This window comes from Chlorocebus sabaeus, chromosome 20, assembly GCF_047675955.1.
Source record: "Chlorocebus sabaeus isolate Y175 chromosome 20, mChlSab1.0.hap1, whole genome shotgun sequence".
Taxonomy (NCBI): domain Eukaryota; kingdom Metazoa; phylum Chordata; class Mammalia; order Primates; family Cercopithecidae; genus Chlorocebus; species Chlorocebus sabaeus.
The window spans coordinates 40,150,990-40,223,078 of record NC_132923.1 but is presented as its reverse complement, the minus strand read 5'-3'; the positions used below and the strand labels follow the sequence as shown (position 1 = coordinate 40,223,078).

Below are 72,089 nucleotides of genomic sequence, written 5' to 3'. Positions count from 1 at the left end.
GTATCATCTGCTTTATTATATAAAATTTGTGAAATAAGAATTACTGTCTCTATTTTATTGATAGTGAAGGAAAGATTTAAAGAGTCCTAATAACTTGTCTATGATCATTCCACTGAAAAGTGGCTGACTGGGACTTCCACTTGCCACAGTGTGCTCCGGAGCCTCTGCTCTCAACCACTATTCTATTATTACACAAAACTGACTTGTATGGAAATTGGTCATCTTCTCCAGGCATCATGGAACATTCTATACAACATACCAGGTAATTTCATTGGATAATATTTGCTGCTACTGTGCTTTAAGTAAATAGTAACCCATTGAATCGTTGTAAACATTATCCCACTTGATCTTTACATTTGATCCCTGCCAAGTAGCCAAAATGTTACTACCACCACCATTCATCACCATTTTACAGATGATGAAACAAAAGTTTTAAAAAATGAGGAAAGGAAAAATGGAAGGAAGGAAGGAGAAAGAAAACAAAAGGAAAGGCTACCTAACTTGAACAACCGGGAAAAGAACCAAAATCTTTTGACTCCTAGTTCTGTACTCAACCCCTCTCTGCTTTAAACACCACACATTTTAAAAAGCAAAAACCAAAACATTGGTTTCTCCTTCCTACAGCACAGACAGTGATTCAGTGTTTGTGCAATGAGATTGAAAAGGCAAAGAGCTCTGTATATCTCAGTGCAAGAATGCCAACAGACTGCTAATGGAAGTTAGAGAATGGGTAAATGTCAGACAAGGACCAGTGACTCTTTGAGGATCAGTTACCCTTTCAATACAGATCAAAATCCTCAGTACAAACTACTAATATGCCACGTGTCAGATTACCCCTCCATTCCATCAACAATATCAGTGGGGTGGCCTATCTTCCTGTCCTAGTAGCACTACAACCCCAATCTTAAATACTGTATCTATGACATAAGACTTTTCTTCTGGGCTGTGTTATCGAAGCATGGCAAACATCTTTCTCTCTTCTTCTCTATTCTTTCTTGTCTTGGATTAATTATCTTAATTGATGCCATATTAAGTCTCACAGTTTTCCAAGAGAAAAATTTGGTTAATCACCCTTGAAACTTATTTTCCATAATTCCTCAGAGCCAATCAGCCAAAATCAGGTCTATGCTATCTCTGAAATACACCTTAAATCAGACCCTTCTTCTTCTTTCCCCACCACCATTATTGCTATCCCCTTAGTCCATGTTTCTATTTTTCTTCTGCCTGACCCTGGTAATAGACCCCTCTCCGATCTCTCTACCAGTAATCTCTCCCACCTTAATTTATTGTATGTACTCCTACCAGAGTTATATTTATAAAAGAAAGTTTTGATGACATCTGTCTCTTGCTTAAAAATGTATTCAGTGACATTACCCTATTCGTTAAAACTCAGTTCTTTGCCAGGGCCCACAAGGCCTAAATGACCTGATTCCAACTTCCCTTACCAGCCCCGTCTCTTCTCATTCTCCCTCCTCTTCTACTCTAACACTACTAAATTCCTCTTAAGAACCTGATTGTATAATTCTTTGTCTTAGCATATATACGACATTTTTTTTTCTTTCACTTCCCTCTCTGCCTTAAATTCTTCAGCATACCCTTTGAAATGAGCTTAAATATTCTCTCCTCCATGAATCCTTTCCTAACCACTTAGGCACGGTTAATCAGTCCTGTGTCAGGATTATAATAGCACTTTGGCATTGGACTGGGGATAGCAGCTGGAGCTTAAGCTGTGTTCATGGTGGGATCCAGTTATATCCAGGCAAGGCGGGCAGCCTGGAGAGGAAAGATCTGTAGAAGCTATTTGCACCAGGAACCAGGGGCCTTGAAAGTATCAGGCCCAGACCCTGACCAGAACCAGTTTCGTGAGAAGCAATGTTTTATGAACAAATGGAGTCTGTTTCTCAAATATTTCCCCTGGTCCACAATAGCCCTAAACTCCTATCTGAATCCTTGGGAAAGAGGACTGCAAAATATATATATACTCAAAAAACTATCTCATTGAGAGCTCAGTGGGCCACTAAAACCAGGAGCACAGATTGGGCACAGCCATGAAAAGCAAAAGGCACTTTCCTTAGGTTCATATAAAAGTAGTTCCATTACTGTTTGGATTCACTGAACTAGCTCAAGAAAGCTTGATGCGGCTTTAGAAATGGTCATGCTAAAAATGTTCATTGTCTGCCCGTCTGTGGGGGAAGTGAGGAGAGAAGAAGGGTTAGGCTGCAGAAACTCGTCCCTGTGGCTATGGGACAAGAGGAGGTTTTAGCAGCAGGTATTCCAAAAGGGAAATAAAGCAAGATTTAAAAAAATGTGGGGATTGCCACATTTTAGGTCAAAAAACCATGTTAATGAACCCAAATGGAATATACCTTAGAGACCTTCATCCATTCATTTACCACTTGTTCATGAGGGTCTACTCTGTGAATACATCCTATCAGGTGCCATGGACATGGCAGAGAATAAGACAGACACAGGAAGGTGAAGGTAGATCATAAACCAGCCCACAAATAAAAGCCAAAGGGCATTTTAGGTATCCATGAGTTTAATAAAAAATTAAAGACGTTGATGCAATTGAGAGCTGGAGTCAGTGTAAGTCTCACCGAGAAGACGCCACTAGAGCTGAGACTTGAAAAGCAAAAAAGAATCAGCCTTGTGAAGATCCTGAGGGAAGAACATTCCAGGTAGCATTAGCAGCAAGGGCACAGGCCTGAAGATCATAATAAGCTTGGCATTTCAAAGACCCAAGAGAAGGTCACAGGGGAAACTGCAGTATGTGAGCAAGTGAAAGAGTGGCAGAAGGTGATTCATGAACATGAGTAGGCATTGAGTCATGGAGAAACTGGTAAACCACGTCAGGCATTTGGACTTTATTCTGTGTGCAATAGGAAACTTCTAGATGGTTTTAGCTAGGAATTGCCATGATCTGAATTTTGTTTTTGTGGCTTCACCATATTGCTCTGTAGAGCCTGGAATGTGGAAGGAAGTGGCAGCAGAAGGGGAAGTGGAGAGATCGGTCTAGAGACCATGGCAGTATTTCAGGAAAATGATGGTGGGTGCTGAGACGAAGATAGCAGCACTGGAAACAGAAAATACTTAGCTGACTTGGGACATAGTTTGCAGATATAGTAGACAGGATTTGCTGACATGTTGGATGTTGGGGTGGAGAAAAAAACAGTAGTAAAAACATTTCATGGGACCAGGGACGGTGGCTCACACCTGCAATCCCAACACTTTGGTAGACCAAGGTGGGCAGATCACTTGAGATCAGGAGTTTGAGACCAGTCTGGCCAACATAGTGAAGCCCTGTCTCTACTAAAAATACAAAACTTATCCAGGCGTGGTGGCTAGCACCTGTAATTCCAGCTACTCGGGAGGTTGAGGCAGGATAATCACGTGAACTGGGAGGCAGAGGTTGCAGTGAGCCGAGATCGTGCCATTGCACTCCAGCCGGGCTGACAGACTCCATCTCAAAAGAGAGGGAAAAAAAGAAACAAAAACAAATGAACAAACAAAACACTGCATAATTTCTAGCTGAAGCAACTCTTAGAGAACTGGCTAATTATTGAAAAGGGGAGAGAACTGGGAATAGATTCGGGGAGAGGGCTATTTATTTTGCAACCTTTTAGAAATTCAGAGAAGATGTCAGGTAGGCAATTGGATTAAAAAACAGCCTGGAGGTCGGGAGAGAGGTCGTGGCTGCAGAGTTACATTCAGAAGCTATCAGAATATCAGTAATGGAAACAGTCCCAGAAAGAAGTGAGGGAGATCTGGGGAAGCAAACTGAGGTTTCACAACCTCACAGAGTGTTATTTGCAAGATAATGTTAATGATTTTAGAGAGAGTTAAGGCATGAACTGTATGAGGCACCGAGCTTAAATAACAGAGATCTAAAGCCAAAACAAAAAACAAAAAACAAATACACACTTATCTTTTGTCTTCCTATAACTTCTCTAACCTGTGATTTGATAACTTCTAAATATCCTCCATGCCTTTCCTTGAAGATGCTGCTATCATCTGCATTTCCGTTCACCTTCAGACTTCTGTGGCATCTCCTTTTGTGATTACAGTAATATCATCGGGACAGAGTTGAAAAAACTAGAATTTATTTATCTAATGAGTAATATTTCTGTGATTCCAGAAAGATATATGTAAAATGACCAAGTGTCATATTAGTTAGCTATTAGGTTGCTGCAGAACTAATTGCAGTTTTTGCCATTACTTTTAATGTGGAACTGGACAATAAGCAATTAAAAGTAATGCCAAAAACTTCAATTACTTTTGTGCCAACCTAGTTTCCAGAATAAAAAAAAAAGGAAGACAAAATTTTAGTAATCAAAAATTATCCTTGAAAATCTTCCAAATTGTCCATCTAAAGCAGAATACTTTGTATATCAACCCTGTACAGATACAAATTTCTCAATAAGTCCAAAGAAGACTGGTTTTGCTCCAGCACTAATACAAACTACTCCTGGAGTCGAGTACCAGCTAAAAGCTGTGGTTGTACCAAAGAATACTAGCAGGTAGATTTGAATTCATGAATGTTCCGAGTTCATGTGAAATGAGTTCACATTATAACTAATACTAGTCTAAGCTGCTTTCTAGTCAGATATGTAGATTCTAAAGGGGAGTTTTCCGGTGGTAATGGAAGGGAGCTTTGTGCAGTAGGTATCAAGGGTCCTAAGAACGCAGAAATGAGACTGCTGAGAACATATGTCCCTGATTCAGGAGCGAAGAATGCATTTGCTTATTATGGAATATGAGTGGGGTAATGTGTAAGAATTTGTAAGCCACAACACAGGATTAATGTCAACGTTACTTATAATTTCTAAAACAAATTCTATGTGTTTTGAGTTCCTATTTCAAAAAGCTGGCAAGAAATTCAATCTTTGTTATCACTGAGTTTGCTACAGACTCTAGGATCTGCTACACAGACTCTAAGATCCGCAGAGCCAAGCCCACTGCCTGAGAAGGGCCTTCTGGTTTCCTGTTCATGAAGTTCATTGCCTGTATGCTCATTGTCCAAGCCAGCAGGGGCTCTTTGAGAGTGGGGACTCCAATATGTCTTTGTCAGGATCAAAGTATCCAAAATTTCCACATGCACCGCAGGTCTCATCAGAGATTCCACAGCCACCCCAAGTAGATAAAATATGCAATTCTTTTAGAAACTGTAAAGTCCAGGGCTGGCCTCCCCTTTGCCCCCACCCCTCTCCATAATGGTGTTTCAACCTCCAAGCTTCGGCCTTAACTTTGCCTGCATAATGGCTGCTTCCAGCAAAGATCCAGTATAATATTGAGGTTGGGCTTTAAAAAACAAAATTAGTTTGTTTTTATGGCCTACGGTACAAAAGACCCCCCAGACAGGGAATCACAAAGCCTTGGAATATAGGAAGGAAAATATATGCAAAAGAAAGGATGTTACAGTACAAATTAATATTTTCATAGATTATCCTGCTACCATTTCTATGGTAGAGGGAAATGGCTTTACTGGATGGGGGTTGCAAAGTATTCTGCAAATATGGAAAATAGATATAATCCATTGAAACCACAAACATGTACAGATCCAATGACTTGCTGCAAATTTAGTTCTTTGAGTCAGTCTTGAGTTGTCACATTGCTTATTGTCATCTCTAAAGGACACCGAATTCAAAAAGTCTTCCTAAACAAGTTAGAGGACATTGTTATCACCACATTATCCCAGAATACAAGAGGCTACAGCTACCAGAAAACCGTACTGGGACTGGCAAGAAGTTAACCACATTTTCATGCTGAATTTGATGGAAAACTGGATGCATTCCAGTCTGTTTACAGTCTGGGTGGGAGGGACAGATTTGCCAATAGCACATTTAGCGTGTTGCAGCATAGTTTATCTGTCTGCAAATCTGTCCATCCCACCAGACTATCTCTGCCTTGAGAAGTGGAATCCTGACACGCTCATTTCCACAGTTCCAGCAAGTCTTATGGTCTGGCATACAAAGGGCACTCAGTAAGTAAAGCCCACTACCATGGTTGGGAAAAGGCTTTTTCTGCTTAGTTTTCTGTTTGTCATGACACCACTTCTGCAATTAAAACCGTCATTTATTGCTTATACTCTACAATCCATTGACTTACTAGTTTGGGGCCAATTTTTGGGAAGCTCTTCGTGACAAAGTCAGCCATGCTTCAACCCCTTGGCTGTTCTCCCTGCAGAACTATTCCAGAAGCTACAGAGGATGCTTTTTTAATCTCAGACCTTCTGCTGCTCTCTGGTTGACTCTGGTTAAAGAATTCTCCTATAATCCCATTAGGATCAGCTTTTCTCCGTCTGTTCCTTATCACAAATCATTATTAGATGAAAGACAAAAATCCTATCACTTTAGTTAACTGGGTCACTAAGAACCATACGAGTCCTGTGTTCCTGTTCTGAAAGCATAATTAAAGCCCTGACTAATTAGTATTAAAGTAACCTTAATTAACTAACCTAACTTACCACTAATCAAGGGAATGGGCCTTCCGAGATCTCATGGATCATTTTCTAGTCAGTACACAATATAAGCTAATATACATACATACCCCTATGGATGCACTCATTAAAAAAAAAATTAAAACTCTTCATTGTTGGGAGTGTGAGTTGGAGGTTACTTGCTTACTTGCTTATTTATTTATACTCTGCCTCTTCCCACAAAGGATTGGACTCAGAGGACATTATCTTGCATTTGTACTGCAGAGCTCTTGCCATGATTATGAAACAAGAAGGTATTTAGCATGCTCTTTACTTGCTTTGGGTTATTAGTAAGCCCATGATAATTATGTTACCAAAATAATGTAGAGGCTGCTGTATCTGATTTCCACATTACAGATAGTCCCTAGTCATCTATGTGACTTAGAATGCATCACTATACCTCCCTGGAACCCAGCTTCCTCATCTATGTAATGAGGCCAGTTCAGTCATGCACCCATAATGACATTTTGGTCAACAACAGACCACTTTTATAATAGTAATCCTGTAAGATTATAATGGAGCTGAATCATTTCTATCGTCATGGTGATGCTGGTGTAAACAAATGTGCTGTGCTGCCAGCCAAAAATATAAGTTAGTACATAATACTGGATAACGATGATAAGCAACTGTGTTACTGGTTTATGTGTTTACTATGCCACACTTTTCATCGTTATTTTAGCATGTACTCCTACTACTTATTTTTTAAAAAGATAACTGTAAAAGAGCCTCAGGCAGGTCCTTCAGAGGTGTTCCAGAAGAAGGCATTTTTTACAAGGGATGACAGCTCCATGCACGTTATTGTCCCTGAAGATCTTCCAGTGGAATAAGGCATGGAAGTGAAAGATAGTGATATTCAGGATCCAGACCCTGTGTACTCCTAGGTTGAGGTGTGTATTTGTGTCTTAGTTTTTAACAACAACAAAAAAAAGTTTAAAAAGTAAACAAACCTTTGAAAATAGAAAAAAGACTTAAAAAATAAGGATATAAAGAAATTCTTCTTTTTTGGTGAGACAGAGTCTGGTTCTGTTGCCCAGGCTAGAGTGCAGTGGTGAAATCTCAGTTCACTGCAACCTCCACCTCCTGAGTTGGAACGATTCTCATGCCTCAGTCTCCAGAGTGACTGGGATTACAGGTGCGTGCCACCATGCCCAGCTAATTTTTTGTGTTTTTAGTACAGAGAGGGTTTCACTATGTTTGCCAGGTTGGTATGGAACTCCTAGTCTCCAGTGATCCACCCACCTCAGCCTCCCAAAGTGCTGGGATTACAGGCGTGAGGCACTGCACCCAGCTAGAAAATATTTGTGTATAGCTGTATAATGTGTTTGTGTTTTAAACTAAGTGTTATTACCAGAGTGAAAATGTTTTTAAAAAATTAAAAGTTGATAAAGTTTGAAAGTCACAGTAAGCAAAGGTTCATGTATTATTAAAAAAGAATTTTGTAAATTTAGTGTCACCTGAGTGTACAGTGTTTATAAAGTCCACAGTGGTGTTTAGTAATGCCCTAGGCTTTCACATTTACTCACCAGTCACTGATTCACCCAGAGCAACTTCCAGTTCCACCAACTCCATTCATGGTAAATGCCCCATACAGATGTATCATATTTTGTTTCTCATATTGCCTTTTAGTTGTTTGTTTGTTTTGTTTTGTTTAGACAGAGTCTAGCTCTGTTGCCCAGGCTGGCATGCAGTGACACAATTATAACTCACTGCAGCCTCGCATTCCTGAGCTCAAGTAATCCTCCCGTCTCAGCCTTCCAAGTAGCTAAGACTACAGGTACATGCCACCATGCCCAGCTAAAATTTTTCTCTTTTTTTTTTGAATTATGTTTTGTAGAGACACAGTCCCACTATGTTGTCCAGGCTGGTCTCAAACTCCTGACCTCAAGCTATCTTCCCACCTTGGCCTCCCAAAGTGCTGGGATGCAGGTGTGGGCCATCACGCCTGGCCAATATACCGTCTTTTAACTGGTCCTTTTCTATGTTTATATGTGTTTAGGCACACAAATACTTACCATCATGTTACAGTTGCCTACAGTATTTAGTACAGGAACATGCTATACAGGCTTGTAGCTTAGGAGCAATAGGCTGTATGTTGTATAGCCTCAGTATGAAGCAGTCTGTACAATCTAGGTTTGTGTCAGTACACTCTACAATGTTCATGATGAAATTGGCTAAAAATGCATTTCTCATATAATTTCTTTGCATGATTGGATATTGAGGCCCCTCCCAACTTTTAACATGCTTAGTTATTATCTGAGTGTAAAGTTTCTCTTGATCTCTAAGTCCTCTATCTTGCAAACCTAACAGATGTGATGTCTATTCTCTAATACAGAGTCATTTTTTGTGACTGATCTTAATTATCGATCCTTTTGAGAGCTTATATCGTACAGTCTGCAAGACTGTCTAATGAGCAAGCAGAATAACAAAATGCCTTTTGCAACTGATTTCAGAAACACGGGAGAGGATCCACCAAAGTATCTATCTTACGCGGCTCCGATATTGTCACAGTAGTTTGCTAATCAAACATGGGCAGAGCAGGAGAGGACCACCCTGCCCTGCACCAGGAATGTCAGTCAACCAACAGGTGATGGTCAGGCAGTTGCTAAGCTGTCTCTCTAAAATAAGAATTAGTCTCAGCCAGTGCCAGGGAAAAGCAGTCCCCCAATAGATAGAAAAACCTGAGGCCAGGCATGGTGGCTTACACCTGTAATCCCAGCACTTTGGGAGACTGAGGCAGGTGGATCACCTGAGGTCATGAGTTCTAGACCAGCCTAGCCAACATGGAGAAACACTGTCTCTACTAAAAATACAAAATTAGGCGGGCATGGTGGTGCATGCCTGTAATTCCAGCTACTTGGGAGGCTAAGGCAGGAGAATCACTTGAACCCAGGAGGTGGAGGTTCCAGTGAGCCAAGATTGCACCATTGCACTCCAGCCTGTGCAACAAGAGCGAAACTTCATCTAATAATTTAAAAAAATAATAAGAAGAAGAAAGAAAAAAAAAAAGAAAAACCTGAAACTGTTGATCAGCTTTCCAATAAGACCTCAAGAGTTGGGTGAGTGGGCTCAAGCATGTGCACTAAGGCAAAATGGTAGAGTTTAACTGATATATGACCTTACAGGAGCACTTGACTGGGAAGATGGGAAGAAAAGCCTCAAGAGAACATGCATACAACTCCCGTAAACTTCTGTGCATATGCCGCCCACTGCCTAGCACTAGCAGGCCACTGTGCATGAGGACAGCCCATCCCAAGGGAAGAATCGGGAGAAGTAACACAAGACCCAGAAGCATGCCAAACCCTAAGGTAAAGTCACCCTGGGCACTTGATCTTTCAAGTTGCCTGGTTGGCCCTCTTCCAAATGCAGTTTACTTCCTTTCATTTGTGAACCCCCGAGTACCTGAGACAGGTCTCAGTTAATTTAGAAAGTTTATTTTGCCAAGGTTGAGGATGTGCACCCGTTACACAGCCTCAGGAGGTCCTGATGACAAGTGCCCAACGGGGTCAGAGTACAGTTTTGTTTTTATACATTTTAGGGAGAGACATGAGACATCAATCAACATATGTAAGATGAATATTGGTTCTATCCAGAAAAGGCGGGACAACTCAATGCAAAGTTGGGACTACTTGAAGCGGGAGGGGGCTTCCAGGTCACAGGTAGGTAAGAGAAAATTGTTGCATTCTTTTGAGTTTCTGACTAGCCTTTCCAAAGGAGGCAATCAGATGTACATTTATCTCAGTGAGTAGAGGGGTGACTTTGTATAGAATGGGAGGCGGGTTGGCCCCAAGCAGTTCCCAGCTTGACTTTTCCCTTTAGCTTAGTGATTCGGGAGCCCTAAGATTTATTTTCCTTTCACACATTCTTGTCCTAAAACCTTTTAATAAACTTGCTCTTCTGCTCTAAAACTTGCCTCCATCCCTCACTCTGTCTTATGGCCCTCGGTCAAATTCTTTCTTCTGAGGAGGCAAGAACTGAGGTGATTGCAGACCTGTGCAGATTCACTGCCACTGACAGTATCTGAAGTACCACACTTCAGTTCTACAATGTGAGATATTGTGCATTTATCTATCATTTGCCATTGATGTGAATGAGTTTTCAAGACCATTTCCTTAGCAGAGATTGGGAGTTACAGGGAACCAAAGAAAACATTATGATGTGGACATACCACTAAAAGAGACCAAAAGTGAAAACAAGGTGACCCAGCTTGATCAGCCTCTTAATAGTTCTCATATTTCTCAGGGCAGGATGGGCTCTACAGCACTCCCCACCCCCCACCTCCTTGAATTTTCCATGATAAAGAAACTGTATCTGTTTAAACTCAGGAACTTGAATTAAAGGAAGTGGTATTATTCAGCACTAGAACTAATGTTTGAAGGAGGCCACAAAATTTCCCATCCTAAACAGGTTTAAGGATAACTTAGCTTTGTTTTGGTCTGGGATTGTTTAAAAGAAATCTGCAAAAAGTCTGGGGGTGGGGATGCTTGTGGGCAGTTCCTCCAGCACAATGTTCTCTGTTTCCTGATTGCAGGGAGCATTGAGTCATCATCTGACAGCCATAGATAATACTTGAGAAACATATCCTGTCTTTGAAAATAGATTCCACGAATTCTTCAAGTTGTGTTTTTGCATTTTTACATTTTACATTTTCTACTTTATCCTTTGTCATCTATGAATAGTAAATAAACGTTTGAATAAAAAAGTGAGTGAGTAAATAAATGAACAGATAAATTAAAGCTTTCTTTATTTCCACCTAAGTACATCCATTTTACTGCTTTACTCATCTGTGTGACAAATGTGAAAAATGCACAAGAAAGGGTTTTGTTTTTTTCCAGCACTGTTGCATAAGCAATTCTTCAACTTTTATGTCCATAAGAATCACTCAGAAAACTTACTAAATGTGAAGATTCATGAGCCCCATATCTAAAGATTCTGATTTAATAGATCAGGCATAAACATACAGGAATGTAAATGGTAATATCATACACACAGACTTCAAAGTTGTGTCTGATGTGAATGGTCCTCAGGCCACACTTTGAGGAATATTGCTATCTAAGGGCTGTTGATCCTCTGGTCTATCATTTTGATATCAGAATCTTAAAAAATTGTAAGTTGCAATCATCCCACCTTTGGGACCACAGTCAGCCAAATGGAAGCAAGCATTATCAAGTAAGAGAATTTCAGAGATTTGCCAAAGTGAGAAGTGACATTGCAATATCAAGACTTATTATAAAAAATATAGTAATCAAGACAGTATGATACCAACACGAAGACAGGTTACTCGAACAATGGAAAAGAACGGAGGGTCAAGAAATAGATCGATACACACATGAGCAATTGATTTTTAACCAAGGTGTAAAACAATTTTCAGTGGAGAATAGTCTTTTCAAAAAATGGTGCTAGAACAATTGGATATCCATATACCAAGTAAGTACTCCTATCCACAATATTGAAAAAGTAACTCAAAATGAATAATATACCTAAATGTTAAACTGAAAGCTATGGAACTTCAAGAAGAAAAGATAAAAGAAAATTTTTGTGATGGTATTTTAGAAAAAGAATTCCTAAATACAATACCAAAGCCAAAATCCAAAAAACAAAAAGTGGTACATTGGATTTTATGAAAATTAAAAACTTACCCTCTTCAAAAAACACTATTAAGAAAGTAAAAAGACAAGCCACAGACCAAAAGATAATGTTTGTAAATCACAAACAAAATGACTTGCAAATTACTTATCTGATAAAGGATGTGTATCTACAAAATGTAAATAACTCTCAAAATGTAATTTGAAAAAATCATTTAAAAAAAGGACAAAAGATTTAAGTGGACACTTCATCAGCAAACATATATAGATAGCAAATAAGCACATAAAAAGATATTCAGCATCATTTGTCACTAACAAAATAAAAATTAATCACATTGAGATGCTACTATGTACCTATTAAAATGGTTACAATTTAAAAGACTGACCAAATCAAATATTCACAAGGACAGAAAAACTAGAATACTACTACACAATAAAAGTAATAAACTATTAATACATGCAACACGGATGAGTCATAAAATAACTATGGTGAATGAAAACAGATAGAGAAAAAAGAGTACAGATTGTAAAGTTCTATTATACAGATTCTGGCAAATAAAATCCAACCTGTAGTGACAGAAAGTAGATTAGATCTAAGGTTTCAAGATCACCTTTAAGATAAACTGGTTGTTGACAGTATTGAATTCCTTGCAGCTGTATGACTGAGTTCTTATTTTCTTGTTGGTTGTTGAACAAGAACCACTCTCGGCTTCTAGAGACCGCTCTCAGGCCTTTGCCACACAGCTCCCTCCATAAGCAGTTAATGAGGTAATTTGCTTCCCAAAGGCCAGCATGGAAAATCTCCCTCATGCTTCTGATCTCTTTTCTTAAGAAGGGTCCAGTTCCTTGTAAGAACTTGCCTGATTAAGTCAGGTTCACTCAGAATAATGTCTCTTGATTAAGTCAAACTCAACTAATTTTGGTTAATTACATCTGAAACGCATTTCATCTTTGTCTTATAATATATTCTAACCATGGGAGTGAAATCCTTTATAGTCACAGTCTCAGCCACCCTGAAGGGTGGAGGTTGATGCAGGCTGTGTACACTAGAGCACAAGGAATTGTAGGAGCCACCTTAGAGTTCTGGGTGCCACATTCTACAACTCAGCATACCTATAGACACAGGTCCCAAGAGGCAAGTACAAGGATGCTCATCACAACATTGTTGGTAACATAAAAATTCATTACCTCCTAATATGTTCTGAATGTTTGTATTCCCACAAAATTTATATATTGAAACTGAATGCCAGTACGATGGCATTAAGAGATAGACATTTGGGAGGTGAATAAGTCATGAGGCCAAAGCTCTCATGAATGGGGATTATGCCCTTGTAGAAGCGATTTGAGGGAGTTTGTTCTCCCCTTCCACCATGTGAGGATAGAGCAAGTAGGTGTCTGCCATCTTTGAAGCAGAGACTAGGCCCTCACCAGTACCCCCAATCTGTTGGAGCCTTTATCCTGGATTTCCCAGCCTCCAGAACTATGAGCAATAAATTTCCATTGTTATAAATTACCCAGTCTAAGGTATTTATTATAGCAGCCTTAAAGGACTAAGAAAGCTCTCATCCAAATGTCCAAAATAAGAAACATAAGTAAAATGAGAAATATTCTTATGTTAGAACATGACGTAAAAGTTCAGCAGGAAAAATAAATTAGTAGGTAAATTATATGCACTTTAACATGTATATTCTTCTTTCACTGAATATGGTAGTGGATGAAATAAGAAAGTTAGGGGAATTTGGAGGGATTATGGTGGATGGGAGGCAGGATTAGATTGCAGCTCCTGCAAACAGAGCAGTGTGTGGGAACTCACATGAACTTTTGCTCCAGAACTACTGCAGGAATAAACCAGAAAAGCTGAGAGAACTCACAGACCCTCTGAAGGAAGTGGATCGCTCCTGCAGGACCCAGGAGACATCCCAAATATTGTGGGTGCCCAAGCTGTGGAAATAAGAAAGAGGAATTGTCCACCCCTGAACACACACCCTCACTGGGGAACCTGAAAGTCTAGATCACGGGAGAAGATTCTGGTCTTACCTGGACCTGAGTCAATTTAGAGAGCTGAGCAAAAAACAGGGGTAGAGGAAGCAGAGGGAAATGTCCTGTGGACTCTCTGGGTCCCCTGGGAAACAATTTCTGCCTTGTCTCACTGGGTCCTTGGGGAGGGCTGCCAAAGGAACTGGGAAAGGTTGACAGGGAAAAGAAAATCTCCACCTGGACTTTGTAACAATTCCACCCAAACACGAGGTCTCTTGGCCTGGACTTGGGGGAGGGTGTGACTCCGGTGTGCAGACTCCACAGGTGGGGAAGCATGAAAGCCCTGCTTGCTTTTGCAGCTGGGAGACTAGTAGCCTGGGACAAGTTCTCAGCCCTGCTCACCACTGCCTGGAAACAGACTTGGTGCTATTGATGGGGGCACGATGGGAGTGAGACTGGTCTTTTGGATAGTGTGGGAGCTGGGTGAGGCCTGTGACTGCTGGCTTTTTTCCACTTTTCTGACAACCTGCATGACAAAGCAAAGGCAGCCATAGTCGTCCTGAAAGCATAACTCCATTGACCTGGGAACCACACCCCCATCCCCCACAGCAGCTGTGGCAAGACCCACCCAAGCGGAGAATCTGACCTCAGACAAGCCTAGCTCTGCCTCCACCTGATGGTCCTTCCCTACCCACCCTGGTAGCTGAAGACAAAGGGCATATACTCTTGGGAGTTCTAGGGCCCTACTCACTGCCTGACCCTCCCTATACTACCACAGCTGATGCTCTCTTCAAAGCACCACCTTCTGTCAGGAGGTCAACCAGCAGAAAAATCATGCATTAAACAACCAAAACTAAGGACTCTCATAGAGTCCATTTTGTCCCTGCCACCTCCACCAGAACAGGTGCTGGTATCCATGGCTGAGAGACCTGCAGATGATGTACATCACAGGACTCTGTGCAAACAACCCCCAGTACCAGCCCGGAGTCTGGTAGACCTGCTAGATAACTAGATCCAGAAAAGAGATAACAATCATTACAGCTCAGCTCTCAGAAAGCCACATTCCTAGGAAAGCCAGGAGAGTACTACATCAAGGGAACACCCATGGGACAAAAGAATCAGAACAGCAGCCTTGAACCCTAGACCTTCCCTCTGACACAGCCTACCCAAATGAGAAGGAACCACAAAAACAATTCTGGTAACATGACAAAACAAGGTTCTTTAACAGCCCCCTAAAAAAAAAAAAAAAAATCACACTAGCTCACCAGCACTGGATCCAAATTAAGAAGAAATCCTTGATTTACCTGAAAAAGAATCTAGAAGGTCAGTTATTAAGCTAATCAAGGAGGCACCAGAGAATGGTAAAGTCTAATTTAAGGAAATCAAAAAATGATACAAGAAATGAGGGAAGAAATCTTCAGTGAAATACGTAACATAAATAAAAAACAATTAAAACTTCAGGAAATATTGACACTCTTAGAAAAATGCAAAATGTTCTGAAAGGTCTCAACAATAGAATTGAACAAGCAGAAGAAAGCTTCAAAGCTCGAAGACAAGGTTTTTGAATTAACTTAATCCAGCAAAGTCAAAGAAAAAGAAATAAGACAAATGAACAAAGCCTTCAAGAAGTTTAGGACTATGTTAAATGGCCAAACCTAAGAATAACTGGCATTCCTGAGGAAGAAGAGGAATCTAAAAGGTTGAAAAACATCTTTGGCGGATTAATCAAGGAAAATTTCCCCAGCCTAGCTAGAGATTTAGACATCCAAAAACAAGAGGCTCAAAGAACACCTAGGAAATTCACCACAAAAAAAAATCATCACCTAGGTAGATTGTCATCAGGTATCTAAAGTTAAGACAAAGGAAATAATATTAAAAGCTGTGAGGCAACAGCATCAGGTAACCAAGGAAAGCCTATCAGATTAACAGCAGATTTCTCAGCAGAAACCCTACAAGCTAGATTGAGGCCCTATCTTTAGCCTCCTTAAACAAAACAATTATGAGCCAACAATTTTGTATTCAGTGAAACTAAGCTTCGTAAATGAAAGAAAGATAACAGTCTTTTTCAGACAAACAAATGCTGAGAGAATTTGCTACTACCAAGCCATCACTATAAGAACTGCTAAAAGGAGCTCTAAATCTTGAAACAAATCTTGGAAACACATCAAAACAGAACCTCTTTGAAGCATAAATCTCACAGAAACTACAAAACAAAAATACAATTAAAAAAAAAAAAAAACTAAGGTATACAGGCCACAAATAGCATGATGAATGGAATAGTACCTCACATCTCAATACTAATGTTGAATGTAAATAGCCTAAATGTTCCACTTAAAACATACAGAATGGCAAAATGTGTAAGAATTCACCAACCAAACTCTCTGCTGCATTCAAGAGACTCATCTACATAAGGACTCAAATAAACTTAAGGTAAAAGAGTGGAAAAAGACATTCCATGCAAATGGACACCAAAAGCAAGCAGGAGTAGCTATTCTTATATCAGACAAAACAAACCTTAAAGCAACAGCAGTTAAAAAGAACAAAGAGGGACATTATATAATAAAAGACCTTGTCCAACAGGAAAATATCACAATCCTAAATATATATGCACCTAACACTGGAGATCCCAAATTTATAAAACAATTACTACTAGACCTAAAAAATGAGACAGACACCAACACAATAATAGTGGGGGAATTTAATACTGCACTGACAGCACTAGATAGGTCATCAAGACAGAAAGTCAGTAAAGAAACAATGGATTTAAAGTATACCCTGGAACAAATGGACTTAACAGATATTTACAGAATATTTTACACAACAACCACAGAATATACATTCTGTCATCAACACAAGGAACTTTCTCCAAGATAGACTATATGATAGGCCACAAAACAAGCCTCAATAAATTTTTCAGAAATTGAAACTACATCAAGTACTCTCAGACCACAGTAGAATAAAACTGGAAATCAACTTCAAAGGAACCTTCAAAACCATGTAAATACATGGAAATTAAATAACCTGCTCTTGAATGGTCATTGCATCAACAATGAAATCAAGATGGAAATTTAAAAATTCTTCAAACTGAACATCAATAGTGACACAACCTATGTAAACCTCTGGGATACAGCAAAGGTGGTGCTAAGAGGAAAGTTTCTAGCCCTAAATTCCTGCATTAAAAAGTCTGAAAGGGCACAAATAGACAATCTAAGGTCACATCTCAAGGAACTAGAGAAAAAAGAACCAACCAAACCCAAACCCACCAGAAAAAAAGAAATAACGAATATCAGAGCAGAACTAAGTGAAACTGAAACAAACAAACAAACAAAATACAAAAGATAAATGAAACAAAAAGCTGATTCTTTGAAAAGATAAAAAACTGATAGATCATTAGCAAGATTAATCAAGAAGAGAGAAAATCCAAATAAGCTCAATTAGAAACAAAAGGGAAGATAGTAAAACTGAAGCCACAGATATGCAAAAGATCATTCAAGGTTACCATGAACACCTATACATGCATATACTAGAAAACCTGGAAGAGATGAATAAATTCCTGAAAAGTTACACCCCTTCTAGCTTAAATCAGGAAGAATTAGATACCCTGAACAGACCAATAACAAGCAGTGGGTTTGAAATGGTAATAAAAAAATTACCAACAAAAAAAACGTCCAGGACCAGACGAATTCACAGATGAATTCTATCAGACATTCAAAGAAGAATTGGTACCAATCCTATTGACACTATTCTGCAAGATAGAGAAACGGAATCCTCCCCAGATCATTCTATGAAGGCAGTATTACCCTAATACCAAAACCAGGAAAGGACAAAACCAAAAAAGAAAACTACAGAAACAATATCCCTGATGAACATACATGCAAAAATTCTTTAAAAAATACTAGCTAACTGAATCCAGCAACATATCAAAAAGATAAACCACCGTGATCAAATGGGTTTTGTAACAGGGATGCAGGGATGGTTTAACATATGCAAGTCACTAAATGTGATACACCACATAAACAAAATTAAAAACAAAACTCACATGATCATCTCAATAAATACAGAAAAAGCATTTGACAAAATCCAGCATCTCTTTATGATTAAAAATTTCAGCAAAATCGGCATACAAGAGACATATATCAATATAATAAAAGCCATCTATGACAAACCCACAGCCAACATAATACTGAATGGGGAAACACTGATAGCATATTCCCCCTGAGAACTGAAACAAGACAAGGATGCCCACTCTCACCACTTCTATTCAACATAGTACTGGAAGACCTAGCCAGAGCAATTAGACAAGAGGAAGGAATAAAGGGCATCCAAATCAGTAAAGAGGAAGTCAAACTGTCACTGTTTGCTGTTGATTTGATTGTATACCTAGAAAACCCTAAAGATTCATTCAAAAACCTGCTAGAATAAAAGAATTCAGCAAAGTTTCAGGATACCAAATTAATGTACACAAATCAGTAGCTCTCCTATACATCAATAGCAGCAAAGCTGAGAATCAAATCAAGAACTCAACTCCTTTTACAATAGCTGCAAGAATAAAATAAATACTTAGGAATATACCTAACCAAGGACGTGAAAGACCTATACAACGAAAACTACAAAAAACTACTGAAAGAATCATAGAGGACACAACGAAATGGAAACTCATCCCATGCTCATGAATCAATATTGTGAAAATGGCCATACTGCCAAAAGTCATCTACAAATTCAGGCAATTCTCATGAAAATACCACCATCATTCATCACAGAACTAGAAAAAACAATCCTAAAATGTATATGGAATCAAAAAAGATCCCTCATAGCCAAAGCAAGACTAAGCAAAAAGAACAAATCTGGAGGCATCACAGTACCTGATTTCAGACTATACTATAAGGCCATAGCCACTATAACAGCATGGTACTGGTATAAAAAGAGGCCCATAGACCAATGGAACAGAATAGAGAACCCAGAAATAAAGCCAAATACTTACAGCCAACTGATCTTTGACAAAGCAAACAAAAACATAAAGTGGGGAAAGAACACCCTATTCAACCAATGGTGCTGGTATAATTGGCAAGCCACATGTAGGAGAATGAAACTGAATCCTCATCTCTCACCTCATATAAAAATCAACTTAAGATGGATTAAGGACTTAAATCTAAGACCTGAAACTATAAAAATTCTAGAAGATGACATTGGAAAAACCCTTATAGAGATTGGCTTAGGCAAGGATTTTATGACCAAGAGCCCAAAAGCAAATGAAATGAAAACAAGGATAAATAGATGGCACTAGCTGGGACTTAATTAAACTGAAGAGCTTTTGCATGGCAAAAGGAACAGTCAGCAGAATAAACAGACAACCCACAGAGTGGACGAAATCTTCACAATCTAGACATCCAACAAAAGATTAATATCCAGAATCTATAAGGAACTCTAACAAATCATCAAGAAAAAAAAAATCCCTCAAAAAGTGGGTTAAGGACATGAATAGACAATTCTCAGAAGAAGATATACAAATGACCAACAAGCATATAAAAAATGCTCAACATCACTAATGATCAGGAAAATGCAAATTAAAACCACAATGCAATACCAACTTCTCCTACAAGAATAGCCATAATTCAAAAATAAAAAAATAATGGATGTTGGCATGGATGCATTGAAAAGGGAACATTTCTACACTGCTGGTGGGAATGTAAACCAGTACAACTGCTATGAAAAACAGTGTGAAGATTCCTTAAAGAACTATAAGTAGAACTACCATTTGATCCAGCAATCCCACTACTGGGTATCTCCCAGAGGAAAAAGAGTCATTATGTGAAAGACACTTGTGCATGTATGTTTATAACAGCACAATTTGCAATTGCAAAACTGTGGAACTAACCAAAATGCCCATCAATCAACAAGTAGATAAAGAAACTGTGATAAATATATATGATGGAATTCTACTGAACCATAAAAATGAATGAATTAATGGCATTCACAGCAACCTTGCTGGGATTGGAGACTATTATTCTAAGTGAAGTAACTCCAGGAATGGAAACCCAAACATTGTATGTTCCAAATACCCCCTGTTTCCCTAAAAACCTATGGAAATTAAAAATTTATTTAAAAAGCATACTGCTTTTACCTTTGAATTAAACAAAAGGAAAAAGAAAGGTATATAAGGTTTTAAAATGCACACAATGTGAGAACAAAGTGGGAGGACTGACACTACCCAACCTCAAAGCTTACTATGAAGCTAATGTAATCAAGACAGTTTAGTACTGACTAAAGACTAGACAAATAAATCAATGGGAAAGAATAGAGAGTCCAGAAATAGGCACATATAAATATAGTCAACTAATCTTTGACAAAGGAGTAAAGGCAATACAATGGAGCAAAGAGTAATTTTCAACAAATGGTGCTGAAACAATTGGACATCCACATGCAAAAAGTAAAAAAATGAATCTAGACACAGACCTTACACCCTTTACAAAAATTAACTCTAAATGTTTCATAGACCTAAATGTAAAGTACAAAATTATAAAACTCTTAGAAGACAATATAGGAGATGATGACATTGAGTATGGCAATAACTTTTTATATATTGTACTGAAGGCATAATTCATGAAATAAATGATTAATAAGCCAGACCTCATTAAAATTAAAAATGTCTGCTCCACAAAAGACAACGTTAAGAGAAGAAGAAGACAAGCAACAGACTGGGAGAAATATTTGCAAAAGACACATCTGATAAGACTGTTAACCAAAAAAACACAAAGGACTCAAAAAATTCAACAATAAGAAAGAAAAGAAACTACTCAATTAAAAATGGACCAAAGACCTTAACAGACACCTCACTAAAGAAAATATACAGATGCTAAATAGCATCTGAAAAGATGCTTCACATCCCATGTCACCAGGGAAATGCAAATTATAACAACAATAAAATACCACTACACACCTATTCAAATGTCAAAAATATAGAACACTGACAACAACAAAGGCTGGAGAGGATATAGATCAACAGGAGCTCTGCTTCACTGTTAGTGGGAATATAAAATGATACAGCTACTTTGGAAAGCAGTCTGGTGGTTTCTAACAAAATTAAGTATATGGTTGCTAGACAATCAATAATAACACTCCTTAGTGCTTGTCCAAAGAAGTTGAAAACTTGCCGCCAGGAAAAAACTTGCACACAAATGTTTATTGAAGCTTTATACATCATTGCCAAAACTTGGAAGCAATCAAGAGGTTTTTAAAAAGGTGAATGGGGCCGGCGCGGTGGCTCAAGCCTGTAATCCCAGCACTTTGGGAGGCCGAGATGGGCGGATCACGAGGTCAGGAGATCAAGACCATCCTGGCTAACACGGTGAAACCCCGTCTCTACTAAAAAATACAAAAAAAACTAGCCGGGCGAGGTGGCGGGCGCCTGTAGTCCCAGCTACTAGGGAGGCTGAGGCAGGAGAATGGCGTAAACCTGGGAGGTGGAGCTTGCAGTGAGCCGAGATCCGGCCACGGCACTCCAGCCTGGGCGACAGAGCGAGACTCCGTCTCAAAAATAAATAAATAAATAAAATTTTTTTTTTAAAAAAAGGTGAATGGATAAAAAGATGGTATATCTAGACAACAAAATATTATTCTGCACTAAAAGAAAACAAGTTATCAAGCCAAGACAGAGGAATCTTAGGCCGGGCGCAGTGGCTCACGCCTGTAATCCCAGCACTTTGGGAGGCAGAGGCAGGTGGATCACGAGGTCAGGAGATCGATACCATCCTGGCTAACATGGTGAAACCTCATCTCTACTAAAGCTACGCAAAAGTAGCCGGGCATAGTGGCAGGCACCTGTAGTCCCAGCTACTCGGGAGGCTGAGGCAGGAGAATGGCATGAACCCAGGAGGTGGAGCTTGCAGTGAGCCGAGATTGCGCCACTGCACTCCAGCCTGGACGACAGAGTGAGACTCTGTCTCAAAATAAGTAAATAAATAAATGACAGAGGAATCTTAAAAGCAAATTACTAAGTGAAAAAAGTCAACGCGAAAACGGTATATGTATTGTATGATTCCTACTACATGACGTTCTGGAAAAGAGAAAATTCCAGAGACAATAAAGAGATCAGTGGTTGTTAGGGGATTGAGGAGGAGAAGGAGAGATGAATAGTCAGAGCACAGAGGATTTTTAGGAAAGTGCAACTATTCTGTATGATACTACAATGGTGGAAACATCATGATATATTTGCTCAAACCCATGGAATGTACAATACCAAGAGGGAACTCTAATGTCAACTACACACTTTGGAAGATAATGATGTGTCAATGTAGGTTCACCAGTTGTAACAAACATACCACTGTGATAGGGGATGTTGATGATGTGGGAGGTGATGCACATCTAGAGGACAGGGGGTATATGGGAAGTCTCTGTACCTACCACTCAATTTTCTGTGAGTCTAAAACTTCTCTAAAAACAATATATAAAAATGCATGGAATGTAATACCTTATTTATAGATATGCAATGTTGTAGTAATCCTGTTTTTTATTTTCTATGTTTCTAATGCTTTGACATGGTGGGGGCTTTGCTGACCCTGAAGAAACTGGCCCTCCCAGGGCTAGCTAGTTGCTAGAGACAGTAAAAGACTTTCCTGTGAGTGTACTTTTCATATGCAAACCAACCAATCCAGAGCCCAGACCACCCCACCACCGCCTCCTTTATATGACCCCCATAGGGCTCTTTCACTTAGGGCCACCATTCCGCTGCCCTAATCACCCCAGGGCCTACCAGACAACTAGAGACAACCTCTATACCCTTGAGCCAGCTGAAATTATTCAAATTAGCCAATGTTAAGCCCATTTATCTTGCCTCACCTGTTTCTGCAGAACCCACAATAAAGACTTTGCCGGTGATTTCCCCTAGCTCTCTCTGACTCCCAACTGACCTTGGTGCTTCCCCTTGTGGCCCCTGCATGGTGAGGTATAGCCTTCCCCTTGGGGACTGTAATAAACTCTCTTTTCAATGGCAATTGGGTCCTGATCTGTTGGCCTCACCATACCCAAATAATAATAAAACCTACATTTTAAAATAACTATTTATAAACATAGTATGTTAATGTATTTTTATAAAGCATTGGCAGGATTTACACTAAATGTGTCAAATGGCTGACCCCAGGAATGAGAAGGGTTATGAGATCGGGGAGTTGGGAGATCAGAGGGTCACAACTTTACATGTAGGAGTATGCTGTCATAAAACAGGAGACTTGAAGCAAATGTAACAAAATGCTAAGAACTACTCATTCTGTGTGGTGGGACAGAAGTACTTACTACATGATTTTAAAATATTCATTTTTTAAAATAAAAGTTATTTTTAAAAGAGTAATGTTGCCTACAACATTCAAAAGATGTGGTAAAGATAATACTAAAGAGCAAAGAATATTCAGGAGATCCATATACAAGTTAGGATGCAATTTTCAAAACAAGTTGAGGCAAGAAATGCAGAGAAGAGACACAATAGCAGGGGCTTTTAGGTAAGTAATAGTGTTCCAGACACTCCAATTTATTCACGACTTGTTCAACATCCCTTCTCTGCCGGGTTAGTGTATCAGTTATCTGTTACCACAGTAATGCCGTGTAATAACCATGACAGAAAACACAAAATCTCCCTGGCATATAGCAATAAACTTTTGTTACTCACAAGTGTTTAGGTTGACTAAGCATTTTGTTGATGGAAGCTGAGCTCATCAAGACTTACTTATGTGTCTATTGCTAGCTGTAGGGCAATTAAATAGTCAATCCTGGATGAACTTGCTCACAAGCCTGTGCCATCTTGCTGTATTCCACATGGCTGCTCACCAGCAGGTTCATCCATCCTTATTCTCATGGCAAAGGGAGAGGAGCAAGAGGCAAGAAGACACACACAGGGCCTCTAAAGACCTGAGCTCAGAACTGGCACACTGTTGGTTCCACACACGATCTATGCCAAGGCTAGTATAGACTCAGTGTCTTTAATGGAAGGAGTAAACAAATCAAGACCATTGCTACCATCAATCCACCTCAGTTAAACAAAAACTATCTTGGTGGATAATTTTTCCAGTATACTTCATTCACTGTGAGAATTAAGAAGTCAGACAGAGCAGAGATTAGCTCTACTTAGGGTTTGTTTGTTTGCTTTAAATAGATCCTTATGTGTTCCTGCTTGAGATCTTTCCCTGATACAGCAGCATCCTTATCAGTTGACCTAGACCTGCCTAGAGTATTGTAACCTAAGAAATGTAAGGCCCATTTTCTTCAGAAATGCAGTCTGAAAAAAGCTAATGTCTTTGATTATTTACCTAAGAGAGGACAAAATTATATGCTGGGAAGATTAAAATCAGTGACAGGCCACCTTCCGGTCATGATGTTAATTATGTTCTTGCCAGAATACCTGTAAAGCCTTCTCAAAGCAAATCTTGAAAAACAGAGTGAAGAAATAACACATATGACTATATTCCCCCTTTTGGGAAGTCACAATACACCTTAGTTTTATGCACTGTTGGTTGCCAGACCAATACCCATTCCCTCTTCCTCTCTTAACTAACAGATCCTTGATTTTGCTTTAAGGCAGCAATGCATCAATTAAAAATACTCCTTATTCCAGACTCACTCACAGCTAGGGATAGCTGCATGACCTATTATTTCCTGGCAGTGAGACATAAGCACAAGGTAACTAAGTGGACAACTGAGAAAAATATATTTCTTTCCAGAAATAAAGGGACATATTTCCTGTTTTCCACCTTCTGTCCCTGAGTCTTTCCTGTGTTTCCTGCCTAGAAGTGCAGCAGCCACTGTGTGAGCATGAGAAAGAAAACCCCACACTCTTCCAGGGAGGCTGCAGGAGAATTCAGAAAGGAGACTGCACACTGGAGGCATCCTGGAACTGACGTTCCACTCTGGATGCCTGTGTCTGCATTTATTTTTCTACATAAGAAAAATAAACTCCTACTTGTTTATATCTGTGCAATCAGATTTCTGTCACATGCAGCCAAATGCAAATCTAGATAATTTGTGAGTTCTAAGAATTTCTGCACTGAGAGAAAAACCTTCCTAGCTAGATTTAGTCATTCCACAACATATGTATATTGTACACCATAAATATACACCATTTTATCTATCAATTTAAAAATAATATTAATAAAATAATAAAGATGTGAAAGACCTAAATAAATAAGAAGCAAAAAAGCTCAGTCCTTCCCAAACTTATTTACACACAAGTACTTTTTTTAAAAGTAATTTATTTTTACCTCCTATAATATATGAACAATGCTTCACAGAATATCTGGTTGGAAAATTCCATTTTCTTTTGTATTATGTAACCTTTACCTTGAATGGCCTGTTTCCTGGTTAAAGTACTGCATTAATGAAATGAATGTGTAAAACAGATCTTCATATGGACAAATCATCTTGTAACACCAGCTATCTCAGAATAGACATCATTTGCTTATCCATGATTCTGTTCATCAAAAAATATTTATTGGTCACCTAATAGGTTCCAAACTCTGCTAGGTCCTGGGGATAGAAAGATAACTTAATCCAGTTCTCAAATCTTTGTTAGCTTAAGGTTAGTGTGACAAAATAATTATTTATAATGTAATGTATCTAAAATTCTCTGTTACCACAATTTAAGGACATTCCAAGAATCTGGGGCACACCATCATGATTTTCCTGATTCATGAATATTAACCTAACACTGTCAGGTTCATGGGGAAAATACTCAGGAAGGATTTGAGCCAACTATCCAACATTTACGTATTTTTAAAAATTATTTTTATTGAGACATAATTGATGTACATATTTTCAGGGTACATGTGATAATCTGATACATACATATAATCAAATCAGGGTAATTAGGATATCCATCACATTAAATGTTTAACTTTTCTTTATGCTAGAAACATTCAAATTATTCTCTTCTAGCTATTTTGAAATGTTTAACAGACTAATGTTAACTATAGTCACCCTACTGATCTATCAAACACCAGGTCTTATTTCTTTTATCTATTAGTAACTGTATAATTGTACCCATTAATAATCTCTCTTTATTCTCTCCTTTCCCACCCTTCCTGGCCTCTGGAAATCTATCTATCTTCATGAGCTCCACCTTTTTAGCTCACCCATGTGAGTGGGAACATCCTGTATTCGTCTTTCTGTGCTTGGTGTATTTCATTTAACATAATGTCCTTCACTTCCATTCATGTTGCTGCAAATAACAGGATTTTATTCTTTTTACGGCTGGATAATATTGTGTATATACCACATTTTACTTATTCATTTATCCATTGATGGGCACTTAGGTTTATTCTATATTTTGGGTATTGTAAATAGTGCTGTAGTAAACATGTGGGTGCAGACATCTCTTGGATATATTGATTTCCTTTCTTTTGAACCAGATCTCAACAATCCCTTCAGACCTCCACTAGGCAGTGTGAGGATGCCTAACGTACCCAGTATACAACCAGCAATAATGAAACCAACAGAGAAACATCCAGTTTATACACTGATTGCAAAAACAAAACAAAACAAAACAAAACAAAACATGTGTTGGCCCAAACTGAACTTCTTAAACACCAAGAAGAAGTAGAAAGAAAAGATGCATAATTCGATCATCGGGAATGAGAAATGCAAAACCTCACTCAACATGGTAGAAAAAATAATTGGCCACTTCTTCTTAGCAATTTTCCTATAGAACCTTGTTTCTATCAGGATTTTTCTGTGACAGTCCTATAGAATTCCAAAAGACACTAAAGCTTATATACTACTTCTGGATGTTCCATGCTGTAACACTGTTTCTAAATATCTTCAGATGCTTGTCTTGGTTTTGTGTTGATTTCACAAGAGTGGTTGATTTTGGATTGACTATCCCGTGGTTCTTGCTTTTTACTCCTTGTTCATTTGTCTGTTGGTACAGACCACTTTATGGAGCTTTCAGGAGTGACAGTTCATTCAGATTCTTTGTATTCTTCTTCGTCTATATTCGTTAGTTTGCTATACATGCACTCCAGGCTGTAGGATTTCATAACTGGGGCAATTGTGGTTGAATTTCAACCCTTACTGGTCTCAACCAAACTATTCCTGTTGGAATCAGGATGATAATCATAGTGGCACTTTTCGCAGCATCAGCAGCCATCTCACTAGTTATGTTTTTAAAAGATGATGGCCTCCAGCTGCATCTATGTTGCTACAAAGGACATAATTTCATTTTGGTGGCTGTGTAATATTCCATGGTGTATACATACCACATTTTCTTTACCCAGTCTACCACTGATGGACATTTAGGTTGATTCCATGACTTTGCTATTGTGAATAGTGCTGCAAGAAACATACAAGTGCAGGTGTCTTTTTGAAAAAAGAAGGTACTAATTAACATTCCCACTAATGGTGTACAAGGGTTCCCCTTTCTCTACATTCTCACCAACATCTGTTATTCTCTGTCTTTTTTGTAAAAGCCATTCTAACTGGAGTGAGATGATATCTCATTGTGGTTTTGATTTGCAGTTCTCTGATAATTAGTGGTGGTGACCATTTCTTCATATATCTGTTAGCTATTTGTATGTCTTCTTTTGAGAAATGTCTGTTCAGATCTTTTGCCCATTTTTTAATCAATTGTTTGGTTTTTTACTACTGAGTTGTTTGAGTTCCTTATATATTCTGGTTATTAATTCCTTGTCAGATGGATAGTTTGCAAATATTTTCTCTCATTCTGTAGGTTGTCTATGCAATTTTTGATTGTTTTCTTTGTTGTACAGAAGCTTTTGAGCTTTATGTAATCCCATTTATCTAGTTTTGATTTTATTTCCTGTGCTTTTGAGGCTTACTCAAAATATCTTTGCCCAGATCAATGTACTGGAGCATTTCTCCAGTATTTTGTTCTAGTAGCTTTATAGCTTTTTTGTCTAGTAGTATCTTTATTTTTAAATAAAAATATATTCTATGCCCATGGATTGGAAGAAATTGATATTGTCAGATTCAATGTAATCCCTGTGAAAATACCAATGACATTCCTCACAGAAATAGAAAAAAGGTACTAAAATTAATATGAAACCCCAAAAGACCCCAAATAGCCAAAGAAATTTTGAACAAAAAGAACAAAACTGGAGGCATTGCACTACCTGACAACAAATCAGCTGGTACTGCATAAAAACAATGGAACAGAAGAGAGAGCCCAGATTCCAATCCACACACTTAAGCCAACCCATTTTTGATGAAAATACCAAGAAAATACAATAAGGAGAGAGCAGTCTCTTCTATAAATGGTGCTGAGAAAACTGGATAACCATATGTAGAAGAATAAAACTAGACTCTATGTCTCACCATATATAAAAATCAAATCAAAATGAATCAATATTTACATCTTAACTCAGTCTTGATTTTCTTTAATTGTCCTCTACACGCAATGATTCATGTCAAAGGACAACAGTGGCAATTCTTTATGAAAACCCTAAGCAGTTAATGCCCTTGATAGAAGTGAGGAGACCTAATATATAAAGAATAAGAGAAAGATGTAAATATGACTAAACCGGGGTTCAAGTTCAAGGAAGGGATAACTTTGTATCTTGAATAGGAGAGGAATAAGAAAGGGACATGAAAGCGACGTGTTGTCGGAACACAGGGGAGTTTTTAATGGAAAGGCAGAAGATGAAAATGCCAAAAAGAGTGGTTGGTTGATAGAGCAAAGTCTCAGAACACATAGAAGCTGTTGGAATAAAGAACAAAAGCATGAAATTAACCTGAACAGAAAGAAGCCATCCTCCTTCGATATAAGAGGAGAGTGAAATGAGAGCGAATGTGGGTGGTGTGCGGTTGGAGGAGAGATTTCTATGGGTTGAATTGTATTCCCCCAAAATATATGTTCAAGTCCTAACCCCACTCCCTCAGAATGTGACCTTATTCAGAAACAAGGCTATTTCAGATGTAATTAGTGAAGATGATATCATACTGGACTATGGTGGGCCCCTAATCCAATACAACTGCAATCTTTATAAAAGAGGGAAATTTGAACACACACACACACACACACACACACACACACACACACGGAAGACAATGTGAAGACACATGAGGGATGATGGCCATGACGACTGAGGCAGAGATTGGAGTGCTGCATTTGCAAGCTAAAGAATGACCATGTATTGCCAAGAGCTTCCAGAAGCTAGGAAGAGGCAAGACAGAATTCTCCTCTACAAAGTTTAGAAGGAGCATGGCCCTGCTCATACCTTGATTTCAAGCTTCTAACCCCTAGAACTGTGACAGCGTAAATTTCCATTGTCATAGCCCCCAAGGTTGTGGTACTTGGTTATGGTAGCCTTAGGAAATGAATACAAAGGTGTTGCAGAGATCACACTTGTGGCCTTTATCTTACTGATGACAAAGAGACTAGCACCAAGATTAAAAGGAAGCATTGACTATAGTGAAGTTCCAAACTAATACCTGAGGAGAATAAAAGTGGAAGCCAAGCATGAAGATATACAAATAAGTAATAAGGACTTGGCTGAAATCAGTGACTATGAATTTATTGCAACACTAATCTGATAAAAATTCCAGACACAAATATGAATTTAGTACATGATAAAGATATTTCAAATCAGTGCATATATGATGGATTGGTTATTCAACACAATACAATTAACAATTTGAGGGTAGAAAAAAAATATCTACAGGTGGAACTAACTGTCCTCTCGATTTAAAAAGAATGTTAAAGAGTTGTTTATAATAATAGTTTTAAAAAGCAAACAACCTAAATATCGAATAAGAGAAAATATCATATGAATAACATCAGGTTGTTAACACATTTTACACCATAATAATATATTCTTATTTTAAAACTGGAAAATGTCAATACACGCTATTGTCAACTATTATAGTTTTATAAAATATATGTATATACATACACACATGTACATAATGTGTCTATACCTCTCTAAAGAAAATAAATGGTTATTGACTATTATCTCTATATGATAGAATTACAGGTATTCTTTCTATATGATTTTCTTTCAAATTATATACGTAATATTTGGCTTTACTTATTTACGGCTTTATTTAGAAAAGTACTGTAACAATGGGGGTTCTAGAATTTGAGGATCCTATGTAAGTTGTCAAAATAGCCCAGTGTTTCAACTCTCTTTTTTCAAGAATCAAAAACAATTCCTGAGATGGAGATCAGAAGAGCCATGTTGAAAAGAATAGATGAAAACCAGAGGAAACTACAGCAGGGAGATACATACCTGGGACCATGTGTATATACTAGACATCTGGTGCATTGGTTAGGAACATTGCAAAGATAAATGAAATTTGGGGAGTAAATTGCCCATGAAAATGTTTAAGCCATATGATGAATTTAAGGTTTTGTGGTACAATTTGGTTTTGGTTTTAAATTTAGAGACTGGCAGTGACCTGTTTTATGCCATGTGAGTTTGGTGTTTACCTGCTGTGGTCTGAGTGAATGACCTTAAACTGTAGGTCATTTGGGATTTTGACCTTGTTCATTTCACGTCTGCTTATGCTAGTATTATGCAGAGGTAAGTAGCTGTTACACAGACAAGGACTGCAGGCACCAGCCTATGTGCCGGGGAGAGGAAGGTGGGGAGAGGGGGCGAATACAGAAGTTGACTACAATAGCCTCGTTTTATACAGGCCTTCTAGATGTTAGGGATTTAAACTTATTTTTTAGTTTTTCTGTGTTTTGCAGTCAGGCTTGCAGTCCAGGATTATCAACTGATGCCAAGTTCTGTGGGAGCTTTAGTGTATGCAAGCTCCTAGCTTTAAATGTGTGTACCAGACATAGGAGACAATGTAGATACGCTGCCTAACATTCTATTTATCTTGTTCATCATTCAAGGCCAAGGTGGTGCTGTGGAGGGAATAGGCTCGTGGATCCGTGAAGCATATATCCATAATCTCATAAGAATTTACTCCCAACACATGGCTTCAGGTTAATTCTGGGTTTGTTATTTTGCATAGACTCTGGTCATGGCTATAGCTTTAGATTTCAGAGACCCAATCTGAATGCAGGGTTCAAATAGTTTGTTCACATTCTCCTCTCTGAGTAGAACAATCCCACTCAAGTGATTGTTCCGCATCAAACTGGACTCATTCTCTTTTATTCCTGCCTGGTTCCCCCATAATATGCCTCATTATTGCTGCGTCTTCCCTTAGAAGTCTATTCCATTTACTTATCCAGCATGGAGTTCACCCAAAACCGTCATATTGATACTTCCCTTGTAATTCTTCCAGTATTTTCTACTGATCTTCCTACTCTTCTCTATAATCTGTCCAGAATCTTTGTAACTACTCAAAATAGCAGTCTCAGTCCTTAAGATAGTGGGTTCCCAATTGTCTATATTATGAATTTTTCACATTCAGCTTTAAGAGCTACCTCTCAGCAGTTTTTTTTGGATCCTGCTTCTCAGCAGGGTCTATAGACAATTCAGTCTGCTCTCTCATATCTTCCCCTCTCTTTCTACCTAAGATTTCTTTGGACCTCTGCCACAGTTTCTGATCTAATAACGACAAAGCATCTTCCCCTTTTCTAATTCCTTTTTTAAGTATAGTTAGATTTGAGTATATATTATTTTCCCAGTTGTCTTTCCTGGTCGTAATATCTGCTTTTCCCCTTTAACTCTGTCCAGTCTTCTGATTTCTGCAATCTCAACTTTTGTTACTAGGGAATTCGTTTCTTCCTCTAGATAAGCGTTTTTCAAGGAGGGTATAATTGATAACAGTGCAGGATAACTCCTTTTTGGTGAAGCTGTCCTATATATTGCAAACGGTTTAGCATCCCTGGCCCCTGCTCACTAAATACCAGGAGCACTTTCTCAAATTCCACTATGGAAATCAAGAGTCCACAGCTATGTCTACATTATGATTTTTTGTTGTTGTTGTGGGGGTTGTGGGCCGTTGAGACAAAGTCTCATTCTGTTGCCCAGGCTGGAGTGCCGTGGCGCGATCTCAGCTCACTGCAACCTCCGCCTCCAGAATTCAAGCGATTCTCCTGCCTCCGCCTCTTGAGTAGCTGGGATTACAGGTGCCCGCCACCACACCCGGCTAATTTTTGTATTTTTAGTAGAGACAGGGTTTCACCATGTTGGCCAGGCTGGTGATGAATTTTTAGTCAGTGGGTTCAAATGTGCCTGACCAGTGTGACCTGGCCTGCTAATTCTGCCTGCTCCCAGCCCTAGAGAGTCCCAGGAGAGGTTGGGAACACTGGAAAAGTGTTACTAGCTCCACGCTTGCTCTGGAAAGGAAGAAGTAGGAGATCTAGAAAACCTGCTTCTACAGCAATGCCAAAACCAAAGCCCACTTGGAATAGTTTGGGAAGAAAACAGGAAGTAAGGGTGATCAATGGAGATCAGTTTTCTTTTAGAAGGAGCGGAGTTGAACAGAAACTGAAGTGGGATGCAGGGTAAACAAGGGTTTTTTATACAATGCGAATCACAGAATACGTTTGTATGTATGACACCAGGAGCTGCCTCAAAAAATTGTGGCTTCTACTTTCTCTTCGTAACAGGATTTTTGAGAAAAGTTAACAAGAAAAATAATTTGCCCAAAAGAAATATATGTATGTTTGTGTGTATACATACACCTACTCACATATATATGCAAGTGCAACGGTGTGAAAGACTCTACATCTGTAATATGTCACTTTCATATTCCTAGATTCAATGAAAACAGAAGTTCTGCTGAAAACAAAATATTCTGAAAAAAAAAGCAGGTCAGTTTAAGTACAATTAAGCTCAAAAAAGTTTGAGTATTGTCTCAGTTGTGGAACAGAATCCAGAGAAAGCACAAATTTGTAGAATATTCTCAGAAATTATGAGTATTTGAGATGTTTTATTTTGGTGCTTTCATTTTCTATAATGAAATGAGGTAACAAATCCCTATTTGTGTCCTAGTATTCCAAAATAGCTAGCAAGAATAGAAAAATCTGACAGTTGCTGAGAAAAAAGAAAAAACAAACAAACATGAAAATAGCCAAACCTGTCCAATCTTGTATTTATCCATTCAGGCCATAAATGGTGTTATTGTTGAAAAGAAGTTAAATTTTCTTCAGAGGAAAACTTTTTTGTGTAGAAAATGGCATTCATTGCTCACTAAATAAATATATGCAACATTAATTTGATTCCCTTCTATTAATAATCAGTAAAAATATAATAGTGGATTATCATTCATTCTTTCATTCTACAAATACTTTTAGGTCCTAGCATGGGCTAGATCCAGGGTGTAACACTGATGAAAACAGGCTCCAGCAAAAATGAGATGTATTTCTGCCCTCAAAGTACCAATAATCTTCATCAATTAAAATTGTTATGAAGAACACAAATAGGCAATTCACACAAGAATAACAAATTGTCTAGAAATGCATATAAAATACTCATCCTCTCTAGTAATCAATAAATGCAACTTTAAAATTACAATAAGATACGTTTTTCATCAACCAACTTAGAACGGACTTTCTAATAATAATATTTAGGGTTGGTGCATAAAAATAGGCCCTCTTATTAATTGTTAATTGGAACATTAATTAGCAACATTTTTCTAAGATATAATCTGGCAACAGGGATTAAAAGAATTAAAAGGTGTCATACTGTATAGCACAAACCCGCTTCCAGGAAATTCAGCTGAAAACCTAGATTACTGAAGTCTTTATAAATAGAGGAATGAGAATGTTCACCACACCACTAGATATGTACCATGAAATGGAAGATTTATCAAAAAATATGGCACATTCTTGTAGTACCATCTTACTAGTAAAAATTAGGTGGTAAAATAATACTGAATAAATTAAGAACTCTATGGTATAGTTAAAAAAAAGGGAAACAATTAAAATTGGGTATAGCATAATGTCATTATAAGTAATAAATGTGTATATATTGTAAAAATGTATATGTACGCATGTAGAAGAAAATACAGTTGTCCCCCCTTATCCACTAGGAATGTGTTCCAAGACCCCCAGTGAATGTCCAAAATCTTAAATAGTAGCAAATCCTGCAGGCACTATTTTTTTCTATACATACCTACTCATTATAAAGTTTAATTTATAAATTAGGCACAATAAAATATACTGTAGTAAAATTTATGTGAAGGTTCTCTCTCTCCTTCTCTCTCTCTCAATATCTTATTGCACTGTACTCACCTATTTTCAAGCCACAGTTGACCAGAGGTAACTGAAACCTTAGAAAGCAAAACTGTAGGTAATGGAGGACTACTGTAAACTGTAAACAAAGAGATGAAATGAGTTACAAGAGAGAAGAAGTGTACAGGTCATTTAAATGTTCTTCTTTTTGTTTCCTTATATATTCTATATTTTTCATACTGAACATGTAACACATCTTCAGTTAAAAAATAAACTTTTAATTAAGCAACTTCAATCTCGCTATGGTTTGGACACAAACTTTGTGTGGTTTTTCAGATTTTATTGACTGCCTTCTATCTCTGTCTTAGTTGACTACTTGCCTTCATTGAATTGCTCTCTGCTCTTAAAGTTGGATGAAATACTATACATTACACTATGGGACTGGGCTTCCTGAGAAGCTACTGAGGAGCCAGATGAAAAATAAGTATGATTCATGTCACAACATTAAAAAAAAAAAACTTGAAAAGACTATGTTAAGTGAAAGAAGTCAGTCACAAAAAGTCATCTATTGTATGATTCTTTTTACACAAAATGGCCAGAATGAAAAAATGTATAGGAACAGAAAAGTTAATGGTTGTCACAGCTCGGGGGAAAAAGAGAATGGGAGTGACAAGTAATGGACTTGGTGTTTCTTTTAAGGGTGATGAAAGCATTCTAAATTAGGAGATTTATACTTCCAAAATGGCAGTGTAGACACAGCTGGATTCACTCTCTAACACAGAAAACCAGAATATATATATATACACACAACACTGAGATTATCACCAGACAGCAACCTGTTCAGAGATAGGCAATCTAAAATTATGTAAATTGAGACAAACACAAGTCAAAATGTGGGGGAGATGGAGTTAAAGTGTATGGTGGTTTCATTTTGTTTGTTTTTTAACTTTTTTTGTTTGCTTTTACTCTTTTTTGTAATCTAAGTTTTTATATCTTTAAATAATTTATTATATCTATAAGATGTTTTATGTAACCCTATGGTAACTACAATGCAAAAACCTGTAATGGATACACTAAAAAATAAAAAGCAATAAATTAAGACATACTACAACTAAGAAAATTACATAGCCACAAGGGATGACAGTAAGAAAGGAAGAAAAGAAGAAAGGAGTTATAAAGCAACCAGAAAACCAGAAAAACAAATGGCAGTACTAAAAATGGCAGTACTAAGTCCTTACTTATCAATAATGACACTGAATGTAAATGAACTAAATTCTCCAATTAAAAGACATAGATTAACTTTTTTTTCACATTTTTGTTGGCTGCTTATATGTCTTCTTTTGGAAGTCTCTATTTATGCCTTTGCCCACTTCTTAGTGGGGTTATTTCTTTTTTGCTTGTTAGTTTAAGTTCCTTATATATTTTGGATATTAGGTTCCTCTCAGATGGATAGTTTGTGAATATTTTCTCCCATTCTGTAGGTTGTGTATTTACTCTGTTGATGGTTTCTTTTGCTGTGCATAAGCTCTTTAGTTTAATTAGGTCCCACTTGTTAATTTTTGGCTTTGTTGCAATTTCTTTTTGGTACTTGGTCATAAATTCTTTGCCAAGGCCAATTTTGGGAAAGGTATTTCCTGGGTTTTCCTTTAAAATTTTTATAGTTTGAGATCTTACATTTAAATCTTTAATTCATCTTGCATTAATTTTTGTATGTGGTGAAAGGTAAGGGTCTAGTTTCACTCTTCTGCACGTGGCTTTCCAGTTATCCCAGCACCATTTATTGAATAGGGAGTCCTTTCTCTGTGGCTTATGTTTTCCAGCCTTGTTGAACATGAGATGATTGTAGGTGTGTAGCTTTATTTCTGAGCTTTCTTATGGGTTCCATTGGTCTATGTGTTTGTTTGTGGACAAGTACCATGCTGTTAATCATCAGAGAAATGCAAATCAAAACCACAATGAGATACCATCTAACACCAGTCTGAACGGCTACTATTAAAAAGTGAAAAAGCAACAGATGTTGGCAAGGCTATAGAGAAAAGGGAAGGCTTATACACTGTTGGTAGGAATGTAAATTAGTTCAGCCTCTGCTGAAAGCAGTTTGGAGATTTCTCAGATAACTTACAACAAAACTTGAGGCCATTATATAAGTGAAATAAGCCAAGCACAGAAAAAATAATTATTGCATGTTTAATCAAATATTGCATGTAATCACTCATGCGGGAACTGAAAAGGTGGATCTCATGAAGATGGAGAGTAGATTCTCATGAAGATAGAGAGTAAATTGGTGGCTACCAGAAGCCAGGAAGGGTGGGAGAGGAGAGAATAAAGAGAGATTGATTAATTGGTTACAAATACACAGTTAGATTGAAGAAAAAAGACTTGGTGTTCAATAGATCAGTAAAGTGACTGTAGTCAACACTAACCTATCATACATTTCAAAATAGCTAGAAGAGAATAATTTAAATGTTTCTAGCACAAAGAAAAGCTAAATATTTAATGTGATGGATATCCCAATTACCCTAATTTGATTATATGAATGTATCAAATTATCGCATGTACCACAAAAATATGTACAGCTATTAAATGGCAATAGAAAATTAATTAATTTTAAAAAGGAAAAGCTATAACTTGCATATTGTAATTTAAATAGTAAAACAAGATAATCATTAAACTAAAAAATAAAATTACATGGTGATGATGGTTGCAGAACTCTGTAAATAAAAACCATTGAATTCTACATTTTAAAATGATGAATCTTGTGATATGTAATTATCCTCATTAAAGCTCTTATTTAAAAAAAAGGTTTGTTGTGAAGATCAAAGATGATAATCTATGTAAAATGTTGGACACAGTGCCTAGTACATAGTCAGCACTCAATAAATATTAGCTATTACTATTCTAGAGTAACTGAATTTAGGAAGCTTTGTGTGACTCTAAAGTCACTGGGAAAAAAATTGATGAGCCAACTGGCATTTGTAGAGAAGAAAATGATCACAAATCATGGTGTGTGGGGTCCTGTGTTCTACTGTGGCCATGGCAGCTTTGAAATCCCATCCCCCTAAGGCCAGCTGAATGGGGTATGTCTTGGTGACTGAGGGCAGGACAAGGGTCATTGTTCAGACCTGGAACATTTCTGGCCTGTTTTGCCCAGGTATGGTTAGGAACTTTCCAATGCCCTAAGACTGAAGGAGACACATGCAGGCCTCACCAGAGACAATCTTGATGACAAGAAACTGTAAATGAGGGAGAATTTCCCACTGAATATCAGATGTTTTAACCAGAGTTATGAACACAATTTCTGCTACCAAGAGAGGAAAATGGGATTTAAGGAGAGAAGAACTACTTTAAAGCTGAGCTTTCTACACAATCTGGATCTATGTAATGCAATAAAAAGGCTTAATGTTTTGGCAGTATGTTCTGAAGGAGCCGCTTTACCATGGCAAGATGTTCTATTACATGCACAAGGCCTGAAGGTGCACACACTGGATTATTTAGCTGTTGGATATGTTCTCTTACTGAATTTTCTCTTTTAAAAGAAGGAACGAATGCATGAAGAAAGATCTGTAAATGACTAAGAAAATAATTTTAAAAAAATTTTTTGTCATAATTTGTAGGGTTTCTTTCCCTGACTTCTGAAGCTCCAAATTCACTCTTAACAAGTGCGCTGTTGAATTCTGACAGTAACAAAACCAAATCAGTTTAAACCACTTGCCAGCAAAATAAAAACTAAATATTTGCTTAGCATTCCTAGCATTTCTTTCATTGTGTAAACAAAGAAAATATGGACAAATTAATTATTAATGGTACTCTATACAATAATTTAGTGCTAGTATTTATATTAGAAATGGGGTTTTCCCAAATTAAGTCTGTGTTTGACTGAATCAAAGATAAGCAAGATAACACAGTATGTTATAAAAAGTACCCTATAAATGTCAAAAGACCATAATAGTAAAAATATATTAGAATGATACTAACAATAATAAATAGTGCTAGCTTTCCAAAAATTCCTAACTGTCAATCCCCAAAACTCTGATTTTTGGAATTGATTTTAGGATAGGGTGGGGCAAAGCTGAGGGGAATTAGTGTTAAGGAGAAACTAGCAAGGATTTTTTCCTAAGAAAATCAAATAAGAATTAGATTTTGAGATTAAGTAGCCGTTGTCCAGATGAAGAGGAAGATGGGGGGAAATTTTTTGTTTACAAGTGCATATGTGGTGGGGTGCAGTGGTTCACACCTTTAATACAAGTGTTTTGTGAGGCCGAGGTGGGAGAATCACTTGAGGCCAGGAGTTTAAGACCAGCCTGATCAACATAGCAAGATCCTGTCTCTACAAAAAAAATAATAGCCAGGCATGGTGGGGTGCACCTGTAATCTCAGCTGGGGTGGGAGGACTGCTTGAGACTGGGAGGTCAACGCTGCAGTGAGCCATGATCATGTCACTGTACTCCAGTCTGGATGACATAGCAAGTCCCCAAGTCAAAAAAAAAAAAAAAAAAAAAAAGTGCACATTGTTTATATGTACAGAGTAGTAAGAGAATATGCACAAAAAGGAATGCAAGTAGCCTCATTAGGAAAGTGTAGAAGAGAATAAATAGTTATGTTTAATTGTTCACTTTTTATTTTTGTGGATACATAGGTATATATATTTATGGGGTACATGAGGTATTTGGATACAGGCCTGCAATGCTTAATAATCACTTGCAATTGTCTCTTGGCCTCTTTTGCCACATTCTCTTAGACCTCTGTAAAAGTTATTATTAAAATGAAAACAATGGCATAATTTGATTGACGTCCTGGAAATATCACTTTGGTAGCAATATGAAGGAAGAACAGAAAGAACTAGAGTCAAGAAAAATTGAAGGCAAGGCAATCACTCATGGAGCTCTCATGGTAATACAGTTAGAAACAAGGGATAGAATTAAATCAGTGACTTTAGAGATAGGAGAGGGCAGCTACGTCAAATGACACAATACAGTATGTGTCAGAAGTCAGACATGGAACTCTTTAGAACCATAAGTGGGAGCTTCGCATGCGGAACAATACAGATAAAGAAGAGATGTGGCCACATCACCACATCCAACAACATGCTCCCACCTACAAAGCACAAAAGAGTGAAATATTTAAGACCAAACTAACAAACACTGTCTTTCCCTTCTTGCCCACACTTCCTTCTAAGTGAATCTACCTTTACCCTCATCGCCTTCTGAAATGAAGATTCTGCGTGGTCTTGCTTGTATCACAGCTGGGATGAGAGCTGTATACATTATTCAAGGTGGACCTATAGGCTACTTTTCTTTAGACTTTGTTCTAAGAAGTACAGAGGTTGGGGAGGTAGAGACTGTCATCCTTGGTCATATAGATTTAGAGCTGGAAGTCCTTTTTATCCATGAATATTTTGAGAGAAGCAGAAATAATAGGTTTAGGGAAAGAAGCATGAGAACCAGTAACTTGATGTTACAAGAAGAGACAAAGGTCCATGGAGACTAAGAGAAGCCAAAGTTGTTTCTGATTTTCCAGTTCCTAGTTTAGGCTCAGCTCTGTTCCTGGTAATTGAGTCCCTTGAATTTAGGCTCATCGTTACTTGAGGTGGTGTGAATTGATATCTGTTTCTTTTTGTTTGTTTGTTTGATTGTTTTACTTTGCTTAATTTTTTACTTTTTATTTCTGTGGGTACATAGGTGTATATATTAATACAGTACATGAGATATTTTTTGACACAGGCATGAAATGCATAATAATCACCTCATGGTAAATGGAATATCCATCCCCTTAACGTCTGTTTCTTGAAACCAAACCATTACTAATTCCAGCACAACCTGATAGATTGCACAGCAGATGGCCTCTTCTAAGAAAAATTTAAAACTTGGTGTTTCTAGAGCCTTGCCAAGAAGCACTCACCATGGTCCCCCTGAGAAGCTATGTTCCAGCCAAATTTATAAATATCCAATACTTTGGCACCTAGTATGTAATGAAAGAGAGATGGGCCAGCCTGCCCCTGAGTTAAGAGTGGGTATTGCTAATCTTTCTAAGGCAGTCTAGTACAGTGGCCAAGAATGCAGGTTCTGGATATTAGTCCTTCAGTGGATGTATAGTTAGCAAATATTTTCTCCCATTTTGTAGGTTGTCTATTTACTGTATCGATAGTTTATTTTGCTGCTTAGAAATTCTTTAGTTTAATTAGGTCATACTTGTCCATTTTGGTTTTTTTTTTTAATTGTTCCTGGTGGTTTTTGTTTGTTTATTTGTTTGTTTGTTTACAATTGCTTTTGAGGTCTTAATCATAAATATTTTGCCTAGGCCAATGTCCAGAAGAGTTTTCCCTAAGTTTTCTTCTAGAATGTTTATAATTTCAGTTCTTACATTTAAGTCTTTAATCCATCATGAGTTAATTTTTCTATATGATGAGCGATAGGGGTCTAGTTTCATTCTTCTGCATATGGCTATCCAGTTTTTCCAGCACTATTTATTGAATAGGGTGTTTTTTTCTCCATTATGTATTTTTGTGGACTTATTGTCAATGATCAGTTGGTTGTACGTATGTGGCTTTTATTTCTGGGTTCTGTATTATGTTCCATTGATCTATGTGCCTATTTTTATACCGGTACCATACTGCTTTGGTTACTTACAATAACCTTACTGTAGAATTTGAAGTCAAGTAGTGTGATGCCTCTACCTTTGTTCTTTTTGCTCAGGATTTCTTTGGCTATTTGGGCTTTTTTTTGGGTTCCATATGAGTTTTAAGATTGTTTTTTCTAATTCTTTATAAAATGGTGTTGGTTATTTAATAGAAATTGCATTGGATCTGTATATTGCTTTGGGCAATATGATCATTTTAACAATACTGACTCTTCTAATCCATGAGCATGGGATGTTTTCCTATTTGTGTCATCTACAACTTCTTTCATCAGTGTTTTGTAGTTCTTCTTGTAGAGATCTTTCACCCCCTTGGTTAAATGTCTTTCTAGGTATTTTTATACAAGGAACACAAACAACTCAACAAGAGAAAAACAAGTGACCCTATTAAAAAGTGAGCAAAGAACATGAACAGACATTTCTCAAAACAAGACACACAAGCAGCCAACAAACATGTGGAAAAAATGCTCAACATCACTAATCATCAGAGAAATGCAAATTAAAACCAAATGAGTTATCATCTCACACCAGTCAGTATGACTATTAGTAAAAAGTTAAAAAACAAATGTTAGCAAGGATACAAAGAAAGGAGAATGCTTAGACACTGTTGGTGGGAATGTAAATTAGCACAATCTCTATGAAAAACAGTACGGAGGTTTTGCAAAGAGCTAAAAGTAGAACTACCATTTGACCCAGAAATCCCATTACTGTGTATCTACCCAAAGGAAAAGATATTGTACTGCTCTTGTGTGTTTATGGCAGCACTATACACAATAGCAAAGTCATGAAATCAACTTGTATCCATCAATGGATGATGGGTTAAAGAAAATGTGGTACATATACACCATGGAATAGTACTCAGACATAAAAAAGAATAAAATAATATATTTTGCAACAACATGAATGGAGCTGGAGGCCATTATCCCAAGTGAAATAACTCAGAAACAAAAAAATCAAATACCACATGTTCTCACGTGTAAGTGGGAGCTAAACAATGGGTACACATGGACATACAGAGGGAAATAATGGACACTGGGGACTCCAAAAGCAGGGAGGGTGAGATGAAGGTAAGGGTAAAAAATTTACCTATTCAGTCCAATAATCACTATTCAGGTGATGAAAACACTAGAAATCCAAACCATTATGCAATATATCCATGTAACAAACCTTCATATGTATCCTCTGAATCTATAAAAGTAAAATAACATAATGCAGGCTCTGATGACAAACTACCTCAATTTGCATCCTAGTTCTCCCTCTTGACTGCATGACCTTGGTCAAGTCATGTAATTCCTCTGTGCCTGAAGTTATTCATCTGAAAATGGGAATAACAATAGTATCTACCCCAAAAATTGTGTGAGGATGAAATGAGATCATGTATGTAAAGCAGGTAGATAGTTCTTTGTACATGTAAGTACTCAAGAAATGCTAATCATTATAATTTTTTATTATTACATTTACTCTCCATTTCATATCACCAACCAAATCCTTTTAATTTTGTCTCCTAAATATCTGTCACATCTATGCAATTGTTTCCACCAAGATTGCTACTATACTAGCCTAGGTTACTGGTAGTGCTCACCACAGTGGTTTACACTCATCAGTTATTCCTGGTTTCAGTGTTACCCACCTCAAATCAATCTATATACAAAACTAGAGTAATCCTCCTACAATTCAAATGAGTGAATGTCTCCCCTTCTTGAAAGCCTCAATGACTCCTCATTGGCCTCAGAATAAAGTCCTATCCCTTCACAGTACGTAAGGCCCTTCATGATGTGAATGATGCTTAGCTATTCAGCCTCATCTCTTGCCATTTATTCTCTCTGATACAGTTTCTACCCTTGGAGAGTTCTTCTGCAAGACTTTGCTACTCTTCCCTCTTTCTTCTCTTGCCTACCTTCTGCTTACCATTGAGTTGTCACCTTAGATATCATTTCCTCTGAGAATGTCCTTTGATACCATAAGATTTGTCTTCATCCTCTACCACAGTGTAAGTAATTTAAGTTGAGTAAAGTATATCGTTCAACATTTTTGATGTTTAATATAGTGTTTGACACTATTTTTTTAAGTGAATGAATAAGTGGTTGGATGACCAAATGAATGTATGCAACTTTGTAGTGCATGAAACCAGTTGCAGTATGGGAAGTTATGTCTGGAGGGAGGTCACCAATGAAGCCAGGTTAATATATCTAAAACTGAGTTTTCAATCCAAGCAACAAGACAGAGTGAGGGCCAAGGAGGGGATCAAAGCAGGGAATCCAAAGAGCAGGCGTAAGAAAACACCAACGAAGGATCCATGAGGTGGAGTAGAGCAGCTCATGGTAACTTTTCATGGGATCCCTGAGCTGGCTTACACTGGCTTGTGTTCATTCAAAGGAACTCTAGTACAATAGACAATAAGCGATGAGAAGAGATTGAAGGATATTTAAGAGAAAAATGCATGATCAACTTCATTTTGGAGAAAAACTGCATTTTTTCAGTTTTATAGAAGGTGGTTTGCAGAAGCAAGATTGTTGGTAGGGATGCCAATTAAGAGATCATGTCAGTAACTAAGTGAGTAATAATGACAGTCTGAATGAAGACAGTAAGGATGAGAAAGGGGGGCAGATTAGGGCAACTATGACCAAACACATATTAGACATATTCAAAATATTATTAAGATTTAGTCTGCAGAGGGAGTTATAGAAACTAGTTTTAAAAGGCATAACAAACGTATGAAAGTATAGGGTAATTTGTGAATCCTGTGAATTTTAAGTTTGGATTTGAGACAGGAGAAACCAAGCTCGTAAAACTACAATATCAATATTTCAGGGAAAAAAAAAGACTCTAGATGAATTTGCAAAGTTTTCCTAGACCCAAAGCAGGACTACGACACTGGGATAGATGCATTTAGTTTGTGTCTGTTTGCCCTAAGCCTTCCTACCAATCCCTTCCAACTCTCAGTTCCTGATGGCTATGGGCTCTTGTTTGAAGTGCAACAGCTCTGTCACCCACATGGAGTGTGACCAAGATCATGAAAGCTGCCAGCTTTCCATTTCACTGAAGTTGGCATGCCTTTCATGCTTACTGACCACAGTGCTGCCATCGTGCCCTGGGTGAGGAGACACCTTCCCCTGGAAAGTGATCAGTAAAAGAAAAATGTGTTTCAGTTGTCTCTAAAAGCAGGGAGCTAATTCATCTTGATCTGATGCCACTTTCCTTTTCCAGTTTTTAAACAAATGATTTTTGACAGAAACACTAGTTGAAGTCTCATAGTTAAAATTCTTTCCCAAATTATCTAACACCTGTTGGGAAGATTATCTCAGACGTTTACGTAGTGAGACTTCAACATAAAACACCAAAGGATGCCTCACACTTTCTGCTCTCTACTTGTCCTCTCTCCTATTGACCTCTCCTTTAAAAAAGAAAACAGAAAAGGTCTTGAGGCTAGAATAGAGGGTAATCACAGTTTTTGAGCCAGGGAAAGAAGGGCGTTGAGAGGAGAAAGCATGCTAGGTGGCTGGAGCCCTCTGAGATGTCACAGGACCTCTGCGAGGTGAGAAGCCAAGCGGTGAGAGCTTGTGCTAACCTGCCTGACAGCCAAGGTCTTGTTCCTTTCAAAGTAATCTCCCCTGAGCACTCCAGGACAGGCTGGCTTAGGCAGACTCAATCCAATTTAATGGATGATTTGACAATGGAAAATTGAGGGAAGAAGGAAATGATACATGCCAGATATCAGTCCAGGCGAAGCTGAAAGGGTCTGATGCCTCCCATTCATTTACCAAGTGGGAAGTGCCTGAATGAGCAAGTGCTCAGTGTGGGGGCAAATTTTAGCAGAGTGTCTGGGGAGAAGAAATGTCCCTTTATCCTCTAGCCCTCTTGTATAGTATCCAGAATTTGAGGGGCACTGCTTGGAAAACCGACCATCAGTCCATCTATGCCCAATTTGACATTCTTCTTTTAGAACCTGCCTTTTCCCAGGTAGGTGTGAGAATATCCGGTTTTTTTCCTTTTTTTTTTTTTTTTTTCTTTTCTTTTTTTTTTTTTTTTTTTTTTTAGGCAGAGTCTTGCTCTGTTGCCCAGGCTGGGGTGCAATGGCGCGATCTCAGCTCACTGCAACCTCCACCTCCCAGGCTCAAGCGACTCTCGTGCCTCAGCCTCCTGAGTAGCTGGGATTACAGGCAAACACAACCACACCTAGCTAATTTTTGTATTTTTAGTAGAGATAGGGTTTCGCCAAATTGGCCAGGCTGGTTTCAAACTCCTGACTTCGGGTGGGGAATATCAGTATTTGTGGCCTCAGCTCTTATCTCTTCTCAGTACCAGATGCCTCTCTTGCATACTCTCCTCCTCCTCCTCCATTTCTGCTTATGCTTAGCACCATCCAGCTCTAATTCGCAGTTGATAATTCCCAACTTCCATTAGTAACGAATGACCCTAATTTGGCAGCCTTGGAACCTCTATTCTCATGTATTCTTATAGGCATCCCTTCTGGGCATATCACAACCCAGTGGACTGAAGCCGACCCCCTCCTTAAAGCATGTCCCTTATCATCCACACTGGTTGGCATTCCAGTCTGTCAACCTATATTAGCATAAATAGAGATGGAAATGGATTAACTGGTTGTAGCTTTAACTGCTCTTTATCACTTCTATATGATTGCTCACTGCCATGTTACAGAGGTAGAACAGATGTTGGTGCTTCCTTTTAAGAACTCGATAGCCAGCCGGGCGCGGTGGCTCAAGCCTGTAATCCCAGCACTTTAGGAGGCCGAGACGGGCGGATCACGAGGTCAGGAGATCAAGACCATCCTGGCTAACACGGTGAAACCCCGTCTCTACTAAAAAATACAAAAAACTAGCCGGGCGAGGTGGCGGGTGCCTGTAGTCCCAGCTACTCGGAAGGCTGAGGCAGGAGAATGGCGTAAACCAGGGAGGCGGAGCTTGCAGTGAGCTGAGCTGCACTCCAGCCTGGGCGACAGAACAAGACTCCGTCTCAAAAAAAAAAAAAAAAAAAAAAAAGAAAAAAAAAAAAAAAGAACTAGATAGCCTAGCGAAGGTCTGCATAGTATCCTGGGAAGCCTCAGGATTCATTTTAGAGGTCCTAATGACTCTTTCTTATGGTGCTTTAACATACTCATCTCGAACCTATCACTATATACCTCTGCTTTCACGACAGCATCAGAGGCCCTCTTGATATGCTTTGTTGTGTTTCAGTGGCATCAACAGGAGGAAGATCTGATTTCCCTTCAGAAAGGCAATCATTCATCTTTTGCTGTCCTAAGGCAGTGTTCGGCCAACTGCCTTCCCTATCGACAGTTGGATAGCTGATTAGAAATAGACCATTCCACAGTCTAGCTAGGAACCTACTCAAAAGGATAATTTCCCCATTCCCATTTATAGAATAGGTAATAACAATATCTAACATTGATGAGCACTTACTGTGTGCTAGAACAGCTAGATGGTTTGCACAAATTCTCTCATTTAATCCTCACAATTAAATAAATAAGTAGATATTTATTCCCAATTTATACATAAAGAAACTAACCAGTTAAATAATTTCCCCAAGATAAAGGAATTATAATAGGTCTCAAATATAAGTTGTATCCACTTTTACAGCCTCAGTTATACTTCTCTAAAAGTATCCTTTCTGTTCCAGAAGACAGAGAGATGTTTTCCACATAGGCCTTTGCTTGTCCCTTTTCAGCCCAACTGCCTTCTCCGATTTTGCACTCCTGGTTTCCCACTCCAGTACATTTTTCTGTATTCAGTGCCAAAATTATTTCTGGGACTTTTTGTTACATATTTCCCAAGGAGATTTTGTCATGTTGTAAAGATCAGACTTTTCAATAAAGTTTCCAGTTTCCCAAAAGCAATGAGTCAGACCCAAAAATCATGTAAAGTGTCACTTCTACTTAGTGATCACTATTAGACAGTTTTCTATTTTGGTACCATATTTCACTCAGTTCCTGTTACTTGTAACCCCAAAGAAAGAAACCTCTTTGAATTTTTGTTGTTGTTGTTACCTAGAGGATAGGAAGCTATTTCTGTTCACAAATAAAGAATGATTTTTAATATCAGATTTAGCATGGTTCAATTCAGCGACTATTATTTCTCTGTGTCTATGATATGCAAGACATGGTACTTGATGCTGGGCAGAATCCATAGAGGAAGAAAACACACCAGCTGAGTACCTGTGGGAAAAAATATACATCAAACATATTAATAGAAATCATCTTTTCTAGGTTGCTTCATGATAAGATATCAATTTACATACAAAAAACCTATGGCGAAATGTGCATGTTACACACTCACCAGAACACTGGTTCATTCTTTCTTTAAATTTTTTTATTTTTAATTATTATGGGTATAATAATGTGTATAAACACAGACAGGTGTAAGTATAAAGAGAAGTTAGGAAAAGTAATCCAAACTCAACATTGTAGTGCAAATTTGCCTTTTCAAGTAAATAACATCAAATTTCTAACGTAAACTCCTTCGTCACATCAGGCAAACACAAAAGCCTGTTAACAAATTATAGAGTTCTACTTAATCATATTATCTCACTTTAATTATATGTGATTTCTTACTAGTGATTGATTCTAAGTATTTTTTAAGTCACATTATTAATGGTCACAGTAATTTGAGTTCTAAACATCTCTTTTGAAAGATACGTGAGGTATCAGCAGTCTCCACATTAGTCTCACCATTAAAACTTATATTTAATTAAATTTTGGGTTGCTTTAGAAAATACGAATACTTGAAAGTTACTAAATTGGCTTGAAGTTGCATTATGATTAACTGCAGGAACAATGATTATATGTCAGAGCTCAAATCTAGTAATGATATAACCTTTTTGTAACATTAATAACCATATTCATAAATTCATTATATTTACATATGTAGAAAGTAATAAGACTTTTCTATAAAGAGAGCTATGACACAGTCCCCAAGATTTAGCATTAAGTGGCTAAACAATGTACATAACAGTGTATAGTGTACCATCATTATTTAAATAAAAGGATATAGATACATATACTATGCATGATGTATATAAATATATAAATATATATACATCTTATATGTTATATACATATTATTTATCCCATGGCATCCAGTGAGACTTCTCTAATCACATTCTGAGTTGTTGTTTTTTATTTCTGAGAACTTCACTAGAAGCCCAGGTTCTCCTGCTTCAATTAGCACCTGTCCTGTGTTTCTATGGTTTTAGGTGATTTTTCAAGCCTTTGTTTAGAGGTTTTCATCAGGAGACATCTGCTAAGCCTTAGCTACAGGGAATGAAATACTTTGCCACACTGAGAAGTGTCCCTTCCAACAACTCAGGCGCTAGAATCAATGCAAGAAAGCTCTCTCACGTCGCTCTTCAAAACCTGAAGAAATCCTTCAGGGTGATAACACAGGCATCAGTAGGTGCTGAGGGGTGTTTGGCTGTTTACCCTCAAAGTTGTGATCTCCACTCGACTTACTCATTATTATGGGTCTTAGAGAAGTTGAGAGGGGTGTGGCTAGAGTCGCCTCAGGTGTCTGAAGGGCAAAGACAGGCTATCACCTGCTTTTGCTGAAAATTTAAAGATTATGTTATCTTCTGTGGCTAGACTCATATTTCACTCTCACAATTACCTAGTGATGGGAGAGGCATGGGAAATGTGGCTCGCATAAAGCCTTGGAGGGAGGCCGCCAAATGTGTGGGAAGAGGCAGTTGAAAGCACAAAGACCTTGGAGAGGGCATGAAGTTAGGATAAAACTTGTTCATGCCACTCACTCCTATTGTAGCTCTATTTGTACCTAGAGTTGAAACAGCTCCAGAATTTCTTATTCGGAAGGGCTTCATGGCAGTCGTCTGCAGAAAGTGGATGGAGAGATGGATTTGGGCTAAAACTGCAATGGATAACAAGCCTAATGTTTTCACTTGTTTTTATATTTATGTTTGTATTTATGTTAAATGACTTGATATATTATCCTAGCAAGCACACAATTGTTATTAAGATTGGGTATTTATTTGGGGGTACAAGGCACCTGAGAGATTGTAGGAAGGATAAAAACCATTACCCAGTCACACTGGGATATCCACTAGGCAGTATGGCTTGCATAAGCATACAAGTAGGAATAGATCAGACTAGAGCTGGCAGCATAAGCTGCCACTTCTGAGGCAGCTGCCAGGTCACTGCACCTACCAGGTGCAGGTAACTTGTTCTTCAAATGGAAATTTCCATCCTCAAGTGCAGAGCGGCCATAATGTCCCTTGACGTCATATCTAGAACAATACAGTTGAACCCTCAAAAGAGAGCAGAAAAAAACAGAGGGAGTGACCACATTTTCTGAAGTTGCTTCAACTAGATGAAATATATCTGTGATTACAGCTCTCACAGTGTCCACATACAACAAAAAATTATTTCTTATATAATTCTCAACTTTAATTAGCTTTAATGCAGCATACTAATTTATATATCAAATTTATGTATCAGCTGTTCGTACCTCTCCTATTTAGCAGATTATAATTCACTACATCAGAGATCAGCAGCTACCTTCCATCAGTTGATTGACTGATGTTCAAAAATAGCTAACATCATAATCCCTAAAATGAGAAGGAAGCCTGTCAGTGTCTTAGGCTGGATTCCCCAAAAGCAGATCTAGCGACAAGGATTTGAGCACAAGTAGTTCATTTGGGTGGTAATCTTAGGAAGCCCCAGTAGAGAAATAGGGAAATAAAACGTAGAAGGGAAGGGAGACCATGACATGTGCATTATAGCTGGCTGGAAGTTGAGGCTCAGCCCCACTAGGCACTGCGAGGGACAACGTAGAGCCTGCCTCAGAATCCCCTGCTGAGGGACAAGGAGGCTGGGTTTTTAATCCCCTAACCCTCATCTGTCATGGGCTACAGGCTGCCCTCAGCGGCACTTCAGACCTGTCAAGATAAAATGCCAAGGAGGAGAATAATAGTATCTGCGGTAGACACCATTGACCTGTAATGGAACAGTGGGAGTTGAAAGAATATGGGCAGACCACAACAGCATCTGCCACAGTAAGGGTCTCAGAATGGTCCAGCTGTTGTCGGCCTAATAATCCCAGAAGTGCAGCCTAGAGGAGAATGGGTTAAGCAGCATTTAAAACTTCCGGGTCTCAATTGCAGCTTCCCCTTAATCTGGCTAGATAAGGGGCTGTTTCCATAAAATTCCTGTATATCATCTTGATGTTAAAGATTTAAAAAAAAAAAAAAAAAAACTAAAAATAAGATGTTAATTGGCTTCAGCTATGTGTGTCCAATCTCATTTTCTCACTGACAGTTTCGGTGGGGGTGGCGCACACATTATACCTGGGTACCTGAGAATGGGCTCTGGGGAGAAGCAGGCCAATGGGAAATCCTCATCCAAAAATGGAGTTTAGAGTTCCTAAGTCCAAGCCAGAAGGGTGAACATGTCTTAAAGCCCAACTATACACAAAATCAAAAGCGAAGGAGGTCAGTTAAGTAAGGGCCAGGCGCAGTGGCTCACGCCTGTAATCCCAGCACTGTGGGCCGAGGCAGGTGGATCACCAGGTCAGGAGATTGAGACCATCCCGGCTAACATGAAACTCTGTCTCTACTAAAAATACAAAAAAATTAGCCGGGCATGGTGGCGGGCACCTGTAGTCTCAGCTACTCGGGAGGCTGAGGCAGGAGAATGGCGTGAAACCAGGAGGCAGAGCTTGCAGTGAGCCGAGATCACGCCACTGCACTCCAGCCTGGGTGACAGAGCAAGACTCCATCTCAAAAAAAAAAAAAAAAAAAAAAAAAAAGAAGAAAAAGAAGTAAGGTCATGGCCGGGCACGGTGGCTCACGCCTGTAATCCCAGCACTTTGGGAGGCCAGGGCGGGTGGGTCAGGAGGTCAGGAGTTCAAGACCAGCCTGACCAACATGGTGAAACCCTGTCTCTACAAAAATTAGCTGGGCATGGTGGTGGGCTGTTATCCCAGCTACTGGGGAGGTTGAGGCAGGAGAATCTCTTGAACTCGAGAGGTGAGATTGCAGTGAGCCGAGATCGTGCCATTGCACTCCAGCCTGGGTGACAAGAGGAAGACTCCCTAAAAAAAAAAAAAAAAAAAAAGTAAGGTCACCAAAGCCAATAGGTCTAAAGGCAGACCTAAAACTAGCTGCCTCAATCAAAGTAAAGTTAGATGCTACAACAAATAAACCCCCAGTTCTCGGTGGTGTAATGTGAGAAATATTTCTCCTTCATGTAAAATCCAATGCTCTTCCCACATATGACTCATGTTCCTTCTGTCTGTGGCTGCATCATTTACAAGTGGCTTGGATCTGCTGGATCCTCTAATTCTGGCTGACAGATCGGAAAAATAGAGGGTGAAAGACTAAGTGTGAAAGTATTACATGACAGGTCTGGAAATGGCATGCATTTCTTTGGCCTGGAAACCACTGGCAACAACTTAGTCACACTTCCCTCACGTAAATGCAGGGGGACTGGGAAATATAGCTCCTGATTTAGAAGGAACTTCCTAGGAAACTCTCTGTACTGCGGAAAGGGAGCATGCTCTGGTAGAGACTTAGCCATCTCTACCGCACAAGCCAAATCTAAACAGCTCAATGAGACAGGCATTCCTGGAAGTGGAGCTCAGCAAGCTTGGACAAAATAAACCATGTGCCAATTCTTAAGCCAGCCAGAGACCAGATGCCTCTGGCATAGACATCCCTGCCAGTTAGGGCAAGATCCAGTTGATTAAGATACTGGAGTGGAATGAGCAATATAAGAAAACTGATCAGTCAGAGAAAAAAATCCCAGGATGAAACCTAGGATTTTTCCCCCTCTGTGCCTCTCATCCAAAGATGGGCTGCCTGGCACAAAATTCAATCCGAATTTGAATTCTACTTAATATCACCAATAGAATTTTTCACTGGCCTTGTTCTGCATTCAGTGATAAAAGCAGCACACAATTATTTTCGATTGGACCAATGAGATTGTGCTGAGAAGTCTCTGAAGACTGTCTGCTGAGTGCCAGTTGTTAATGAATCCCATTTGTCTTTCTTGATTAAGTCTGCTATTACCCCCGTTTAGTCCTGTCACCAGCCCTTTAGCAAGAATTTTCATATCACTGTTTCGATGAGAAATTAGCCTATAAGAGCAGCACTCATCAATCAGGAGACAGTTTATTTAATACAGTTTACAGTTTATGAGTTCAAAAACTGTAGCCTCATACATTAGAAATGGATCACTGTCCTAGACAGACAATCAGGGGGTTCAGTTCACTTGACAGGCATGGAGAAATGACTTTGAATGTGAGATATGCACTTAGAGAAGGGCTGCAGTATCACGCGCCTGCAGCAGAGTATCAGGAGGCTTTCACTCCTGATTAGGAAATTCCCTTTGGTTTAAGCAAGTGCTTCATTTTAATACTTTACCATGCCTCCCTACAACACTGTGACCGGAAAATTCAAAATGAAATTTTAGAATAGAATCACTTCTTTGTGATACCAAATCTTTTTTCTGGATTGCTATATCATTAAAACAGTTCGTGAAGAATATTTATCTCCTTCTTGAAATCATAAAGAGCAAGATGTCCATGAAAATCTTCCTTTTGCAAAGAGTAGTGAGTGGCATTTCCATTGAGTCACCAAATGTAAAAAATTGCAGGAAAAACGCCCTGGAGCTTTGGCGTTAGCTGTATAGCTACGTGACTGTACAAAATTGATGATTTTGGCCCCCAGGAGAATTTTAGGAAGCCCAAATTGGCAGAATTTGTTGGTTATTTGATTGTATCAAAGATTGTGGCTATTTTAAGTATTCTATTTCACATTATAAAGTATTGAACAAGCTAGACTTATGGAACTGCTTTCCATAATATTATTTCATTTGGGGCTATCATTTTAAATTAATTTTACCTATGACGCACATTATTTTCCAAATCAATACTTTACCAACACAGTGTCATTCGTATATATGGTTAAGCTTGAAGAGGCAATAATTAACAGACATTGACTAGTCGCCCTCAACTCTGTCCCCCACTTGCCCTTAAATCATAAATATTTTTTCTCAACTTTTTAATTTCAGATGTACATGTTTGCTACATGGATAAATTGTGTGTCCCTGACGTTTGTAATACAAATGATCCTGTCATCCAGGTAGTCAGCATAGTACCTGATAGGTGGTTTTTCGATCCTTCTTCCTCTCTCTGCCTTCCCCTCTAGTAGGCTCCAGCATTGTTTCCATCTTTATGTCCATGTGTATTCACTGTTGATCTCCTACTGATAAGGGAGAACATGCAGTGTTTGGTTTTCTATTCCTGCATTAAATTTTAAATCTGAGGCTGGGCATTGTAATCCCAGCACTTTGGGAGGCCGAAGTGGGCGGATCAAGAGGTTAGGAGTTCAAGACCAGCCTGGCCAACATTGTGAAACCTTGTCTCTAGTAAAGATACAAAAAATTAACTGAGCGTGGTGGTGCGTGCCTGTAATCCCAGCTACTCAGGAGGCTGAGGCAGGAGAATGGCTTGAACCCGGGAGGCAGAGGTTGTGGTGAGCCGAGATCGCACCATTGCCCTCCAGCCTGGGCAACAGGGTGAGACTCTGTCTCAAAAAAAAAAAAAAAAAAAAAAAAAATTATACTTTTCTTTTCAGAATGATATCTTTTATTTCTAGACTGAGGTACGTTATGCCGAAGTGTTGCATTTCTGTTGTTGGTTAAGAATTATTTCAGTCTTAACAACTACAGAAAGAACTGTTGGCTTTGCAAAATGCCCCACCTCCTGGGATGACTTTAAATGAAAAGAGTGTTCGGAATTCAATTACACAGTCATGTTTACTGGTGAAAATATTCCTGTTCGTCCTCATGATTACAGCAATGCTCATACCTGTTTATCCATTCTAACAGAAGACTGGTTCATAGGGCTCTCAGTCCAATCAGTTTGTCTCAGCATTATTAGCATGCTTTCCAGCTGCAAAGAAAAGACATGACCACCAGATAATTCTTTTTATGTGCGAACACATAACAAGAATCCAAAGGAAACAAAATGGTGGTATAATGATGATACCTGTTGATGCCACTGTTATGATCCTCCTAGCAGAAGATAGTCCCATTGAGAAAATGAGCACTTTGATCATTCAGTCTTAGACTGGAAGTGACCTACAGGCAATGAAGACTACTTCCTTTTACTGCATTTTCACTGGTGTACATTCTGGGCACATGTTGATCGCTGGTTCAGTCCAGGCAACTGACATACTTTTATTAGTCATACAGTATTAATACAGGTGTCAGGAAACGTCAAATATAATTCAATTTTTTATTTTTATTTTTTAAGCTTTCGGAAAAGCTCCAGGTCCTCATGTATTGTGCAATAACAATGACTTCCTTGGCGATTTTGGTATGTTCATTGCCGGAAACGGACGTTGTAACAGGAAAAATTTTCATTAACTCCTGCCACTCAATGATTAATGCATGATAAGGTTATGAAATGAACTTATCAGTTACAGTGGGAATATAAATAAAGTGAGGGATCCAACATTACTTTAAAAGTCACCCCAACTGTTTATATTAGAATTCTATGCACTGTGATCCTAAGGTTAACAGCATGAATTAACATGCGTCTTTAAAGGACTGTAATGAAAAATCACTGCGTATTTATTTAATACTTTATATCTGCTGTCGAGTTGTTTTGACATGGAAGATTTTCAAGTAACGTTGGCAGAGAGGTACAGTATGTTATCCTTATGGTGAAAATAAATTCATTTGTTGTATATAATTCCTCAATCTCTGAAGTAAAGGTACGAGTAATATAGGGTAAGAATGGTTTAATCGAGGTTTTATTTTGGAAGAAAAATGGCAGTGATTATTAAATTGCTGCATTCTATAATTTGTGCTTGTTATTTGTACATTAAAGATTTTTTCCAAGTAGGTAACACTTTGTTAACTTCCTGCTAGCCCTCAGCATGAGCCCTACTGCCTAAACACTATTTCATTTATTTATATTTGGAAAACCCATAAACATTTGTGTGTGCAATCTTGTTTCTTTGGTTATGTCAAGTTCGAATGTTAAAATACTTTTATTGAAAAACTTTTATTAAGTTTTGTCTTGTAAATTTTCTTTACTTGTTAAGTATCATCTTGTCCTTTAATCCTGTACCCAAAAATAGGAAATACATTTTTGACAGAAGCTTAACGTTTTAACAAAAGAGTGTGGACGTTTTAATTTTAAAATTCAGGCAAAAATCGCAATCAAATAGTATGTTTGCTTATTTGTCTCAAGCAACCATATAGGTTTTTCTGGAGGGTTTTGTTTTGTTGTTGTTGAAAACAGTCTGCTTATAACTCGATGAAATTTACTGTAGAAAAAAAATTGTTGAAAGGTCCATGTGAGTTAATGATACTACAAATAAGTACTTTTTAAAAAGTGATTAATGTATTTTTCTAAATTACCTTTTCACATATGCAAAATCTGTTTCTACTACAATGTTATTTTTACTCATGCCTTATTGTTGCACTCTTTTTGAAATATCCTGCAGTGAATTTATGAATCAATTTGGGCTTAAAACTAAAAACCAGTTGGCTGAATCGTTTGAAATATGTACCCCAGTAAAACCATTCAATCAATAATTGGTAAATAATATTTTTAAATGGTTTTTAATCTGGATAGGTGACATTTTGTAGCTTTGTACATGTTGTTAATTAAGGGCATATAATTTTACACTCTAAAAGTATAATTGCTGAACTCAGGGGTGGGTAGACTTCAAAAATATGTCTGCTATAGAAATAACTAGAAAAAACTAAAGCCGTGGCCAACCACCAAATTGTGGACACTGTCTATATACTGCTAGTTAACAATTGCCACTTTTAAAAAATTATAAACATTTTTGTTCTATCTTGACTAGATATACTTAAGTTCTCACAGTGATCTCTGTCAGTTTTATTAGCCGGCCTGTTCAACCAAGACAGAAAGTCTTTGAATTACTCATAGTTTTAAAATGCTTTTAACATGAAAAATTGCAGCTGCAAATGATGTATTTTCATATTTTACATAACTGCTCTACACTACTGTGTGACCTAATCTTTTCCTGGGGGTTAGAGAGAAATCTCTCTCCATATTACTGGTCCTCTTGCTAAAATGCTTTTATACAGAAATGACTGGTGACATTTATTCACCAAAGGAATTAATATACTGAGTCAAAGATTAACAATGCTATATAATAGAGTAATTGAGTTTTTTATAACAATATTTTAACATACCTCTCTCTCTCCATACAAATACCATAAAGTAAACTAAATGAAACAAAGGAAAGTAGAGGAAAACGAAATAATTTTGGTACATCTTATGGTTTAAAGAAAAGAAAATAAGATGAAATACCCTAAAATATAGGAGCACAAACATTCAAAATTCATATTCAGATTAACAACACTCTCTTGAATCTGGGAATCATTAAAAACTCTTTGCACTTAGATTTAATTTATATGTAAGTTACATTATTAAAAGTCATAAGACATTTATCTGAGTCATTGCTCTGTAGAGGGCAATGAGTGAATGGCTTGTAATAATCAAAAGAATATTTAGGCTGGGCATGGTGGCTCACAACTATAATCCCAGCACTTTGGGAGGCTGAGGTAGGTGGATCTCTTGAGGTCAGGAGTTCCAGACCAGCCTGACCAACATGGAGAAACCCCATCTCTACTAAAAATACAAAATTACCCAGGTGTGGAGGTGCATGCCTGTGTCCCCAGCTACTCAGGAGGCTGAGGCAGGAGAATCACTTGAACCCAGGGGACAGAGGTTGAAGTGAGCTGAGATTACGCCATTGCACTCCAGCCTGGGCAACAAGAGCAAAACTCCATCTCAAAAAAAAAAAAAAATTCTCTGTGATGTATAATATATTGTTGAAAGACAACCAGAATATCAAGAAATGTATATAGGAATATGCTACTTGCCTCCTCCTTCCCTCATGGGTCACTATTTGCTTCATAGACCTACTGAATTAGACTTTCATACTTAGAAGATAATGTACACTCTTCTTTTTTATTTATTTGTTTTTAGGTCATTCTCCTGGTTTGCCAAATTCTGTTAAGATGGTGATACATTCACTTCCTTATTTATGCATGCTTAGATCATGAAAATGGTGTCCTTCCAATTTTTTTTTTTTTTGTCAAGTAGGGATTAATGCCATTGGTTTTAAAGAGAAAGATTGTTTTCAGTTTTTAAGATGGTTTAAAAAAAAATACATTTTATAGTTGTTATCTTAAGGAATTAATATTCACTTCTGAAGGACTTACTTGTAGTATGTAATATGTAATTTATAATTTTAGCCAGCAGGGAAATAAAGCATTTTTAACCCCCAGAATAAAGTGCTGGAAATAACTTTTATATAGTCAAGAGTTCATCTGGAGATAGATCTTAATCCTTGTTGTTTAGACTAGGAATATCAATATTTGGTATAAAGTAACTAGAATAGTTTATTACTTTTTCCCTTATGAAATTTTAAATTTATGTAAATATATATATCATTAGATTCCTGTGGTGGAAAATAATTTCTTCAGATTCTAAAACAGGTGTCTAGTGACTGCTTAATTATTTCCAAATTGCATCAAAGATGAATTGGTAAATAATGGATATGAGTAGTGATATGAAAATGGTTATGTAACTACATATTACTTGTTTCTGGTAATCAAGTCTTATTTTTTTTAAGCCTATTGTTTTTGAGAATTGAGATACTTAAAACTCATTATAACTTGTTCCTAAAAATAGAAGAAAAGAAGAGGTACTGTGTATTCAAAAAGTTGTTTAAATAAAGAATTCAGTGTCACAAAAAAAGAATTAATTTCAGTCTTTATTTAAATTGCTTTAGTTGTTTCACATAAAGAATGTATGCTTATTGTAAAGAGGAAATCAAATGACATAGAAGTATGTGAAGTAAAAAGCCTAGTCTGTGTCAACTCTTCTTACCCACTCACCAAGTGTAAGCACTTTTAAGGTTGATGTGTATCCTTTCTATCACTTCTATGCATGTCTAAACACTATTTATAATGCGTAGCAAAAAATGAGATGATACAACATATGTTGTCCTATAACTTGCTTTATTTGTACAACATATATCATAAACAATCTTTTATTTCAATATATTCATATAAATCATGTTCTTCTTATTGGCTGCTAACTGGATGTACATACTTTACTTACTTCTCTATTGAAAGGCATTTAGGTGGTCTCCAACATTTTTGGCTAAAACAAAAACTGCATTGGTCATTTTTGAACTTTTTCCCTTGATCATTTGTGTGCAGTTAAGATTTATGGAATAACAGGCTATGAATTTGTAAACTTTAAGTACTACTGAGAAATTTCTCCCCAAGATAAAATGGAACTTAACACCTTATAAAATTCGGCTTTTTCCAAGCTGATGTTTGCAATACTTTGGAAAATGAAAAGAAGCAAATCAAAGAGTATATTCAGTTTTGAACCTACCTATCTGTTACTATCAGGATAAGTTGAGCTATGTTGCATAATAAATTATGCTAATAATTGCATAATAAATTACATGCTATGTTGCATATAAATAAATTAACCTGGAAAAACCTGATCTGACATAATGATTAATTTTTTACTTATACTCTATGTATGTTTCAGGTTAGCAACAGTCTTCATTCTACATAGTCCCTTGGGAACTCAAGATGATAGAGCCTCATCTTTTAGTTGCATATTCTAGAACACATGGTTTCCTCAGTCACTATGGCAGGAGAAGAGTGACTAGAGAATTGTGCATGGACATATTTGTTTCTATACTAGCACTACAAAATAAGCTTACATTTTCTTTAGTTAAAAAATTGTAACTCTGAAGCCTTCTGGCCAGGGGCTGTTGTCTTTAGCAGCACTACCTCCATGCCAGCAGTGGATCATTAGTATTTCTGATACTAATGCTGAAACTCTGCACTGTGCAAAAATGGAAACTGAATTGGACATCTTCTTTGGCTGGTCCTATTCTTGTCTCTTGCCACCACCATTACTGACCTCAGTCAATTTACCTGGGCCTCTAGTCATTTCTCTAGAAATGAGATAATATACACCCTCTCTCAAAATCACATACAGAAAGGTTTTTTGTAGCAACCTAGTTATTGTCATTCTTTAGAAATAAAGCACTTTCAGTTCAATTCACAGGGTGACTTGGCTAGTAGAGGGTTCTAGCCACATTCCCTTCCAGAGTTCTATGATCTACAGATAAGCCTACAAACCACCCCATCCATTATGGTGAGTTCTCTGTTAGGGCTATTACCCTCTTTCTGCCTCTAACATTAATTAGTCTGGCAGACAACCTCAAAGGAAAAATTAGAGGCAATATACCTGTCTTTTTCCCTGAATGCTAATAGATGTAAGTGAAAGAGCATGGTCTCCCTCCATCCTACATCCTCCAAAGACCAAGTGGTTAAATGTATTGTTGTTAATATAAAAAAAAAACCCTTCTTATTTTTTTCTCTCATTAACACTGGTTTCTGCACATATGCAGAAGCCGATCACTGTTACTATGAATGGAAATCTTTAGACAGTATTTCATAAGCATCTTCATTGTATGCAAATAAATAGAGACAGAATACTATAATATTTCAGGTCAAGAAATATGAAATTTTAAAAATTAAATAAATAAAAATAAAAAAGAGGAAATTGATAAAAATCTTGATTGATTAGTTTTAAATAATCCTAAGAATTATTTTTTATTTTTAATATCTCTTCAATTTTATGTTTAAAAATTGTACACCTGGCTGATCTCAAACTTTATTGTTCCTCATATATCCTGTTACAATATATTGGATGACTTGTTTTTTAAAAAGCTTTCCTAAATTGTCTGATACATTTCAAAGTCAGAAGTGAGCATAAAATTCATAACCACATTTGGTCCAATAATGTATGCTTGTGTAGAGACTTGTCGCTATTTAAACAAAAGGAAAAAATGGAAACTCTTTAAAGAGCAAACAGTAGGTTAAAATAAGTGTGGCTTTTCTCCCAGTAAGAAATTTCTGAAAATTCCTGTTGTTGGCCAGGTTGTGCTGCAGATGTTCAGACTTACAACAGAGATTTCTTAAGACGGATGCCAAAAATTTGGTGTGAAAGAAAAAGTGAGATTTACACTCAAACAGCCCAAGGATTCCTCATCATCCAGGATTCTGTGTGGTTGTATTATTTCATTACTCACGTCTCCTGAAAATTTATTCAAAAACAATTCTTAGAAGATATTAGATGTCTCATTCAGTGCTTGGCATTAACTTACTAAAAATATATATATACCAAAAATTGTGAGTGCTGCCTTCAAGAAGCTCACACTTGTTTAGAAACAACCACAGTGAACTAGTTTAAAAAACAAAAATAAAAAAGTAAAAGGAATAGGTCTCCCAAGAATAAGCCCTGACCTTTTCAATACTACTTCCATGGCAGATGTTCCTTCCAGCTGTGAATGTTGGTATTGATCATTATGAGAACATGACACTGAATATAGGTCAGTGGCAGGATTTGTTGCCACATCAGGAGATAAATGACTTGCTGGACAGAGTCTGATCGAGGTAGAATGGATTGTGAAAACTCTCATGCTGGGCTGCACATAAGGTTTTGAAACTAGAAAGCAGATAAAACAAGGCAGGCAGAGAGACAGGGCAAATAGCAGGGATTACAGAGGGCACATAGCAGGTGAGGCGAGCACACAATACAGTTTTCTGACAGCAGCTGAATTTCCAGTGGGGCCCGGGGACCCACTGATCTTTCTCACTGATTTATTCATTAGGTGGAAAAAATGTGGGTTAAGCTCTAAGACTTCAAATTTGTTCAGATACTAGACATGGAATATTCAGATTATAGATTCTTAACCAAGCTACAAAATCTAGTCATTAAGTCAGTGTGTTTTCACCAGTCTTTTCCTTCTTTCCCTGTAGGAACTTCCAATTGCTTCCTGAAGCCAAAACTAACAAGGTCTGCCCGTGAACTATTAATGCTAAAACAGCCCAACATAGGGACAAGCACAGTAGATGGAAAGTCAGAAATCTTGGGTGCTAATTTGTGTTCTGTTTGTAATTAGCAATATAATGTAACCAATATCACTTAACATCTTTGGGTCTCAGTTTTCTCATCTTTAAAATGAGAGACTCTGAGATTATCCCAGTTCTAATATTTCTGCTAATTTCTGTGGTTCTATTTTACCTATTTCACCTGTCAGCAAATAAAAAGCAAATTTTACTTGCTGGTACTGATACATTTTTACTACTTACATTTCGTGAATGTTTGATAGTGAATGGATTGGAAAAATGACAGTTGCAGAAGATTTGTTATTGGTGTTATTGGAATATCATTACTAAATCTAGAGCTCTTACCGAAGCAAACTGACAGTTACTTCTAAGTCGTCCTTTTGGAGTTACTCACAAATGAACACATTCTTGTTTAATAGAAAACAAGGACATTTTAATTGCCTGAGCTAGATACTTCTATTTGTTTTATGTCTGCAGTCAGAACCAGACCCTTGTGGATAATGTTAAAAGATGGATATTCTTTTCCCTGAGCTTTCTTCTTTTTTGTGTAAATTATAACAGTTGCTTTGGGGATTGGGCATTTAGACAAGCCATAAAATAATCAACATTTTAATGCTGTTTTGTGGCAACCCAGGACTCTTTGAATTAGTGGCTAGATTAACCATTCACAGGTGTAAGCGTTCCGTTCCTACCTGGCTTTAATAGTCCTGGTCATTGGAGGAATAAATTCTCTTGGTTAGTTTGAAGACTTATCAAAATAATTTCTTGAATGTGAATAAGTGACTCCAGCACTGATAACTAGGTTTTCCTTAAGTCTAATGCTATTTCTGCACTCCTCAAAATAACAGTAGAAAAGTGACTCATTTATCATCCTTTACTATAAAAGAACTATTCCAAACAGAAATCATTTAGCTGCATTTGCCAAATTGTGTGTGAATGTTTATGTATATTTCTAACCAGTCTTAAGTCTGTTTTTACCATAAAACTTTCCAGGCAGGTGTTAAAAACCATATTTCAATAAAACTACCTTCAGAAACTACCTGCAAACACATGCTATAGCTCATTTAAACAACAAATATCTTGGGTTTGGTTTTGGTCACTGTTTTGGAGTTTCAAATCAAGTCTCCAATAAGGGAGGCCCCAGCTCAACATTAAGTTGATTCGTTTCTTTCCATCTCTCTTTTGTCTTAATTATTTTAAATCTATTCTGCCACTTCGACATTTCAAACTCAACTGTTTTATAACTGTGAAATATTGTCACAATATATTATGCTAATGGGCCTAATTAATTCCCAGGGAAACTTTCCTGTGGACTGTGATATGTATATGGTAAAACCACCAGTTCTCAATGAAACTTGATGTTTCAAACTTGATGTTTGCAACTGCTGCTGTATAATTTGTTTTCCTATGTCAGAAAGCTAGTGAGCATATTTTAATGGCCCCAATGCATCTTTGTTCTTCATCAGACTGCTGTTTACTGGAGTGTATGACCTGCTTACCATCCAGGCAAATATAAGACACTCAGTAATTAATTATTATGGCTGTGAGTCTGTCTGGAGAAGAAATGACTATTGAGAGTAAGAAAATCCTAGTCAAGTACCCTGCCCACTCTGATTTCCCACCTTGAGGGACTCAAAATGCAGAAATTTTTGGAGAGATATAGCAAAGTGGAGAAGCCCCTGATAATTCAATTTGAAATTCTTTATAATAAATACTTCTTATTCCCAGAAGTATAATCCAAACTGTGATTCTCAGCATTGCCAATTCCTACTGCACTCCAGGAAAGATATCAGATGACTAAGTCTGCAGGGCTAATGATACTTTGAAAAACAAATGCTCTAGTTGGATCTGAGAAGCTGTAGAAAATGGGTAGCATAAATTCTCTCAAGAATATAATGAGCTCTAAGTCTTCCAAAGACTGCAGCCCAATGTAGCCAAAACTTTACTGGACTGAGTTCCGGGAGACGGTTTGAATCTTGGCTCTGGTATTCAAGGAATATAGAGTATTTAATCTTTTTAGCTTTACCTTTCTAAGCTTGACAAACAATATCTACCTCCAAAGGCTGTTAATGAGCTAACAAGCAAAAGCTTAACAACTTATGATACAAAGTAGGCACTTGATGTATGTTTTTTCCATCTTCTCCAAAAGCCTTTTCAGCTCCTCCACTTCAAAGGGTCTGTCCTTTCTTTGGGCTTAGCAGAATTTCTTTTCTGCACATTGCATTTTAGCACACAATCAGGCACTGCCTGATAGCGACAGTCCTTTATTTTAGGTGACTGTATATTTTCTTCCTGAAAACAAGCTAATTTCTTTGAATTCGAGTGTCCTATATTATCCTTTTCTGGCCTGCCCCCTACTCATCCCCACAACAATATCTGGTACAGCTTGCTGATAAATACTAGTGGAACTGAACTAAAAATATTTGTCATCCTTTTCTCCTCCTCTTGATAGTTTTTACTATTAATTAATGCCTGCAATTATGGCCCACATTAAGTTTGAAAATACATGGTATACCCTTATATAATCATAAATTGTAGACAATTGAGTATCACTAAATTAAAACAGCAGCTATATATTTGGAAACAATTTCATAAATAGCATAGGGCACTATTAATGACCTATGGAGCAGCCAACAGCAGTGGCACAATTACTGCCTTCTCAATAGACTTTCTTTTTTTATTTTTTATTTTTTTATTTCAATAGGTTTTTGGGGAACACGTGGTGTTTAGTTACATGAATAAGTTCTTTTTTTTTTTTTTTTTTTTTTTTTTTGAGACGGAGTCTTGCTCTGTAGCCCGGGCTGGAGTGCAGTGGCCGGATCTCAGCTCACTGCAAGCTCCGCCTCCCGGGTTCACGCCATTCTCCTGCCTCAGCCTCCGGAGTAGCTGGGACTACAGGCGCCCGCCACCTCGCCCGGCTAGTTTTTTGTATTTTTAGTAGAGACGGGGTTTCACCGTGTTAGCCAGGATGGTCTCGATCTCCTGACCTCGTGATCCACCCGTCTTGGCCTCCCTAAGTGCTGGGATTACAGGCTTGCGCCCAATAAGTTCTTTAGTGGTGACTTCCAAGTTTTTGGTGCACCCATCACCCCCAAGCAGTGAATACTGTACCCAATGTGTAGTCTATTATCCCTCACCACCGCCTACCCTTTCCCCCAAGTCCCCAAAGTCCAATGAATCATTCTTATGCCTTTGTGTCCTCATAGTTTAGCTCCCACATATGAGTGAGAACATACAATGTTTGGTTTTCCATTCCTGAGTTACCTCACTTACAATAATACTCTCCAATTCCATCCAGGTTGCTGCAAATGCCATTAATTAATTCATTCCTTTTAATGGCTAAGTAGTGTGTGTATATATACATATATATATGGTATTTTTATGGGAATTGCATTGAATTTGTAGATCGCTTTTGGCAGTATGGCCATTTTCACAATATTGATTCTATCCACCCATATAAAGATGTGTTTTATATATATATATACACACACACACACACACACATATATGTATCTCACATTTTCTTTATCTGCTCAGTGATTGATGGGCATTTGGGCTGGTTCCATATTTTTGCACTTGCAATTTGTGCTGCTATAAACATGCGTGTGCAAGTATCTTTTTCATATGACTTCTTTTCCTCTTGGTAGATACGCAGTAGTGGGATTGCTGGATCAAACAGTAGATCTACTTTTAGTTCTTTAAGGAATTGCCACACTATTTTCCATAATAGTTGTACTAGTTTACATTCCCACCAACAGGGTAAAAGTGCTCCCTTTTCAGTGCATACACACCAACTTGTATTATTTTTTGTTTTTTTGATTATGGCCATTCTTGCACGAGTAAAGTGGTATTGCATTGTGGTTTTGAATTGCATTTCTCTGATAATTAGTGATGTTCAGCATTTTTCCATATGTTTGTTTGCCATTTGTTTATCTTATTTTGAGAATTGTCTACTCATGTCCTTAGTCCACGTTTTCATGGGATTGTTTGTTTTTTCTTGCTGATTTGTTTGAGTTATTTGTAGATTCTGGGTATTAGTTCTTTGTTGGACGTATAGATTGTGTAGATTTTCTTTCACTCTGTGAGTTGTCTGTTAACTCTGCTAATTATTTCTTTTGCTGTGCAGAAGCTCTTTAGTTTAATTAAGTCCCATCTATTTATGTTGGTTTTTGTTGCATTTGCTTTTGGGTTCGTGGTCACGAAGTCTTTGTCTAAGCCAATGTCTAAAAGTGTTTTTCCTATTTTATCTTCTAGAATCTTTATGGTTTCAGGTCTTAGATTTCAGCCTTTGATCCATCTTGAGTTGATTTTTGTATAAGGTGAGAGGTGAGAACCCAGTTTCGTTCCTCTACATCTGGCTTGCCAATTATACCAGCACCATTGGTTGAATAGGATTTCCTTTCCCCACTTCATGTTTTTGTTTCCTTTGTCAAAGATCAGTTGGCTGTAAATATTTCACTTTATTTCAGGATTCTGTATTCTGTTACATTGGTCTATGTGCATATTTTCATATCAGTTACATGCTATCATGGTGACTACAACTTTATAGTATAGTTTGAAGTCAGGTACTGTGATGCCTCCAGATTTGTTCCTTTTGCTTAGTCTTGCTTTGGCTATTAGGGCTCTCTTTTGGTTCCATATGAATTTTAGGATTGTTATTTATAGCTTTGTGACAAATGATGGTGGTATTTTTATGGGAATTGCATTGAATTTGTAGATCGCTTTTGGCAGTATGGTCATTTTCACAATATTGATTCTATCCACCCATGAGCACAAGATGTGTTTCCATTTGTTTGTGTTATCTATGATTTTCTTCAGCAGTGTTTTATAGTTTTCCTTATAGAGGTCTTTCACATCCTTGGTTAGGTATATTTTTAAGTTTGTTTGTTTGTTTGTTTGTTTGTTTGTTTGTTTTTTTGCAGCTATGGTGAAAGGGGTCGAGTTCTTGATTTGACTCTCAGCATGGTCGCTGTTGGTGTATAGCAGAGCTACTAATCTGTGTACATTAATTTTGCATTCTGAAACTTCACTGAATTCATTTACCAGTTCCAGGAGCTTTTTGGATGAGTCTTTAGGGTTTTCTAGGTATACAGTCATATCATCAGCAAACAGTGACAGTTTGACTTCCTCTTTATGGATTTGGATGTCCTTTATTTCTTTCCCTTGTCTGATTGCTCTGGCTAGGACTTCCAGCACTATGTTGAATAGAAACGGTGAAATTGGGCATCCTTGTCTTATTCCAGTTCTTGGAGGGGATGCTTTCGACTTTTCCCCATTCAGTATAATGTTGGCTGTGGGTTTGTCATAGATGGCATTTGTTACCTTAAGATATGTCCCTTCTATGCTTATTTTGTTGAGGATTTTAATCATAAAGACATGCTGGATTTTGACAAACGGTCTTTCTGTGTCTATTGAGATGATCATGTGATGTTTAAAAAATTTTTTTGTTTATGTTGTCTATCACATTTATTGACTTGCATATGTTTAACCATCCCTGCGTCCCTGGTATGAAACCCACTTGATCATCTTTTTGATATGTTGTTGGATTCAGCTTGCTAGTATTTTGTTGGGGATTTTTGCATGAATGTTCATCAGGGATATTGGTCTATAGTTTTCTTTTTTTGTTTTGTCCTTCCTTGGTTTTGGTATTAGGATGATACTGACTTTGCAGAATGATTTAGGGAGGATTCCTTCTTTCTCTATCCTTTGGAATAGTGTCAGTAGGATTGGTACCAATTCTTTGAATGTCTGATAGAATTTAGCTGTGAATCTGTCTGGTCCTGGACTTCTTTTTGTTGGTAAGTTTTTATTACCCTTTCAATCTCACTGCTTGTTATTGGTCTATTCAGAGATTCAGATATCTTCCTGGTTTAATCTAGGAGGGTTGTATATTTCCTGGAATATATCCATCTCCTCTAGGTTTTCTATTTTGTGTGCATAAATGTATTCATAGTAGCCTTGGATAATCTTTTGTATTTCTGTCACCAGTTGTACTATCTCCCATTTTGTTTCTAATTGAGCTTATTTGGATCGTCTCTCTTCTTGGCTAATCTCGCTAATGGTCTATCAATTTTATCTGTCTGTTCAAAGAATCAGTTTTTTGTTTCATTTAGCTTTTGTACTGTTTTGTTTCAATTTCATTTAGTTCTGCTCTGATCTTTATTATTTCTTTTCTTCTCTTAGGTTTGGGTTTGGATTGTTCTTGTTTCTCCAGTTTTGTGAGGTATAAGTACAAATTGTCTATTTGTGCTCTTTCAGACTTTTTCATGTAGACATTTAATCCTATGAGCTTTCCTCTTAGCACCACTTTTGCTGTATCCCAGAGGATTTGATAGGTTGTGTCATTATTATTGTTCAGTTCGAAGAATCTTTTTTTTTCCATCTTAATTACATTGCTGATGCAATTATCATTCAGGAGCAAGTTACTTAATTTCCATGTGTTTGCCTGGTTTTGAGGGTTCCTTTTGGAGTTGATTTCCAATTTTATTACACTGTGATCTGAGAGGGTACTTGATATAATTTTGATTTTCTTGAATTTACTGAGACTTGTTTTGTGGCCTATTATATGGTCTATCTTGGAGAAACTTCCATGTGCTGATGACTAGAATGTATGTTCTGCAATTGTTAAGTATAATGTTCTATAAATATCTGTTAAGTCATTTGTTGTAGGGTATAGTTTAAGTCCACTGTTTCTTTGTTGACTTTCTGTCTTGATGACCTGTCCAGTGCTGTTAGTGAAGTATTAAAGTCCCCCACTTATTATTGTGTTGCCATCTATCTCATTTCTTAGGTCTAATAGTAATTGTTTTATAAATTTGGGAGCTCCAATGTTAAGTGCATATATATTTAGAATTGTGATATTTTCCTGTTGGACTAGTTATTTTACCATTATATAGTATCTCTCTTTGTCTTTTTAAACTGCTATTGCTTTAAAGTTTGTTTTGTCTTATATAAGAATAGCTACTCCTGCTTGCTTTTGGTGTCCATTTGCATGGAATGTCTTTTTCCACCCCTTTACCTTAAGTTTATGTGAGTCTTTACATAAGACTGCCATTCTGTCATTCTTTATCATTCTGCCATTTTATTCATTCTGCCATTCTTTATCTTTTAAGTGTAGCATTTAGGGCATTTACATTCAATGTCAATATTGTGATGTGAGATATTTTTCTCTTCATCTTGTCACTTGTTGCCTTAATACCTTGTGGGGTTTTTTAAATTGTGTTGTTACATAGGTCCTGTGAGATTTATGCTATAAGGAGGCCCTATTTTGGTGTATTTTGAGGAATTCCTTCAAAATTTAGAGCTTCTTTTAACAGTTCTTGTAGTGATGGCTTTGTAGTGGCAAATTGTCTCAGCATTTGTTTGTCTGAAAAAGACTGTATCCTTCCTTCATTTATGAAGCTTAGTTTGGCTGGATACAAAATCCTTGACTCATAATTGTTTTGTTTAAGAAGGCTAAAAGTAGGACCCCAGTCCCTTCAAGCTTATAGGGTTTCTGCTTAGAAATCTGCTATTAATCTGACAGGTTTTTCCATTGTAGGCTACCTGTTGTTTTTGCCTCACAGCTCTTAAGACTCTTTCCTTTATCTTGACTTTAGATAACCTGATGACTATGTGCCTAGGCAATGATCTTTTTGTAATGAATTTCACAGGTGTTCTTTGAGCTTCTTGTATTTGGATGTTTAGCTTGCTAGCAAGGCTAGGGAAGGTTTCCGCAATTATTCACTCAAATATGTTTTGCAAACTTTTAGATTTCTGTTCTTCCTCAGGAACACCAATTATTCTTAGATTTGGATGTTTAACATAGTCCCAAACTTCTTGGAGGCTTTCTTCATTATTTTTCATTATTTTTTTCTTTGTCTTTAATGGATTGAGTTAATTTGAAAGCCTTGTCTTCAAAACCTGAAGTTCTTTCTTCCACTTGTTGGATTCTATTGCTGAGACTTTCCAATGCAAATTTTGCATTTTTCTAACTGTGTTTTTAATTTCCTGAAGTTTTTTTTTTAATTGATGTTGTCTATTTCACTGAATAATTATTCTTTCATATCCTGTATCATGTTTTTTATTTCTTTAAGTTGGACTTCACTTTTCTCTCGTGCTTCTTTGATTAGCTTAATAATTGACCTCCTAATCCTTTTTCTGGCAATTCAGAAATTTCATCTTGGCTTGGATCCACTCATTCCTGGTGAGCTGGTATGATCTTTTGGGGGTGGTAAGGAACCTTGTTTTGTCATATTACCAGAATTGTTTTTCTGGTTCTTTCTCATTTCGGTAGAGTATGCCAGAGGGAAGATCTGGGACTCAAGCACTGCTGTTCAGATTCTTTTGTCCTGTGAGGTGTTCCGCTGATGTGGTGTTCTCTCTCCTCCCCTAGGAATGGGGCTTCCTGAGAGCCAAACTATAGTGATTGATTTTTCTTCTGGGTCTAGCCATCCAGCAGAGCTACTGGTTCCAGCCTGGTACTGGGAAGTGTCTGCAGAGTCCTGTGATGTTATTTGTCTTCAGGTCTTGCAGCCGTGGATACAAGTACCTGCTCTGGTGGAGGTAGCAGGGGAATGAGGTGAACTCTGTGAGGATCCTTGATTGTGTTTTTGTTTAGTGTGCTGGTTTCGTGTTGGTTGGCCTCCAGCCAGGAGGTGATGCTTTCAAGACTGCATAAGCTGTGGTCAGTTTTTCAGCATCTCAGGGAGCCTGCAGGGGTGATTCAGTTCCTTCAAAGGTTCTGTGGATTCTCCTGGTATGTTCCTGCGGTAGTTCTTGGAGCAAAATTCACATTGTTAGTCTCCACACTCTGCTCTGTCCAGCCTCCTATCTGCCATCTTAATCTTCAGTAGACTTTCTATAAAGTCAAGCATTCTCTTTACTCTTTGTTCAAAAGGTTACTCAATTTTTCTAGATGGGTTAACAGACATACCTAAAAAGATGACAGTGTGTATGTGGTACCAGGGCTGCTGCTAACTTATTTAAAAAAATTCCCCCAAGACCGTTTTCTACTACACATCCCATAATGCCAAGACATTTGGGCACTCTGACACCAAACAGCAGTACTGAAACCAGGCCCTGGAGTTTAGGATACTGACTCTGAGTTGGACACCTAAGTTATGTGCAACATGTTGGCTTAGTCTGGACACCAACAAACTGGACCCACATTTGGGCAGGCTAGTAGCAGGGCCAGTTAGGGATTATTTCAAGAATGGGTCTACCAACGTAAGAGGTTCCCACTCCCAACACTCGGCAAACATCACCAACAATCTCCACATTTCCAATTCGAATAGACACTTCAGTTCTAATCCTACCCTAACAGAGATGGCTATCCATCAGAAATGTGTGCCCCATCTCGCAAATTTAGATTTGTTTCTGTGAAGTGGCTGCCAGCCAAGGACTACATAACTCAGCCTCCCTGCCTCCCTTGCATCTAGAGGACCCATGTGTTTGTTAGTCCTCTCCTATAGAATTTGTGTGGAAGTAATGTGTGATACCTCAGGCCAATGTGGTTAAGAAGCAAGTGTGCATCATCTTCACTTTACCCATCTGCTAGACGGATAGCAAGAATTCCAAGAAGCTAGGGGATGGCCAAGCTATATAATGGATAGAGTCTGCATCTTTGAATTATCAGGGGGAGGAAAGCTGACTGATAATCAGAATTATTCAACATGAATAATTAGGGTTAATAACTTAGTGTGTTATGTTACAAAACTTTGGGTATTTGTTACAGCACCCTATGTTACCCTAATTAATATATGTATTAATTGATATGGTAATTAATACCTCTCTGCTGCGTTTTACACTGTTGATTGTGTCTTCCTTGACATTTGCTACTACCCGTAGTGATTGTATCCTTTTTGAACACTTACCCCATACCAACCTTCTATCTTGAATCCTTTTTCTCTGCCTCTCTTTTAAAGTTGGCATTCTCCATCCTTAGTCCGCTGCCTGCATTGCTCCTCCTACACAACCCCATTACAACTTTAAAGTGTATTGTTCACTTCCGAATTTTATCACTTGCCTAATTTTTAGCCTGTAATTTTTTCCTATCCTTCCTGTAACCCCAATTCACTCCTTGCTTTATTCTCAGTAACTGGCACCATCATTCTATCAGAAAAGAGCACTGCAAATCATCCCAGACTCCTCTTCTTTTCTCATTTTCTATATTCAGTTCTTTACCAAGTCTGGAAAACTTTACCTCCTAAGTAATTTATAGATACATGCTGTCATCCCTACCCTAAATAACATTGTCCTAGTTCAGACTCATCATTTCTCACTTAGGCCACTCCAGAACACAGTGGCTAGTCACACAAATTTTGAAATTAGGTAGACCTTCATTCAAGTCTTAGACTTGCAACTAATTCTTAGCTGTGGGATCTCATAGAGGTTAACTAATCTAAATTCACTTCTTCCCACTTGTAATGGTAAATACTAATAGAATTAATAGTAAATATTGATAGTAAATAGTATATACTAATAGTACTTTCCAAATGGGCTGTTATAAGCAGTGAAGGAAATCAGGTAGAGAGAGGCCTGAAGAGAGCCTGGCCATAGAGTAGGGCACCATAATATTAGTTATTATGGAGATTCAGTGCTTCCAAACTCACCTCCATGAATCCACTCTCCTTAAGACAGTGATCTCTCTGAAATACAAATTCTGCCATCTTTCAATCCTGCCAAGTGGACGGAAAACAAAAATTGGGTATAAGAAATACAGATAGAATTGAGAGGAATCGGAAACTGATTAGGGTGTTACTTGATGGGCATCTTGCTAAAATTACCTATAGGAAAATATATAAATTGGATGAATTTGCCTTTGTGAGTAAATTAAATTTATTTTTAAAATATCCTTTATTTCCCTTTATCTCCTCTAGACTGGATCTGTACATTAAAACGCAAGTACTAAATTAGTCACTATCTAAATTTAGCATAAACTATACTTACTGCATAATTGCCAACTCATTTGTTTACTTACAGAACATGCTTAACAGCTTAAAAATAGGAAATTAAAATTAACCAAAAATTTTTGTAAGAGAACATAATATGAAGAAAACTCTAAGTATAGGACATTTTAATTTGCATTCCCATTCTTTCCACAGTCAGCTCAGTAACACTTTCCTCTCCTTTAAAAAAAAAATTCATTTACAAGGTACCCTACATAGACAATGCGAACATTTGGACAACAAAAGATACATGGGTTATTAGAGAAGAAAGAACCAAGGAGGTATAAAAGCATGAGTGACTATGGATCTACCAAATGCCTGACAATGGGAACGTTCTCCACATGTGTTGGCTCGTTTAATTCTCAAAATGAACACTAAATTAAAAAGAAACCCTAAGATTTATGTCTGTACCATGTACCATGAGAAACATAAAGAGCTGACTCTTGAACATAAACAC

At 37.7% G+C, this 72,089-nt stretch overlaps 2 pseudogenes; both read left to right on the top strand.

Annotated features, from left to right (window-relative positions):
* Positions 1-26,371: 26,371 nt before the first annotated feature.
* Positions 26,372-27,248, top strand: LOC103224393 (secretory carrier-associated membrane protein 1-like; annotated as a pseudogene).
* Positions 27,249-53,426: 26,178 nt separating this feature from the next.
* LOC119626270 (ubiquitin-conjugating enzyme E2 W-like) lies at positions 53,427-53,761 on the top strand (annotated as a pseudogene).
* The last annotated feature ends 18,328 nt before the right edge of the window (positions 53,762-72,089 follow it).